General features: G+C 38.2%; 2 protein-coding genes and 1 pseudogene across 2 annotated transcripts; 2 read left to right on the forward strand and 1 right to left on the reverse strand.

Annotated features, from left to right (window-relative positions):
• The first annotated feature begins 28,747 nt into the window (after window positions 1-28,747).
• On the forward strand, window positions 28,748-29,782 carry LOC145121966 (uncharacterized). Its single transcript, XM_079057644.1, has one exon. The coding sequence runs from the start codon at window positions 28,748-28,750 to the stop codon at window positions 29,780-29,782; it is 1,035 nt and encodes a 344-aa protein (XP_078913770.1).
• Window positions 29,783-40,478: 10,696 nt separating this feature from the next.
• LOC145121967 (sulfite oxidase-like) lies at window positions 40,479-42,424 on the forward strand (annotated as a pseudogene).
• Window positions 42,425-48,396: 5,972 nt separating this feature from the next.
• On the reverse strand, window positions 48,397-48,822 carry LOC145121968 (secreted RxLR effector protein 161-like). Its single transcript, XM_079057646.1, has one exon. The coding sequence runs from the start codon at window positions 48,820-48,822 to the stop codon at window positions 48,397-48,399; it is 426 nt and encodes a 141-aa protein (XP_078913772.1).
• Window positions 48,823-72,089: the final 23,267 nt, after the last annotated feature.

The following is a 72,089-nucleotide window of genomic DNA, read 5'->3' on the forward strand; positions in this document are numbered from 1 at the left end:
GAGCTAATTCGCCATAACCCTAATCGGCCTCCCTACTCCAATCGACTTCCTGTAAGACTCAACTTTTATGTCTCTCTCATCTCTTCCGATTATCACACACACAATGACAACTCTTGTAGCTTTCACTCAAGTCGAGAAAACCATTCACAACACACACAAGTTTGGTTTTACTTTATCTTCTACTAATTATGGGTATTGGAAAACGATGATCCAACCCTTCCTAGTAACAAACAAACTGTTTGGCTATGTTGATGGCTCCATCCCCTGCCCTCCATCTACTATCTTATCGACACCAACATCTTCAGAAAAAGACAAGGAACAAGCTGTCACAGCACAAGTCAACCCCGATTATACAACTTGGGTACTCAATGATGCCCATGTGAGGATGCTTCTTTTGTCTACAATCTCAGAAACGACTTTTCAACATGTACAGGGAACCACCTCAAGGGAGCTATGGCTGACTTTAGAACATGCATTTGCCCCTCACACATCCTCCAGGGAGTACACCTTGAAGACTCAAGTGTTGAAGATTCAAATGAAACCTAATGAATCATCCATCGCCTATCTCACTAGGGCTCAAGAATACTCGGATGCTCTTGCTAACATAGGTGAACCTATGAAATAAAAAGATGTGGTTATGCTTGTGTTATCTGGCCTCCGTGATGAATACAATGGTCTTAAGTCCACTATCCTTGCTCGACAAACACCTATTGCCTTCATTGATCTTCACTCTCTTTTATTAGATCATGATTATATGGTCTCCAAAACCTCTACAGAGGTTCCTCCTGCACAAGCCTTTGCTACAGTAGCATCCATTTGCAAACCAACCACCACACCAGGCTCGTCACAAACCTCTACAGAGGCTGTTCAAGCCATCCAACAACTTGCTGCCCAATTAGGTTTCCAACTGCAACCCCTCAGTTCTTCGCAACCGCAAGCACACTATACGAACCGATTCCAAAACAATCGTGGCTGTTCTCAAAACAACAGATCAAGGGGGCGTGGAAACTACAACAACCAAAATCAAGGTACTCGTAATCAATTTAGTTGGGCATCTAATTAGAACACTGTGTATGGAACATGTAACAGGTGTGGTGTAGGACATGTACCATCACAATGTCTAAATCGTGATCCTAATACAATTAGGACTCGCCAGTCGCCATCAACGAACTTTGCTGATTCTCGCTCACATGCTTCAAACTCTTGGCTTCTGGACATGGGGTCGAGTCACCATGTTACCTCCAATCTCTCTAATTTTGACAAATATGAAGCTTACTATGGAGACGACAATCTTCATATAGGAAATGGTAAGGGCTTACCAATTTTACACATTGGCTCATCTCGTTTCTATTCACCTAACAACACATTTAATCTTAATCATGTCCTCCATGTTCCTTCCATTACACAAAATCTTATTTCTGTTCAACAATTTTGCCTACACAATAATGTTTATTTTGAGTTTCACTCTACCTGTTTTACTGTGAAGGACGCAACTACCCACAAGATCCTCCACATGGGTCCAAGTAATGGAGGTCTCTACTCCTTCATCCTTCCACAAGCTCCACCTAAAGTCTCTCTTTCTACTGTTCGTGCGTCCTCTTACACATGGCATCACCGACTGGGTCACCCTCATCAGCAAGTTTTGAAGTCTATGTTATCAAAGTTTAATTTAACTTAATCAAACAATAGTTATAGTATTTCTTGTGATTCACGTCTTGTTGGAAAATCTTCAAAACTTCATTTATTACCATCTCCAATTAAAAGTACTCATATTTTAGATCTTGTGTTTTTGTGATGTGTGGGGCCCTACACCAGTCCTATCGGTTGATGGTCATCGGTATTTCTTGTTATGTGTAGATCATTTTACCAGATTCATGTGGTTTTTTCCTTTGGAACGTAAATCTGATGTTTTTGCAACTTTCAAACAATTCCTTATTACTGAGCGACAATTTAATACTAAACTTAAATCTGTCCAAACCGATTGGGGGGGGGGGGTGAATTCCGCAACCTTAACTCATTCTTTTCTACTCTTGGCATCACACATCGTCTTTCCTGTCCACATACCAGTGAACAAAATGGTTAAGTTGAACGTCGTCACCAACATGTTGTTGAAACCGGCCTTACCTTGCTAGCTAACTCTAATGTACCACACAAATTCTGGCATTTTGCGTTTGATACCGCCACTTACTTGATAAATCGCATGCCCACCTGAACTAACTCCAACACCTCACCCTTTGAACTTGTCTTTCACCATCCTCCTGACTACCTTTTCCTTCGAGTTTTTGGGTGTCAATGTTTTCCTCATCTTCGCCCTTACAATAAACACAAAATGGAGTTTCGCTCCACAATCTGAACGTCTTTATATTTCTCGCCATGTGAGATTTAACGAGCAATGTTTTCCCTTTACCAAACCTGTACCTCCTCCCGACTCCTCCCACTTCACTGAACCCTATTACTCTTCATATCCCATCCCACCACCCACAAACAGTTTTACTCCACCAACTACAAATAACTCTTCTTCACCATTAGAACCTTCAGACACGTCTAGTTCACCTACACCGCCACCTGTAACATTTCCACCGAAAACATATGCACGCCGATCAACCTCCAATCCCATCTCCACTCCTGCATTTGATTGCTACACTCACACCCAACCCGTGCTCACCTCACCTACATCCATTTCTTCTCTATCATCCGATCCACCCACCACTGAAACAGTTCTAACCCCACCAATCACTAACTCAACACCTTCTGACTCTCACCGTACTCGACCTCCAAACCTACGGCCTCACCCTAAACCCAATACTAAATACAATCCTTCTTCCTTTCACACCATCACTTCCATTCATGACAGTGAACCTACCTCCTTTACCGAAGCAAATAAACATTCCCATTGGCATAAAGCCATGGCTGATGAGTATTCAGCCCTGTTACGAAATGGTACATGGTATCTTTGTTGGATTAGTGTCTAAGTCCATAACTATATTTGGTATGTACTTGACCCGACTCGGCATGGTCCATTTGGGTTGCATGGCATCATGCATTTGGATAGACTAAAATGAGAGAAATAACACTTAAGGTTTATTAATATATTATAAGTTCTAATATATTAATAAGATTATTTAATTAGTATTGATCAAGAATTAATTTGGAATTAATTAAGTGATCAAAAGGAGACTAATTAAATATATGGGTTGATTGTGTAAATCATCCATACTTGTATAATGGGCTAATGCTCCATGAATTATCAAGTTGGGCTAAAACCCATAGGATGCTCCATGGTGTTTTTGTACCCATTGATCATGGAAATGAAAGGCCATGATAATTAGGGTTTACATGGTGTAACCCTAATTGTGACACACTATATAAGCATCTTATTCTTCCCAAAAATCGGGCACTATGTGTGTATGGTGAGGGCTAGCCGATTTCATGAAGTGTATGATTTCTCTCAAGTTATTCCAAGTGCATTTGATGTTGTGTGAACCATTTGAGGTGTCACACTTGGGGAACTAGGCTCTTAAGCTCCATGGAATCAAGCTACACCAAAAGGTATGTTATCTAACTTGTATTATTTCATATGAATCAATGTTTTGTATGCTAGTTAGGATAATACCTTGGAATATTCATATTTGCATGTATAATAGAGAAAACATAGATCCAAGGTATTTAGGGTTGCATGTACACTTAGGAGTGTTAGAATGCTCAAAACCCAACAATGGTATCAGAGACATGTTTGTTTTCTTGTTATACTTGCAAAATCTGCTTAAAAATCGAAGTCTTTTGCTGTCTGGGCATCTGACTCGGCGAGTCCATCAGGTGACTCGACGAGTCCATGCCTTAAAAGTGTTCAAAACGATCCAACTCGTCGAGTTGGTTCATGCACTCGACGAGTTGGACCCCCAGATAGCATATCTTCGACTGTTTTGGCTGGAATTGGACTAGGAATATTACCCTAAGCTGTTTTTCAACTTATAAACCTGTTTTTGATGTGGTAATGTTCATGCTAATCCAATTTCAAAGATAATTGTCAATAGATTCATGTTTTGTATTAGTTTAAGGATTAGGCTAATTACATGAAAAAATTTGATTGAATTATCTTGTTCTTATGAGTTGCTTAGATTAATAGAAAAGTTATGTGAAATTGTTGTTTTCAATCCAAATTAATCTAAGAGTTGGTTCTAAAATGTGTTTTTTGTAACTTGTCATCAAGTTATATGAAAAGTCACATTTAAGATTCATAAAACTCAAAAATATTTCCATAGGTTATGAATAAAGAAAAGTCATATTCGTTTAATAGTTTAAAGTCTTCCATAACTTGTCCTCAAGTTATGGAACTTGAAGAGTTTATTGAATTAAAACTACTTTAAACACATAAGTTATGGAATTGAATAGTTTTGAATAGTTTCAAAACTTGCCCTCAAGTTTTGGAATTTGTAAAGTTTTCCCTTATGAATACTTTAATTCCAAGTGAAGCCCTTAGAATTTTAAAAGTTAAAATTCAACTCTTATACTTTATAGTATTATAAGTTAATAATATATATATGTATAAGAGCAAGTCAGTCTTACCGTTAGTAGGCCTCATTCACGAAGCCGGTCTATAAGGGGGGTATAAGGTTACTGCCTATAAAATGGCAGTTTAATGGGTGTCCACTCTCACCCACCGCTTCCTTGACTGGTGGAGGGTCATTAGCCGAACAGGTAGGACAAGGACTATAATTCTCCCTTCATTAAAAGTATTAATGATAAATACTAAGTAACTAAACATTTATAAATTCCCAATCTTAGTTACTTAGGAAAATGTGAATAAGGTGCTAATCCATGAAATTACACTTTGCACTTTGTTTGAGCTGTTAGTGGAGCGTGTGTGGTTAACCGGCACACTAACTGGTTTTAAGAAAGTAAGCAAAGGGTTTCTTAAAGTTTATCATAGGCCGGTGGAGCGTGTGTGGTTAACCGGCACATCGGTTGAGTGATAAACATTTAAGAGTACCAAGTAATTTGCATGGTTACTTCACACCTTGTTTTGTGATCCTCGGCATCCCAGTCACAAAACCTGAAGGGCACAATCGAGATTGAAACATGCCATTGAAAATTTCAATGAATCTCAAAAGAATATAGGAGTTTCAAAACCAATTAAAACCTAATAAATTATTTCGTTTTCATGGTGGAAATTGGTGAATCGTCATTCGCCTACCTTCAAATATTATATAGCTTGGATTACGACATCCCTCTTCCAAGTTATAAAATATTGTGTTGGGTCCTAGCCTTAATATTTCATATTGGGTGTTATATTAAGGACTTTAGATCAACTATCTTGAATATCTCCCAAAAGATGTTTAGTTCAGACATCTATGATCTTCCCAAATCTCTTGGAACTTCACTTCCTCCACCTCCTCCAATTATTCTCCCTAACCCACAAGTTCAAGGCCACTCAAGCCCTATTGGCAAGCAAGGTCTATGTGTGATCACATATTGGAGATGATGTCACATATTGACAAGCCGGGAGAGTTGGGTGTCAAAGTCTTGAGGAAGTTGGATGTTCAATCACTTTCTAAGTCACATAGTGAGTTCCTTTGGGACTACTATGAAACAGACTATGACATGACCCTTAATGATCTTATCTATTTGCTTGGTGCTGCTGAATCAGCAATGATTTGGAGGACCAGTAAAGCAAATTTGATTAGAAGATCAACTTCCCAAACCTTAAATGGACATTGACAATGGTAACATTGGATACCCAGTAAAAGCTTTCTCTTCCCAATGGAAAGGGATCGGCCACAGTCAACTCGGTTGACCAAATGGTAAAGAGAAAGGCTAAGTCTGCGATAGTCCCATGTACCATTCCCAAAGAGTCCATATGTTTCTCTTGCCAAAGGAAGGGACATTGGTTGCGAAGCTGCCTATTTACCTGAAAGATCATAAGGTTGATCAAGTCAAGAAGTTTGACTCTACTTCAGGTAAAGTCCACTATCTAACTCTGTTAAGTTTCTATTATGAGATTCTTATTACATGATGTGACTGGGTCACATGTTGATGTTTTAAGAATCAAAGAAAAGTGAAGAAACTTAAAGGAAGTATATGATGATTCTGATAGCGAAGATGGATTTCTATCGCATGGTTCGGTGATCATAATTTTGAGCTATTGCTTAGGAGTTATGATATATTGCTTAGGAATAGATAACAACAAGGTTTTCATATGCATTTGCACTGTGAGGATAATTTTATATTTATTTTAAATATCCTTATAGTGACATTTGTGAAAAATGGTTGTTTATATGTTTCCACTGATAGCAATATTGGAAAATGGATTTGATTCTTTCCTTTGTGGTAGTGTCTAAATTTACCAAATAAGGAAAGATTCTCATCACCCAAGTTCTCAATTGGACCGAAACTTGGAATCATGCAAGTTGTATAGTATGATGAATGAGAACTTTCAGCTTTGGAAAATTAAGACTAATTCCTTGTTCACATGTATATGTGAGTCAAGTAAAGGACTAAAGGGATCGAGTACACATTCTTGTGCACTGGTCAAGTCCACCACAAAGATCGATAAGACTATTCGTCATGATTTACTAAAGTTTAGTAAATATGGTTATACTTATAAGTTTAAGTATAATTCTGAAGCATTGGAAAAGTCTCGATGTATGGCATAATGAATGAGAAGAATCAAATTAGGCAGAAATATAAAAGTTTCTCAAATCTGAAAAGATGGGAGAGTACTTTAGTATCATGTTTTGTGATCATCTTAATGATTAAAGAACCATATCACAATTGGTCTTCTAAGGACATCTTAGTGCATTTTTATGGCTAAGAAGAGGAGTCATGAATTGTTGAAATGGTTAAATCAAGAAGATGAGCCATACTTCGTTCCAAAACAATTCTTAGAGTCATACCCCAAGATTGTAATTTGAGTGACATATCTTTAAAGAAAGGTTTATAACACTTGTTAAATGTAAGAGTAAAAGTGTCCTACTCTTGTACATTTGAAATTAGTAAGTTGTGATGTTTTGGATAAAACAAAGACCAAATAAGGCCAATTGTGTGAAGTGTTTATCTTGATAAAGAATCTGCACTATCTCTTGAATACTTGGCAAGATAGTCTTATATGTCAAGTGGACAGTGGGAGTATTAAAGATCTTGAAAATTTTCAAAATCTAATCAAGAATAAAAACCTGTAGTTTGACACTAGCACACGACGTGAGGTTTATAACCTATCGTGTTGACATATTTCTATTTCTGTGCCCATTCCAGTTAAAGTTGGCTTTGCATATGAGTTCTGAGAGTTCTCAATTAGTTGCATAACAACTTGGAAGCAATGGCAGGCCCTTGTGCTGCCAGGTAGCAAGAAATTAAGATTGAGTTCAGTCCATATGAGTTTGGATTTGTCATTATCCTAGTCTTGTGATTATGGTTTTGACAAATTCACATGGATAAGATCACATACACCATAAAATCTAAGTGTCATAAGGTTTCTCTCCGATTCATGAAAATGATGGTGACGAAACACTTTCACTAAGTAGATTTTAAGTAGATAACAGTTGTGATATTTGCGTTCACAAAGTCGTTAGTGGAGCGTGTGTGGTTAACCGGCACACTAACATGGACTTGTGAGAAATGGCAAAGGTCTAAACAACTGAGACTATGATTACGGCATCCCTTTCATAGTCTAAAATTGTTTAGACACACATGTGTGCTATCTAAGGAAAGGTGTATGATTTTGATAAAGTTTTTTATCAAAGCATCTCGTATCAGAAGTCTGAACTTTGGTAAGAAAGTCAATAAAGTATTGATTTCTAGAAGTCCAGCTGTTTTATTGAGTACATGTCAAAGCTAGTGGGAGCATAAGTGTTATGCTAATAATTTTCATGTTAGTGGGAGCATGATAATTATGGTAAGTATTGCAAGTTAGCAATGTTAATTATAGAAAACAAAAGTTTCAATTGGGAAAAAGTTGTTTTGCTATAATTAAGGGAGAGGAAATTATACTTCATTTCAATTCTAAAAAGCTTAGATTGACTTCATTTCAATTCTAAAAAGCTTAGATTGAGGTTTTAATCGTCTTTAGTCAAGGATATATATATGAATTTTATGTTGGAGTGGCTCAACATAAGGAAATTCTATATATGGGTCCATTATTTGCGTTCTAAAATTCGATTATGATTACGACATCCCTTTTCATAATCTGAATTATGAGAACTTGGCAAATAGACATAGAAATATTATAGCAAAAAGACTGGTCTAGTATCATGTCTTTATGTGAGACATCATGAATCATGTCCCATATGCTTCGGATATAGGATCGATTGCATGTGCTATAATATTCATCCTTTCTAAATTTTCCAAATGCTCTGGGCATTAAGGGGGAAAAATCTAGAATTGGATATGACTAAAATGATTAAGCAATTGTCGAGAACAATCTAAGGTTTACCAAAGATTGGTTGCTCAGGGACAGTTGGAAGTATAGGGAAAAATCTAGAATTGGATATGACTAAAATGATTAAACGATTGTCGAGAACAATCTAAGGTTTACCAAAGATTGGTTGCTCAGGGACAGTTGGAAGTATAGTGTTAAATTTTGGAAGGACCATATTGACATACTCTGAAAAGAGGCAACTCTTGTTCAGAAGTGACAGTCAAAATGGGAATATGGAAATGTTTCATAGTTGGAAGTTATTCAATCTGTGTAACATTAGAAAAACTTAATGCAAGAAGGATGTTTCCATGGAGTTGATCTCCATTGGAATACTCTGTAATGTCTGTTGACAAGTCTTTGTGATTTTGTGCATAATCATTACAAGAGGATCAATGCATATAAGTTTAAAATCTAATAGATTTCGGTAAATGATAAGAATTTGGAATTCTTACATTTTCGATAAGGATTTGGGAGTGTGAAAAGAGAATCATTGAAATTATGTTCAATCGATCTAGTTCACAAAGTAAGGATCATAGACAAACATAGAGTGCATATTTGGTGTATGGAAAAGCTATTGTTTAGAAGAACATAATGTACATGTTTGGAGCATGGGACAACTAGTGTTTTTAATTCAAGTATAAAGTTGATAAAACCGAAACAATGAATAATGAGTAATCAGTATGGTGATAAATAAAAAGTTTTCTATTTATATTTATAGGTTTTGATACCATACTAGATTCAATTATTCTTGTGTTTCATTTTGCATGTTTTGACTTCCAGAATAAACTAGGTCATTCTTCCCGAATGACTAAGTTATTCAAACCATCCACAGTCGGTCATATGTTGGAAGTAGATATGAATCAAGACTGTCATGAGTTGGCTTGTAGATGTCTAAGATGTTGGACATAGCAAAGAGGTGCTACAACACTCATGAGTGCTCATAAGTTCTGAGTATTGGATTCAACCCACGCTCATTTGAATCACTTCATAGATTTTATCATGAGTGATCATGAGACGATAATATCTTATATTCTTCAAACCTAGAGATATGAGTTGTTACTATGAGTTGGTTGTACATTGATTGCACGAAAAAGCATTGGTAACTCGATGTTATAAAGCGTGCCTTTGTGTATGATTCAACAAGTAGTAGAATAAGCCATATGAGTCGAAGTTTATCCATTTCTTTTACCTTCGGGATAAAAGCGATATATGTGGGCCCCTCGATGATTTAATGATGACACATTTGAGTGCTTGGCCAAGCCAGGACTGATTTGATTTGTTCAATCAGTTAGTCGTCATAAATCGAAAATCGGGAAACAACAAATGGACTGAGAGAATGATTGATAGTCCATGTCTCAGTTCATATGATATCTATAATGGAGGAATATATGATCCCTTATCTAATGGACAAGTCATTGACGAGATCAGAGTTCAGTTACAACGTCAGAGTTCGACATTGGCTTAAAGAGCTACGATTGCCAGTCGGTTTTTGAAGTCATACTCAATAATAGTTTTAGACTTATCCAAGTGGGAGACTGTTGGATTAGTGTCTAAGTCCATAACTATATTTGGTATGTACTTGACCCGACTCGGCATGGTCCATTTGGGTTGCATGTCATCATGCATTTGGATAGACTAAAATGAGAGAAATAACACTTAAGGTTTATTAATATATTATAACTTCTAATATATTAATAAGATTATTTAATTAGTATTGATCAAGAATTAATTTGGAATTAATTAAGTGATCAAAAGGAGACTAATTAAATATATGGGTTGATTGTGTAAATCATCTATACTTGAATAGTGGGCTAATGCTCCATGGATTATCGAGTTGGGCTAAAACCCATAGGATGCTCCATGGTGTTTTTGTACCCATGGATCATGGAAATGAAAGGCCATGACAATTAGGGTTTACATGGTGTAACCCTAATTGTGACACACTATATAAGCATCTTATTCTTCCAAAAAATCAGGCACTATGTGTGTATGGTGAGGGCTAGCCGATTTCATGAAGTGTATGATTTCTCTCAAGTTATTCCAAGTGCATTTGATGTTGTGTGAACCATTTTAGGTGTCACACTTGGGGCACTAGGCTCTTAAGCTCCATGGAATCAAGCTACACCAAAAGGTATGTTATCTAACTTGTATTATTTCATATGAATCAATGTTTTGTATGCTAGTTAGGATAATACCTTGGAATATTCATATTTGCATGTATAATAGAGAAAACATAGATCCAAGGTATTTAGGGTTGCATGTACACTTAGGAGTGTATGAATGCTCAAAACCCAACACTCTTGTTCCTCGTGTTCCACAAACTAATGTGGTTGATTGCAAGTGGGTATATAAAGTGAAACGTGATCAAACTGGAGCCATTACACGCCATAAAGCACACCTGGTTGCTAAAGGCTTTCGCCAATAGCCCGGGATAGATTATCATGAGACTTTTAGTCCTGTTGTGAAAGCTACTACTATCAGACTGGTTCTCTCTTTGGCTGTTACACAGAATTGCCATTTGCGACAACTTGATGTACAAAATGCTTTTCTACATGGCGAGTTATAGGAAACAATATACTTACAACAGCCACAAGGATTTGTTGATCCTCAAAAACCTGATCATGTTTGCCTTTTACACAAATCCTTGTATGGTTTAAAACAGGCTCCAAGGGCATGGTTCCAACGCCTCTCAGGCTCCCTACAAGCACTGGGCTTTCATGGTTCAAAACCCGACCACTCTCTCTTCATTTACTCTAAGGCTGGTACTTTGCTTTATATGCTTGTCTACGTTAATGATATTATTTTAACAGGCAATAATCCAGCTGCCATTAATGAGGTGGTTCATCGTCTTAGTCACTCCTTTGCTATTCAAGATATGGGTCAACTTTCGTATTTTTTGGGAATTGAGATCACTCACCAAGGTAAAGATATTCTCTTGTCACAACAAAATACATCTTAGAGCTTCTTGATCGTGCCAACCTATCAAAAGCTCATCCTATGCCTACACCGATTAGTACTAACGCCAACCTTGCCCTTGGTGATAGTCCTCCACTTGATGACCCAGTTCAATATCGTCGTATTGTTGGTGCTCTCCAATACGTTACCTTGTCGAGACCTGATATTACATATGTTGTCAACAAGGTCTGTCAATTCATGCATTCGCCCACTATTAATCACTGGTCCACTATCAAGCGAATTTTGCGATATCTAAAGGGTACTTCGACATATGGTCTCCATATTCATTGCAACTCTGGAACCTCTCTTCATGCGTACACTGATTCAGTTTTTCACAACCTCACCGCTTTTTCTTATGCGGATTGGGCTGGTTGCCCAGATGACCGTCGATCCACCGGGGGATATGCTATATACATTGGATCGAATCTCATATCTTGGTCAGCACGAAAACAAAAGACTGTCTCTCGTAGCTTAACCGAATCTGAATATAAAGCACTAGCTAACACAGTTGCTGAACTCACGTGGCTACAAACTTTATTACTAGAACTCCGTGTACCTATGAAGAAAGTCCCAACATTATGGTGTGACAATCTTGGAGCGACTTATCTTTCAGCAAATCCAGTGTTTCATGCACGCACAAAGCATGTTGAAGTTGATTTCCATTTTGTCCGTGAAAAAGTTACTCAAGGAAGTTTATCTATTCAATTCATTAACACAGATGATCAGATTGCAGATGTGTTTACAAAGCCTTTGTCTTCTCAAAGATTCGAGTATCTAAGGCACAAGCTAAAGGTCGCTCCTCGACATTAGCTTGCGGGGGAATATTAGACTAGACATTTATAATAGTTTATGGTACTAAAGTGTAATATTATCTAATATATATATATATATATATATATATATATATATATATATCCCTATGTATTCTGTACTTCTAATAGATAATATAACGTGTTTATCAAGTTTATTGGTGCTTTTGTTGATGAGAAACGTGAGCCACTAAGTATTGGTGTTGTGTAGACAGGTACTTATCCAAAGATGACAACCATCAGGAACATTGACCATTTATGTACACAGGTAATTATTTACTCTTTTGAATAGGTTGTTTCAATGAGTTGAACATGTGACCTCATATATGTAGACAGACCTTCTTACAATTTCACCCGACTTTATTGCATTGGGGCTCTTTTGGCTCACTGAGTTTTAAAGAAACTTGAAATAGATAAACAGAACCATGGTAACCTTGAGGTATGCAATGAGTAAAAATAGAATTTCTAGATTTTTATTATTATTATTTGTAAATAAGTCCTTATAAAAGCCAGTATTTACAAGCTATCAGTAAAGATTTTTCATTTAAGCCTCTTGTGGATGTTGGTTTTCTCAGGGCAGCAATCAGAAATCATGTTTTTGGTGTTCTTAAGGTATTAGTTTCATTTCAACATCTTTATGTTTAGTAATAATTCAAATAACCAAGATTGAATGTTTAATTTATAAGCATTTCAGGGAGTCGTTCGTCGTGTAAAGACTTTGTAGCTATGTTGTTCATGTTTGATCTTTACCGGCCGATGTACATTGAATATGTATTGATAGCTAAGTTTTTTGTTTTCATTTATTGATTATTTTTCAAATGGAGATTGTTAAATTTAATTAGGATTTTTTAGTGTAGTTAATTTGTATTAACAAAAAAGAAAACATAATCAGGTCAGTTGATGTTAATTATTTTTTCAGTTCAAAATTCTTTGAAAATTGATTATCAGATTTTCTGTGTGATGATTCTGGTGATATTCATGTTTATATTCACACTAATTCTTTCATTTTTATGAGATTTGACAGCATTTGTATCCCTTTCATCCAAAAGGATTCTGATTAATTTAATCAAAACTTTTTCTTTTTTTATTTCATTTGACAAGGAAATTGTTCGTTTATGATAAAAATTTAGAAATTTCTGGATCCAAATTGAATTTTCTTTTTTTCCCTTTGAGATGAGTGATTGTATTGTTGGATTTGGGTAAGGTTTTTGTTGCATGAAATCTAACAGTGAATATAGGATCTGAATCTCTCAATAGAATTGATTAACATGCCCTATTTATATAGGGCTAAATACAAACGGATCCCCAAATATAGTAGGGGTATAATAGGAAATAATACCAGAAAATATTGACAGCAATACAATATTGAAATATATATTATCCTAAAATATAATCAGCTAATATTCCTCCGCAGTTTGAGTTAGGGAAGGACAAGCGCTCAAATTGGATCGAAACTGCTGATATAAGAAACGAGGTAGCCCTTTTGTGAAGATGTCTGCATACTGCAAGGAGGCAGGAATGTGAAGAACCCGAACATGGCCAAGACGAACCTTTTCTCGCACAAAGTGTATGTCTATCTCCACATGTTTGGTCCGCTGGTGTTGGACTGGATTCTGAGACAGGTAGACAGCAGATACATTATCGCAATAAACAACTGTAGCCTTGTGAAGGGGAACACAAAGCTCGAGAAGGAGATTTCATAACCAAGTGGTCTCAGATACTGCATTAGTAACACCACGATATTCGGCCTCGGCACTGGAACGAGAGATAGTGGGCTGGCGCTTTGAAGACCAGGAAACAAGATTATTACCAAGAAATACATAGTATCCAGAAGTAGATCGTCGCGAGTCAGGACATTCACCCCAGTCAGCATCGGAGTAGGCAGTTAGCGATTTGGATGAAGATGCAACTATCTGTAGACCATAGTCAATCGTACCCTATAAATAACGAAAAATCTTCTTCATGAACTGAAAATGTGGCTCACGTGGGGCATACATGAAGATGCAAACTTGTTGAACAACATATGCAATGTCTGGTCGAGTAAAGGTGAGGAGGGCACCTGCAAGAGTGCGGTAGAGAGTAGAGGTTCACCATCAGTAGCACTAAGTTTGGTGGACGTATCCACTGGTGTAGCGCATGGTTTACAAGAGGCCATAGCAGCTCGTTGAAGGATATCACGAGTATAAGAGGCTTGTGACAGAAAAATACCATGTTCATCGCGAGTAGCCGTGATACCCAGAAAATGGTGAAGTGAACCTAGATCGGTCATAGCAAATTCCTGAGATAAGGAGGTGATAATGTTGCGGAGAACAGCAGGGTCAGAAGCAGTCAATATTATATCATCGACATATATTAATAAGTAAGTACGATGGCGACCATTTTTATAAATAATATGCTTAAAGCCCATACAAATATTTATGTAAATAACAAACATGGGATGGAGACCGAGCATCAACAAATCCTGGGGGCTGGTGCATGAAGACAGTCTCATGGAGATCGACATGGAGAAATGTGTTTTTGACGTCTAACTGATGTATCGGTCATGCCTACGAGACTGTAAGAATGTGAACGGTTTGTATAGTAGATGGTTTCACAACCGGACTAAACGTCTCTAGGCAGTCAATACCCACTGTTTGTGATTTCCCATTAACCACAAAACATGCTTTATAGCGGTCAAAAGATCCATCCGCTTTAAACTTGTGGCAAAACAGCCACATACACCGAATAACTAGGTTGTCGGTCGGTCGGGGAACGAGTTCCCATGTTTTATTTACCTATAAAGCTCGAAATTCATCTTCCGTGCCTTGCAACCAATTAGGGTCAGACATGGCAGCATAAATTGACTTAGGAATTGGAGAGATAGGTGGAGTAGATGAGGTATGAAGGTTTAAAGAGATGATCGGTTTGGTAACACCTGCTCGTGCACGAGTAGTCATAGGATGAGTAGGAGGAGGGGGTGGAGTTGAGGTGAGGTGGATTGAGGTGGGGTGGATGTGGGGGAAGGTGTTTCGGAAGGGAGAGAGCTTGATTGAGCAGGTGAATGGGTGGTGGTTGGTTTTGAGAGACGTAAGTAAGTCAAGATGGGTGGTTGAGGGGTGGATGGGGTATGGGATGGTGTTGTTGATGGTTGAGTGGGGGTGGTAGATGGTATAGGAGTGGAGTATGGAAAAACATGAAAAGGTTGGTCATCGAAAAAATCGAAAGAGGTGGAGGGGGAAGGGCTATTAGCAAATAGAAAAGAGGTTTCGTCAAATGTAACATGACGGGACAGATAAACTTTGTCGGTGGAAGGATCAAAGCACCGATAACCCTGAAAGTTTTCCGGATATCCAAGGAAAACACATTTAACGGATCGTGGTTGGAGTTTATGAGATTTAGTGGCAGAGATGTTGGGATAGCGAGTGCACCCGAAGGTGCGAAGATGGTCATATGATGGTTGGCGACCGTAAAGAGAGAAGACACGAGTAGAAAAGTTGAGGCGTTTGGTTGGAAGGATGTTATGTAGGTATGTAGCGGTGTGAAGAGCTTCAACCTAAAAGGATTGGTGAAGAGAGGCGTGAGTGAGAAGGGTCCGGATAATGTCATTGAGGCGACGAATCGTTCGTTCGGTTCGTCCGTTTTGTTGGGATGTTTGAGGGCAAGAGAAACGAAAGACAAGACCATGAGTTTGGGCAAAAGACTTAAATTCATTATTGTCAAATTCATCACTGAGATCGCATTGGAAAGACTTAATGGTTCGGTTAAATTGAGTTTGGACGAGTTTATGAAATTTTGTAAAATTAAGAAAGGTGTCAAATTTGTATTTGAGAGGGTAGACCCATACATAATGAGTGAAATTATCGATGAGGACCATATAATATTTGTAGCCAGATTTGCTTAAGACTGGAGATATCCAAAGATCACAATGTATAATATCAAAGGGTGCATAAGTGTCACACCCCCAAACCAGAACGGCGGAAACGTTCGGGGGCGGAGGACGTCATGTACAGTATCATAACCATGCATAATAGTAAAACAAGCAACAACATCATCCATTGCATTAATAATATAATTTAATACAAGTGTGTTCTGTGTGTAGTTTGAAAGACACCAAAATATGAATCAAAATATAAGACGAGTCTTGAACATGCTTCGTCTTCTCAAAGCCTGGTCATCGGTACCTGTCTACTGGTGACCTGAGAATACGAGTTATTTTGAAAGAGTATATCAGCATTTAAGCTGGTGAGTTCATTAGTATTTTTGTGTCAAATGTTTGTATAAGTTTGATGAAAGTGTTTGTAAATGTTTGATGTAAAGTTTGTAAGTGTTTGGATGTAAATGTTTGTATACTTCCTAGAAAATCCTATATTTTCTACTAAAAAGGAGAGTAGTCTTCTACAAAGACTCGACTGTTCTGAATGTTTGTTCTTTTGTAAAAGTGAGTGTTTTTCCCAAGTATATGACTATTTTTATAAGAAAATAGTTTACATTACCGTTTATGTGAGAAGATCACTTTATGAGTGTAATGGGAAAAATGACGATGTACAGTAGTATTGTATATAGTAACTACAGATGTACTAACTACCTTAAACCAATTGTTTAATTAAGGTAAAATGTGATGAGATTATAACCATACTTGATTGACTAGTAAAACACGACGATCAAAGACGCCGAAATGGTATGACATTCGTCACCCGTAAACCTGCAGGTCCCACTGTAGCTAGCAACAAGGTGTAGGATGGTCAATCCCGTATAGATCTATACACAAACTCACGCTCTCCCTCCAGGAGACTCTGGTTACAAAACGTGACACAGCAGTATATTGCCATGCCATGAAGTAGTGGCTCACATTAATGTTATTTTGTCCTTGTATTAGTGTAGTATGTTCCTTCTGTTCTAGTGTATAGTATGTTTGAATTGTTCTTGTTATAGTATGTTCCTTCTGTTCTTGTTATAGTATGTTCCATATGTTCTAGTGTATAGTATGTTTGAACTGACTCATGTATGAATTGACTCTTGTAAGTTTCATTGTTCTAGAAATAGTGAGTAGTAATCCTCTAAACTATACCTATTATAGTTTTTTAATACTGTTGTTTGAATGACTGATCATGTTTGTACACCTTTACTACCCAAAGGTATTGAACTGATTGTAAGAACTTTTATATCTACATACATATACATAATATATAACTAAGATCTAAACGACACTCGGACAAACAACCGGTACCCTAAGTCCACAACCAAATAAGGAACAGGAAATAAAGCAAGTTATCAGTCCTAAGCACTTTCAACCTTATTTATATAACTATATCTATATAGACATGATTTTGACAATAGATGAGTTTAAAAGAGTTTTGTAAAACAATAAGGATTTTATCATATAAAAGAGTTTTAACCATTTGAATGGTTATTGATGACTTGATGTCAGTTTATAAAATGATTTGAAATAGTTTGTTTGATAAAACTGTTTTGAAGTATAAGAAATCCTCTTGTTTGATAGTTATAAATCACATGTGATTGATACTATAACTATATTGTTTTCAACTTGTATTCCCCCCCCCCCATAAAAGCATTTAAAATCATTTAAAAGATAAGTTTAGGGGTATGAACTCACCTGCAGTGAGTGATTCGAATGAAAGATTGATTAGGATGCTAAGTATGCCAAGTGAAGTCTCGAGCACAAACGGATCCTATTAAGCATATAATGACACATATATGTATATAATTAGTGTATATAACAACTAATCATGTAAGGGAACAACTTTAGGGGCTAGGAAACACTTGGAATGAAGTGTTACAATCACATATGATTGTATGAAAGGGTGTTCACGGCCACACAAAGATGTGTTCACGGCCAAGGAGTATACGACCCTAGGTTTGATCTCATGAAGGGTGTTCACGGCCACACAAAGATGTGTTCACGGCCACACAAAGATGTGCTCCCGCTCCCAAGTGAATTCAGGTCCCTGCATGGCATTCCAGCGAACCTTCACTATCGGGATACGAATTTGCTTCGTTTGCTTGACCTCACGGTCCATGATCTCTACTGGTTCTTCCACGAAGTTGAGGCTCTCGTTGATCTCGATTTCGTCGAGTGGGATTACAAGAGTCTCGTCGGATACACACTTTTTCAAGTTCGAAACGTGGAAAGTAGGGTGTACGTTACTAAGTTCTTGAGGTAGTTTGAGTTTGTAAGCTACAGGGCCGATTCTAGCGATAATCTCGAAAGGCCCTACGTATCTTGGATTTAGCTTCCCATGCTTTCCAAAGCGTATCAAGCCCTTCCAGAGTGAGACCTTCAATAAAACACGGTCACCAACCTGGAATTCCAAAGGTTTCCTTCTCTTATGTGCGTAGCTTTTCTGTCGGTCTCTAGAGGCTTTCAATCGTTCACTAATCTGAACGATCTTCTCTGTCGTTTCCCGAATTATTTCCGGACATGTGAGAGTGCTGTCAGGGATTCACCCGCCACATTTTCAGGTTTCAAGGCTTCTAGCTGAGCCTCCTTAATTTTTGTGGACAGATGTGAATGGATAGTCATAGTCGATGATTTGACTCTACGACCAGAGTATTCTTTCCGACTTAGGGTGTCAGCTACTACGTTGGCTTTACCGGGATGATAACGAATTTCACATTCATAGTCATTGAGTAGCTCGACCCACCGTCGTTGTCTCATATTGAGCTCCTTCTGGTCGAATATATGTTGAAGGCTTTTGTGGTCTGTAAAGATAGTGATTTTTGTACCATATAGGTAGTGTCTCTAGATCTTCAGAGCAAATACCACTGCTCCTAACTCAAGATCATGTATGGTGTAGTTGACTTTGTGTGTCTTTAGCCGTCTTGAGGCATAGGCGATGACCTTACCTCGTTGCATACGAACACAGCCAAGCCCTTGGTTGGATACATCGCAATAAACCACGAAGTCTTCTATACCTTCTGGGAGGGATAGTATCGGTGCGCTGCACAAGGCTCGCTTCAGCGTTTGGAATGCCTTTTCTTTTTTCTCTGCCCAGTCAAAGGCCACGCCTTTATGGGTCAATGTAGTAAGCGGTTTCGCGATCCTAGAGAAGTTCTGAATGAACCTGCGATAGTAGCCAGCAAGGCCTAGAAATTGACGAAATTTTGTAGGCGTCTTCGGTGCTGACCAGTTCTCAATGGCCTTTATTTTGGAAGGGTCCACGTGAATTCCCTCTCCGCTAACCACGTGGCCCAAGAATTCGACTCTTCAAATCCAAAATTCGCACTTAGAGAACTTCGCGTAGAGTTTCTTCGATCGTAGTGTTTCTAAAACCTGGCATAGATGTTGACCATGCTCATCCTTACTTCGAGAGTAGATAAGTATGTCATCGATGAATACAATGATGAACTGATCCAAGTAAGGATGGCACACCCTATTCATTAAGTCCATGAATACTGCGGGCGCATTGGTCAATCCGAATGGCATCACTACAAACTCGTAGTGTCCATAACGAGTTCGGAAGCCTGTCTTGGGAACATCCTCCTCTAACGCTCGTAACTGGTGATACCCGGATCTCAGATCAATCTTTGAAAAGTAATTCGCCCCTTGCAGTTGGTCGAACAAATCGTCTATGCGAGGCAGAGGGTAACGATTCTTGACGGTAAGCTTGTTTAGTTCTCTGTAGTCGATGCACATACGGAACGATCCGTCTTTCTTCTTCACGAACAAGACCGGTGCTCCCCAGGGTGAGAAGCTTGGTCTAATAAAGCCCTTGCTGAGCAGTTCGTTCAATTGACCGGATAGCTCCTGCATCTCAGCTGGTGCTAAACGATAGGGCGATTTGGCTACTGGGGTAGCCCCTGGAACTAAGTCGATTCTAATGGTAATCCTGGTAGTTCTTCTGGAAAGTTGTCGGGAAAGTTGCGTACTTCTTGGATGTTCTTTATGTCTTTCGTCTATTGGCTCATGTCCACTACATGAGCAAGGAATGCATGATACTCCTTTCGTAAGTACTTCTGGGCTTGTATACTCGAGATGATACGAAGGTTCGTGTCGGGTTTGTCGCCATAGACAACTAGAGTTTCGTTAGACGGTAGATTAAGGGGAACGGCCTTTTCATAACACATGATGTCAGCAAGATGAAGACTCAACCAATCCATGCCGATAATGACGTCGAAACTTTTAATTGAGACCGGCATGAGGTCGATTGGAAATGAATGGTTATTTAGAGTTAGGGTACAACCTATGTATATACAGCTAGTGCTCTCAGTCTTTCCGTTATCCATTTCTACAGTGAACGGTTCTTTCAGTGCACGTGGTTTTTGTTTAAGTATGTATGCAAATTTCTGGTTCACGAAACTCCTCTCCGCTCCACTATCAAACAGTATGCATGCATAAGAGTTATCGGGGAGAAACGTACCAGTGACCACTATAGGGTCTGCTACCTCTTCCTTGTGGCCTATAGCCAAAACTCTTCCCACTCCACCTGCGTTCCCTGCCTTCGGGAAGTTCCTTTTGAAGTGACCCACCTCGCCACCTCCGTAGCAAGCCTGGCCCACACCAACGTCGGAAACTTGGGTGATTGGCCTAGCCGGAGACTTGCAGAAACGGACAGTGTGCCTCTTTCTGTTGTAGTTAGCGCACTACATTTCCCGAAAGGGTCCATTGTGGTGGAAGCTACACTTGTTGCACTTGGGCAAGCTTCCAGCATACTGTTTCATCGGCGCAGTGGCAACAGGTGCTATCGCGGCATGAACAGCCACGACCTGCTGCTTCTTGGCAGAGTTCTGCGCCGCGTTGCCTTTCTTTTTGTTGTACCAAAACTTCCGCTTGTTCTCGGCGGCTTTTGATGGTTCTGGGATGGCAAGGGTTGTTGTCATTGTCGGGGTGCGGACTCCGTTATCAATGAGCCGTTGTGCCAGTCGCTTGGCACTGTCGAAGGTAGTGGGGTTTGAAGATAAGACATTCCCCTAGAATGAAGGCACCAGCCCCCAGATATACCTCTCGACTTTCTTTCCCTCAGTAGGGACCATTCCCGGACATAGCGCCACCAGATCGCTGAACCTGGCGGTGTAGGCAACTATGTCGGAGCCCTTAATGGTTAGGCTCCAAAGTTCTTGTTCAAGTTTCTGAACCTCGCCCCTCGGGCAGTACTCCTCAATCATGAGCTCCTTCAGAGCTTCCCAGCCCATAGCATTAGCCACTATTAGGGTTAGTGACTTGACATGGCTATTCCACCATGTCAGGGCTCTGTCTGCGAAGGTGCAGGCAGCAAATTTAACTTTGCTCCCTTCCGGACAGGAGCAGATCTCGAAGATCGACTCAGTCTTTTCGAACCATTACGAGAGGTCAATGATTCCTCCAGTCCCGTTAAAGATCCTGGGCTTGCAGTTGGTGAATTCCTTATACGAGCACTCTCTAGAGCGCACTAGAGCCTCATTTTGAGTGGAATGCACAGTTGTTCCACTCCCGCTAGTACCGGTGGTGTTGAATTGAGCTAGGGTTGTCGTAACAGCCGCAACCACTGCAGCTTGGATAGCTGCTAGCACTACTAGAAAAACAGCCTTTTAAGACGCGCAATGTGTGTCGTAAAACGCTCAGACGACGCGCAAATGCGTGTCAAGGAAGGCCCTGTCATAACGAGAGACGACACGTGTTTGCGCGTCGTTTATAGACGACGCGCATTTACGACGCTCATTTATGACACGCAATGCGTATCAAGGAAGGCCCTGTCATAAAGGAAGACGACACGCATTTGCGTGTCGTAACCTTACGACGCGCGTTTAGGACACTCATTGCGTATCATTATAGCTCCTGTCATAAATGAAGATGACACGCATTTGTGTGTCATAAACTTCAACAACCATTTACAATATGCATATACGACGTGCTTTTACGATACTCTTTTACGCATAATACAAAAATATAGAAAAAATATATATATCAAAACAATCAATTTCATCCAATAACATCATGTCAAAAAAATTGTAATACATTGATATTAAAGGGATCTGATTGTACATTGTTATTAAGAGGTTTTCCCTAACTATATAACCTAATACTACATTGCTATAAAGGGGCACCTTCTTGTTTTAGTAACTCATCATTAAGCTGTCTAAAGAAGCTCTGAAACCCTTCATGTATTAAGAGGTTTTCCCTAACTATCCCAACTCTTGATCAAAAACAACACGGAAATCCTACACAATAATCATGTCAGTTGTACAATATCAATATCAACTAATTAATAATACACATGGTATGTATGAGAGTGGAATCAAAATGATCTACCAATAAGAGTTTTATACTGTGGGTGTTTTAGTCTCGTGTTGTCACACCCCCAAACCGGAATGGCGGAAACGTTCGGGGGCGGAGGACGTCATGCTCAGTATCATAACCATAGTGAAGAAAGTAAACACAACCATCATAAGTATAATTTAAAAGGTTACATCGTTGCAAAAATACATGTTTCCAAATAAATTACATATGATGTCAAAATAGTTCAAAAGAAATATGCGCCTTAGCGTCTTGCCTTCAAAACCTTGTGGTTACCTGTATTACTGAATACCTGAGAATACAAGTTGTTTTTGAAAGATTATCAGCATTAAAGCTGTTGAGTGCATAAGCAATTTATAAATGAAAAATGGATGTTGTTCCTTAAAGTTTGTTACAAGTTTGTTTCCAGAAAATCCAATATTTTCTAAAAGGTTTGTTGTAGTCTTAACTGAACCAAGACTTAGTATATATGTAAGTAACTCGTCATACTTATGTGTGGTTTTATATTTAAATAAAACTCCTTTTTGTGAAATCTTAAATCCCCGTGAACTATGTGTTTTGTTAATTCCCCATGTGAGTTATTATAACCATGCTAAAACTCGAAGACCTCGTACTCGACGTTCATCAGGAGTCGGAATGTTATGACATTTGTCACCACAGACCTGCCGGTCTAGCTGTTGCAAGCAGCTTAGGTGCGGGTTTGTCAGACCCAATATAGATCTATACACAACTATCACGCTCTCCCTACAAGAGATTCTGGTTATAACTACAGGACTTTTCGGTTGTACTTAAGAGTACCCTGAAGGTGAATGTCTCACAATTTTATTCATTAACAAGTTCACGGTTGTACTTAAGAGTACCCTGAAGGTGTTCACACTATACCTATTATAGTTTATCAGGAGTGTGTAATGATTTAATGAAACCTTGATGTGTATGAGTTTGTATTTCAATAAGAATGACATTAAAAATACTAATTGTAAATCTTACACACCTTGCTTAACATGTTACAAGGTGTGAATAACTCTTAAATCCGTTTTGACAGTTTTACCCTTAACTGTCACTGTTTTAGAGTATTTATAGAAAAATCATCGTAAGTCGAAAACTGAATCCGTAAACTCTGAGAGTTTGGAAAAAGAGTCTACTGTATTCATAAAGTTTCCTATAATTTTTGGTGGTCTCAAACCAATGTGAAAATGTTCATCTTCACAACCTGATCCGATTTTGTTGCTGCAGTGATAGTCAGTCTTGTAAAAATCACCATAAATTGTATAAAAATCGTATAGAGATGTGCAAGTAGTCATTTTAAAGGTATAAACCTGAACTACTTGCATATCGTACAGTTTTAAAAAATATTAAGTTTAAGTCGGGTAAAAAGTTCGTAAACAGGTCACAACTTTTCTGTTGTAAGCTGTCAAGTTAAGTTTTAAACAGGTTTTGGTGTTTTAACTTGTATTCCCCCCCCCCCCCCCTAAAAACTAAAGAAAACTGGAAAATGTAGGGGTATGAACTCACCTTGAGTGATTTTGTTGAAGAGTGGAAGGTCGAAGACGAGGAGTATCAAGTCAAGAACTCTTGATGAACACGTGAAGTGTTGGATGATCCTAAGAACGATTTTTGGTGTTAAAATGTGTGTAGATGATTCAAGGATGTTATGAAAACATGGAATAACACTTGAGTTTAGATGAAATACTTACCAAGAATTGAAGTAATAGCTCAAGAACACTTCCAAAAAGTGGCTGGAAGTAGAGAGAAAAGAAGCTTTCTTGAGGGGTAAGAGAAGTGTGTAAGTGAAGGAAATGATCAAGGAATTCAAGAAGTTACTCCAGTGGTTTCTTTATATAGATGTTGCTGGAGCAAGTTGCAAAGTTGAAAGGATGTTTGCCTTGGTTTGTGTGATGTGGATAGGGTTGTACAAATGAGAGGATGACACATGGAAGGCAAGTGGGCACACTTGACCCACTTGTGGTGTAAACATCCTTAGATATTTCTCTTAATGTAAAATAATGATTTATAATTAATTAATAAATCCTTGAGAAATGAATAAAATATGAGTTTAGGGAGTTTAAAATGATAAAAATATGAATTTGGTGAAAAATCCCCGTCAAAAACGGGCTTAACAGGCGAAAGTTGTCGAAAACCGGACATAAGGAGCGAACCTGCGAGGGGTTCGGTCCTTTGGAGATGAGGACCGAAAGTTGGAGAAGGAACCAAAGGGGAGGATCAGGCCCAAAGCTGACAGGACTGAAATGGACCGAAGGCTCGATTCGTTTTTGGTTGTAGGAGGTTTCGGTTCTGACTTCGGTCCACAAGAGGTTCGGTCCGAGGGGCTAAGTTCGGTCCTGAAGGGACCTTCGGCTCTATGTAGTTCGGTCCAACTAAGGAAGCTTCGGTCTTAGCAGGGTTCAGCTCTAAGAAGTTCGCCTCTAAGAGGGTTTGGTTCCTAAGAAGGGTTTCGGCCCTATTTAGCTGTTTTTCGATATAACTCCCCGATTCAAGCGGTTTTTGGCCAAGTTAAGGGTCGGGATGACCCGGATTACTATAAAAAGTTGAGAGAGATTTGGGAGAGATTTAATTTTAGCCATTATTATTGTATAATCTCGTAATGCAAGGTTCGTGAACCCCGTTATGCTTCGTTTATGATTGTTTTAAGTCCCCAAAAGGGTCCATAGTCGTGTTTTGATGCGTTTAACTCCCTTCTCAGGGTTTCCCATTGATAAACACATAGATTCTCCGAGACACTTGAATTTTTGACATAAAAATGCACATTCTTATACATAGAATAAATTTTAACATACAAGTACTAGTTAAGTTTGACCGGTTTGACTTGTTGACTTTGACTTTGACTTGTTGACTTTGACTTTGACTTGTTGACTTTGACTTTGACTTTGACTTGAATTTGACTGTTGTCACACGGGTATCAAGTTCACTATTGGGGCATGTGTATATGTGTTGGTTAATACCCGGGCAGATAGATCGGGCAGTTGTGATTCATCAGTTCCACAAGTGGCAACTGGGCTGTGGCAAACTGGATACCACCTGATTATACACAATTAAAATCAAAATGAAATGCTAATTGGTGTCAATTTGAGAAAATGGTTATTAGAATATAAAGTAAGTGAATAAATTACTTGATGTGATGTTAGGTCATCGAGCAACAAGCATTCTTGTTAGGGTTTCAGGGAATACACTGCATATCATTCCAATACCACTATTACTTATGCTAGACTTGTAATTAACAGAAACCTATACAATCAGTGAATGAAAAAAAGATTGATACACTAATGGAGAGAGTGGTGGAGCATAGAATAAATACAGTCTTCATATAAATAAATGAGAAGAAAGTAAACACCTAATGATTATGTACAAAAGCACTCTTGCATTTCTATAAACAATCAAGAATATTATGACTTACAACATATAGATCGCCACCTGTCACAAGGTCTCCCTCACCTGGCACCAAACCATCAAATTATAAATAATAAATATCTTCATGAACATGAAAATGAAACCTTTGGGAAACTTTATAATTGTAAATCACCTAATCGTTTCGGTTGAAATTCCCAAAGGATGTCCTCGTCATGTGCTGGGACAGATACACCACGTGGGATGTACACATCATTTGATATTTTAGCAAAAGTCTTCATAGGCCTCTGAAGAAATGAGTTGATAAAAAGGTATATATGAGTGAAGTAAGAAGCTGTTAGAAAGATTAAAGATTTGTTGTGCAATAAGTGTAACAACTTTCAAATCATCAACAAGAGAAAACAAATATTACAAACCTGAATACCATGAAATATGTTCCTCAAGATTCCAAGGCCCAACTCTACTGACAGAGGCTGAAGGTAAGTGAAGAGGTTAATGTAATTGATTTCCAGATTATCAACATCTTAAAGCAAGTTACAATATGCAATAAATACCTTGTGTTTCCGTAAAACAGGATCATTCACAATCAATCCAGCTGTCTCTTCATAAACTGAAATACAATGGACACTTTATTCTCAATGTTTAGAAACATAAAGATCCTTCATGATGTGTATGCATGTGTGTTTGTGTGTACGTGTGTGAGAGAGAGAGAGAAGACCAAAATACCTTAGATTGTAGAAGAATCTCCTTCCAAATGAATAATCTCTCCAATAAGATTGGCACGTCCAACACGGACAAGTTCATATGTAGCAACACCAGCCATTCCATCTGCAGTGACAACTGGTCCTGATACCTGTCACATTGCAACCAACTTAAGATTAAGATTATCAGATACTCCTCAAAGCACATGACATGGACAATCTTTGCTCATGGTAATAGCATTGTTTTTTAAGTAAGAAGCACTGTGCATAAAGAACATAACCATGCCCATTCCTCATTTCATACTCTTCCAAAAATTAGATATGACAAGGAAAATACATGCAACTTGATACATCAAAGTTGATGAATGGGGTATCATTAATAAGGACATAAATAAGAGCAGAACAAATTAATTAGAATCATAAACACCAAATCTGTTACTCTAAGAATTCATTTTACCTGTATAATAATAATAATAATAGTTTCAGCATATAATATTTAGAATGAGTAATTGACAAATAATATACCTTGGATAGAGCTTGACTGATAACAGTTTTCCCACAGCCAAAGGCACCAGGAATGGCACATGTGCCACCAAGCACTGAAGGGAAAAGGGCATCAAGGACACGCTGACATAAAAATAAATAAAAAATATAAATTACAAAAACATGCAACCATATTAACAACAAGAAACAATTGATATTAACAATAGTCCTTGGAGTACGCACATGCCAAGTCTGCAAATAAAAGGTGCATCAAGTATAAAAAAGAACATGGCAACTTATATTAACAACAAGAACTTTGATCATTAGAAAAAAAAGAGAAAGAAAAATAAAGAAGGAAGAAATGGAATGGAATGACTCACTCCATTCCATTCCATTGCATATTCCAACTTTTACCTTGTTTTCTTATCATTATCAGTTGTATCTACAAAGAAGAACAAGTGAGGAGAAAGTTTAATTATATTTATAAAAAATAATCAGGAGTCTTGCGGGCTGTGTCTGGTTCAATCTGCTTTGGGGCGAGATCAAACTGAAGAAAATTGTGTTCCATGTTCTCTCCAACTTCCAGAATGGAAGCCATGTTTCCACATCTATAACAGTAGTTTGGTGCACTGAACACTGTCACCGCATTCTTATCCTAATAAATATCAGACAACAACTTATCAATAAGCCTAATCATTATCATTAAAGAGGGATAGAAGGAGGGAGGGGTAATTAAGTAAATAAACTCGGCACCAGTTGAAACTTATCAATAAGCCTAATCAGTGGCAGACCCTACAACACCATAACTGGCTTTTCCAACCACGTCTTGAACTTCATATCTTCCTGCCTCTCCATATTCGGTGAAGAACTCTCTTTCGAGCTGCATACAAGAAACAATTACTTGGTTTTGGTCAACATTAACAGTGTTTAGTAAACAGTAACTTTAATTTTAAAATTAAATTTCACATTCACAAATAAATAGATTTTACATCTTAAATGCGGTTGATTTAATATTCAAGATTCAAGGAATGGGGTTGATCTTACATTGTAAGGTGAAAAAGTTAATGTTTTCAAAACATAATGGTTGTTTTCACAAATGGGGTTGATTCAAGATTCAAGAAGTAGGGATTTTACATCTTACATCATCAATTATTGTTAGACATATGTTTAGATAGTATATTGATAGTGTTTATATTAGAGGGTATCTAAATGTAACTATCTAACATATATATAGGATTGTAATCTACGCTTCATAATATACAATTCATTACTCTTTACATGGTTTAACTTGGTATCAGAGCCAAGTAAACCCTACCTTACGGCTCTAAACCTTAACTGCAGAAAAGCCTCTTACGGCTTCATCATGTGCTCAACTCCAATCACTGGTGATCAACTGAAACTCGCATGGCTACTATTACTGCCTTCTCTATTGCAGAAAAGACATCACATAACTCCCATAAATTTGCTTTCACTCTCTCTCCCACCAACTATGGGTACTGGAAAGCAATGCTTGAACCCTTTCTCATCACCAACAATTTATTTGGTTATGTAGATGGCACGATACCCTGTCCAGCACAGAAAGTGGGAACTGGAGACGCAATCACGGATAACCCTAGTTATCCCCGGTGGATAGCCAATGATGAACATGTCCGGATGATTATCATATCCACCATCTCTGAAGCTTCGTTTCAACATGTCCAAGGAGCAACCTCTAGAGAACTGTGGCTAGCCCTTGAACGGGCATACTCACCAAATACCGCCTCTCGTGAATACACACTAAAAACCTAGCTTCTTAAAATTGCCATGAAAGGCGATGAATCTTCACAGGGCTCAAGAATATGCCACAACCCTTGCCAACATTGGTGAACCAATGAAGGATAAAGATCTTGTTATGCATGCAATATCGGGACTTCGGGAAGAATACAATGGTTTGAAGTCGACTCTCTTGGCTCGTCACCCACCAATCAGCTTCAACGAGTTACATGGTCTTCTAAGTGATCATGATTACATGATCAACAAACCCATTACAACTACCGTCACTGCATCACCACAGGTTTTTGCTACTTCTACTGGAAACACCATTCAAAGTCTTCAACAATTGGCATCTCAGTTAGGCTTTCAACTGAAACCTATCGCCTCCCAACAGCCTTCTCCACAAGCTTTCTATGCCTCACGTCCACCCAACAACAATCGAGGCAATCGTCGTGGCAACACCCGCAACAATAATTCTCGCAATCAATTTCAAAATCAAAATCAGGGGCGTGATAATAGTGGCAACAGTGGTTCTGGTTCTAGACAATTTTCATGGGCCTCTACTCAAAATACAGTTTATGGTCATTGTAATCATTGTGGTATCGGTCATCTACCCTCTCATTGTCCAAATCAGCAAAATTCTGCCCCAACACGACAACCTTCTCAGGCCAATTTTGCTGCCTTTTCTGATCACGACCCAAATTTAGGCGCAACCTGGTTTCCCGATATCGGTGCTAACACCCACACTACACCTGATCTGTCTAACCTTGATTTTTCAGAGACTTATCATGGCTCTGACTCTCTCCATGTTGGTAATGGTAAACCTCTTCCTATTTTTCACATTGGCTCTACCAAAATTTACTCTCCTCACAAAACTTTCACTCTTTCTAATATTCTTCATGTTCCGACAATTAAAAAGAATCTTATGTTTGTTCAACAATTTTGTCATGAAAATAATGTTTTGTTTGAATTCCATTCTTCTTTTTTTGTTGTGAAGGACGAAACAACTCGCAATACTCTTTTCACAGGTCCAAGTGATAATGGTCTCTATTCCATACGCCTTCCTCAACTCAAGTCTATTCCTAAGAAGCTCTGAAACCCTTCATGTATTAAGAGGTTTTCCCTAACTATCCCAACTCTTGATCAAAAACAACACGGAAATCCTACACAATAATCATGTCAGTTGTACAATATCAATATCAACTAATTAATAATACACATGGTATGTATGAGAGTGGAATCAAAATGATCTACCAATAAGAGTTTTATACTGTGGGTGTTTTAGTCTCGTGTTGTCACACCCCCAAACCGGAATGGCGGAAACGTTCGGGGTCGGAGGACGTCATGCTCAGTATCATAACCATAGTGAAGAAAGTAAACACAACCATCATAAGTATAATTTAAAAGGTTACATCGTTGCAAAAATACATGTTTCCAAATAAATTACATATGATGTCAAAATAGTTCAAAAGAAATATGCGCCTTAGCGTCTTGCCTTCAAAACCTTGTGGTTACCTGTATTACTGAATACCTGAGAATACAAGTTGTTTTTGAAAGATTATCAGCATTAAAGCTGTTGAGTGCATAAGCAATTTATAAATGAAAAATGGATGTTGTTCCTTAAAGTTTGTTACAAGTTTGTTTCCAGAAAATCCAATATTTTCTAAAAGGTTTGTTGTAGTCTTAACTGAACCAAGACTTAGTATATATGTAAGTAACTCGTCATACTTATGTGTGGTTTTATATTTAAATAAAACTCCTTTTTGTGAAATCTTAAATCCCCGTGAACTATGTGTTTTGTTAATTCCCCATGTGAGTTATTATAACCATGCTAAAACTCGAAGACCTCGTACTCGACGTTCATCAGGAGTCGGAATGTTATGACATTTGTCACCACAGACCTGCCGGTCTAGCTGTTGCAAGCAGCTTAGGTGCGGGTTTGTCAGACCCAATATAGATCTATACACAACTATCACGCTCTCCCTACAAGAGATTCTGGTTATAACTACAGGACTTTTCGGTTGTACTTAAGAGTACCCTGAAGGTGAATGTCTCACAATTTTATTCATTAACAAGTTCACGGTTGTACTTAAGAGTACCCTGAAGGTGTTCACACTATACCTATTATAGTTTATCAGGAGTGTGTAATGATTTAATGAAACCTTGATGTGTATGAGTTTGTATTTCAATAAGAATGACATTAAAAATACTAATTGTAAATCTTACACACCTTGCTTAACATGTTACAAGGTGTGAATAACTCTTAAATCCGTTTTGACAGTTTTACCCTTAACTGTCACTGTTTTAGAGTATTTATAGAAAAATCATCGTAAGTCGAAAACTGAATCCGTAAACTCTGAGAGTTTGGAAAAAGAGTCTACTGTATTCATAAAGTTTCCTATAATTTTTGGTGGTCTCAAACCAATGTGAAAATGTTCATCTTCACAACCTGATCCGATTTTGTTGCTGCAGTGATAGTCAGTCTTGTAAAAATCACCATAAATTGTATAAAAATCGTATAGAGATGTGCAAGTAGTCATTTTAAAGGTATAAACCTGAACTACTTGCATATCGTACAGTTTTAAAAAATATTAAGTTTAAGTCGGGTAAAAAGTTCGTAAACAGGTCACAACTTTTCTGTTGTAAGCTGTCAAGTTAAGTTTTAAACAGGTTTTGGTGTTTTAACTTGTATTCCCCCCCCCCCCCCTAAAAACTAAAGAAAACTGGAAAATGTAGGGGTATGAACTCACCTTGAGTGATTTTGTTGAAGAGTGGAAGGTCGAAGACGAGGAGTATCAAGTCAAGAACTCTTGATGAACACGTGAAGTGTTGGATGATCCTAAGAACGATTTTTGGTGTTAAAATGTGTGTAGATGATTCAAGGATGTTATGAAAACATGGAATAACACTTGAGTTTAGATGAAATACTTACCAAGAATTGAAGTAATAGCTCAAGAACACTTCCAAAAAGTGGCTGGAAGTAGAGAGAAAAGAAGCTTTCTTGAGGGGTAAGAGAAGTGTGTAAGTGAAGGAAATGATCAAGGAATTCAAGAAGTTACTCCAGTGGTTTCTTTATATAGATGTTGCTGGAGCAAGTTGCAAAGTTGAAAGGATGTTTGCCTTGGTTTGTGTGATGTGGATAGGGTTGTACAAATGAGAGGATGACACATGGAAGGCAAGTGGGCACACTTGACCCACTTGTGGTGTAAACATCCTTAGATATTTCTCTTAATGTAAAATAATGATTTATAATTAATTAATAAATCCTTGAGAAATGAATAAAATATGAGTTTAGGGAGTTTAAAATGATAAAAATATGAATTTGGTGAAAAATCCCCGTCAAAAACGGGCTTAACAGGCGAAAGTTGTCGAAAACCGGACATAAGGAGCGAACCTGCAAGGGGTTCGGTCCTTTGGAGATGAGGACCGAAAGTGGGAGAAGGAACCAAAGGGGAGGATCAGGCCCAAAGCTGACAGGACTGAAATGGACCGAAGGCTCGATTCGTTTTTGGTTGTAGGAGGTTTCGGTTCTGACTTCGGTCCACAAGAGGTTCGGTCCGAGGGGCTAAGTTCGGTCCTGAAGGGACCTTCGGCTCTATGTAGTTCGGTCCAACTAAGGAAGCTTCGGTCTTAGCAGGGTTCAGCTCTAAGAAGTTCGCCTCTAAGAGGGTTTGGTTCCTAAGAAGGGTTTCGGCCCTATTTAGCTGTTTTTCGATATAACTCCCCGATTCAAGCGGTTTTTGGCCAAGTTAAGGGTCGGGATGACCCGGATTACTATAAAAAGTTGAGAGAGATTTGGGAGAGATTTAATTTTAGCCATTATTATTGTATAATCTCGTAATGCAAGGTTCGTGAACCCCGTTATGCTTCGTTTATGATTGTTTTAAGTCCCCAAAAGGGTCCATAGTCGTGTTTTGATGCGTTTAACTCCCTTCTCAGGGTTTCCCATTGATAAACACATAGATTCTCCGAGACACTTGAATTTTTGACATAAAAATGCACATTCTTATACATAGAATAAATTTTAACATACAAGTACTAGTTAAGTTTGACCGGTTTGACTTGTTGACTTTGACTTTGACTTGTTGACTTTGACTTTGACTTGTTGACTTTGACTTTGACTTTGACTTGAATTTGACTGTTGTCACACGGGTATCAAGTTCACTATTGGGGCATGTGTATATCTGTTGGTTAATACCCGGGCAGATAGATCGGGCAGTTGTGATTCATCAGTTCCACAAGTGGCAACTGGGCTGTGGCAAACTGGATACCACCTGATTATACACAATTAAAATCAAAATGAAATGCTAATTGGTGTCAATTTGAGAAAATGGTTATTAGAATATAAAGTAAGTGAATAAATTACTTGATGTGATGTTAGGTCATCGAGCAACAAGCATTCTTGTTAGGGTTTCAGGGAATACACTGCATATCATTCCAATACCACTATTACTTATGCTAGACTTGTAATTAACAGAAACCTATACAATCAGTGAATGAAAAAAAGATTGATACACTAATGGAGAGAGTGGTGGAGCATAGAATAAATACAGTCTTCATATAAATAAATGAGAAGAAAGTAAACACCTAATGATTATGTACAAAAGCACTCTTGCATTTCTATAAACAATCAAGAATATTATGACTTACAACATATAGATCGCCACCTGTCACAAGGTCTCCCTCACCTGGCACCAAACCATCAAATTATAACTAATAAATATCTTCATGAACATGAAAATGAAACCTTTGGGAAACTTTATAATTGTAAATCACCTAATCGTTTCGGTTGAAATTCCCAAAGGATGTCCTCGTCATGTGCTGGGACAGATACACCACGTGGGATGTACACATCATTTGATATTTTAGCAAAAGTCTTCATAGGCCTCTGAAGAAATGAGTTGATAAAAAGGTATATATGAGTGAAGTAAGAAGCTGTTAGAAAGATTAAAGATTTGTTGTGCAATAAGTGTAACAACTTTCAAATCATCAACAAGAGAAAACAAATATTACAAACCTGAATACCATGAAATATGTTCCTCAAGATTCCAAGGCCCAACTCTACTGACAGAGGCTGAAGGTAAGTGAAGAGGTTAATGTAATTGATTTCCAGATTATCAACATCTTAAAGCAAGTTACAATATGCAATAAATACCTTGTGTTTCCGTAAAACAGGATCATTCACAATCAATCCAGCTGTCTCTTCATAAACTGAAATACAATGGACACTTTATTCTCAATGTTTAGAAACATAAAGATCCTTCATGATGTGTATGCATGTGTGTTTGTGTGTACGTGTGTGAGAGAGAGAGAGAAGACCAAAATACCTTAGATTGTAGAAGAATCTCCTTCCAAATGAATAATCTCTCCAATAAGATTGGCACGTCCAACACGGACAAGTTCATATGTAGCAACACCAGCCATTCCATCTGCAGTGACAACTGGTCCTGATACCTGTCACATTGCAACCAACTTAAGATTAAGATTATCAGATACTCCTCAAAGCACATGACATGGACAATCTTTGCTCATGGTAATAGCATTGTTTTTTAAGTAAGAAGCACTGTGCATAAAGAACATAACCATGCCCATTCCTCATTTCATACTCTTCCAAAAATTAGATATGACAAGGAAAATACATGCAACTTGATACATCAAAGTTGATGAATGGGGTATCATTAATAAGGACATAAATAAGAGCAGAACAAATTAAATAGAATCATAAACACCAAATCTGTTACTCTAAGAATTCATTTTACCTGTATAATAATAATAATAATAGTTTCAGCATATAATATTTAGAATGAGTAATTGACAAATAATATACCTTGGATAGAGCTTGACTGATAACAGTTTTCCCACAGCCAAAGGCACCAGGAATGGCACATGTGCCACCAAGCACTGAAGGGAAAAGGGCATCAAGGACACGCTGACATAAAAATAAATAAAAAATATAAATTACAAAAACATGCAACCATATTAACAACAAGAAACAATTGATATTAACAATAGTCCTTGGAGTACGCACATGCCAAGTCTGCAAATAAAAGGTGCATCAAGTATAAAAAAGAACATGGCAACTTATATTAACAACAAGAACTTTGATCATTAGAAAAAAAAGAGAAAGAAAAATAAAGAAGGAAGAAATGGAATGGAATGACTCACTCCATTCCATTCCATTGCATATTCCAACTTTTACCTTGTTTTCTTATCATTATCAGTTGTATCTACAAAGAAGAACAAGTGAGGAGAAAGTTTAATTATATTTATAAAAAATAATCAGGAGTCTTGCGGGCTGTGTCTGGTTCAATCTGCTTTGGGGCGAGATCAAACTGAAGAAAATTGTGTTCCATGTTCTCTCCAACTTCCAGAATGGAAGCCATGTTTCCACATCTATAACAGTAGTTTGGTGCACTGAACACTGTCACCGCATTCTTATCCTAATAAATATCAGACAACAACTTATCAATAAGCCTAATCATTATCATTAAAGAGGGATAGAAGGAGGGAGGGGTAATTAAGTAAATAAACTCGGCACCAGTTGAAACTTATCAATAAGCCTAATCAGTGGCAGACCCTACAACACCATAACTGGCTTTTCCAACCACGTCTTGAACTTCATATCTTCCTGCCTCTCCATATTCGGTGAAGAACTCTCTTTCGAGCTGCATACAAGAAACAATTACTTGGTTTTGGTCAACATTAACAGTGTTTAGTAAACAGTAACTTTAATTTTAAAATTAAATTTCACATTCACAAATAAATAGATTTTACATCTTAAATGCGGTTGATTTAATATTCAAGATTCAAGGAATGGGGTTGATCTTACATTCTAAGGTGAAAAAGTTAATGTTTTCAAAACATAATGGTTGTTTTCACAAATGGGGTTGATTCAAGATTCAAGAAGTAGGGATTTTACATCTTACATCATCAATTATTGTTAGACATATGTTTAGATAGTATATTGATAGTGTTTATATTAGAGGGTATCTAAATGTAACTATCTAACATATATATAGGATTGTAATCTACGCTTCATAATATACAATTCATTACTCTTTACATGGTTTAACTTGGTATCAGAGCCAAGTAAACCCTACCTTACGGCTCTAAACCCTAACTGCAGAAAAGCCTCTTACGGCTTCATCATGTGCTCAACTCCAATCACTGGTGATCAACTGAAACTCGCATGGCTACTATTACTGCCTTCTCTATTGCAGAAAAGACATCACATAACTCCCATAAATTTGCTTTCACTCTCTCTCCCACCAACTATGGGTACTGGAAAGCAATGCTTGAACCCTTTCTCATCACCAACAATTTATTTGGTTATGTAGATGGCACGATACCCTGTCCAGCACAGAAAGTGGGAACTGGAGACGCAATCACGGATAACCCTAGTTATCCCCGGTGGATAGCCAATGATGAACATGTCCGGATGATTATCATATCCACCATCTCTGAAGCTTCGTTTCAACATGTCCAAGGAGCAACCTCTAGAGAACTGTGGCTAGCCCTTGAACGGGCATACTCACCAAATACCGCCTCTCGTGAATACACACTAAAAACCTAGCTTCTTAAAATTGCCATGAAAGGCGATGAATCTTCACAGGGCTCAAGAATATGCCACAACCCTTGCCAACATTGGTGAACCAATGAAGGATAAAGATCTTGTTATGCATGCAATATCGGGACTTCGGGAAGAATACAATGGTTTGAAGTCGACTCTCTTGGCTCGTCACCCACCAATCAGCTTCAACGAGTTACATGGTCTTCTAAGTGATCATGATTACATGATCAACAAACCCATTACAACTACCGTCACTGCATCACCACAGGTTTTTGCTACTTCTACTGGAAACACCATTCAAAGTCTTCAACAATTGGCATCTCAGTTAGGCTTTCAACTGAAACCTATCGCCTCCCAACAGCCTTCTCCACAAGCTTTCTATGCCTCACGTCCACCCAACAACAATCGAGGCAATCGTCGTGGCAACACCCGCAACAATAATTCTCGCAATCAATTTCAAAATCAAAATCAGGGGCGTGATAATAGTGGCAACAGTGGTTCTGGTTCTAGACAATTTTCATGGGCCTCTACTCAAAATACAGTTTATGGTCATTGTAATCATTGTGGTATCGGTCATCTACCCTCTCATTGTCCAAATCAGCAAAATTCTGCCCCAACACGACAACCTTCTCAGGCCAATTTTGCTGCCTTTTCTGATCACGACCCAAATTTAGGCGCAACCTGGTTTCCCGATATCGGTGCTAACACCCACACTACACCTGATCTGTCTAACCTTGATTTTTCAGAGACTTATCATGGCTCTGACTCTCTCCATGTTGGTAATGGTAAACCTCTTCCTATTTTTCACATTGGCTCTACCAAAATTTACTCTCCTCACAAAACTTTCACTCTTTCTAATATTCTTCATGTTCCGACAATTAAAAAGAATCTTATGTTTGTTCAACAATTTTGTCATGAAAATAATGTTTTGTTTGAATTCCATTCTTCTTTTTTTGTTGTGAAGGACGAAACAACTCGCAATACTCTTCTCACAGGTCCAAGTGATAATGGTCTCTATTCCATACGCCTTCCTCAACTCAAGTCTATTCCTAAGATTGCTTTCACTACCACCAAAGCTTCCTCAACCATTTGGCATCAACGTCTTGGTCATCCACATCAACGTGTTTTTAGTTCTATTGTTTCTAGTTGTTCTTTACCAGTTTCTACAAAACAATATTCATCATTATGTTCATCTTTTCAATTGGGAAATCTTCCAAATTATCATTATCTAGTTCCAACTTTCAAAGCAATAATATTTTAGATTTGATATATTGTGATGTTTGGGGACCTGCACCCGTTTTATCTTCTGATGGTTATCGCTTCTTTATGTTATGTGTTGATCATCATACTCGTTATATGTGGTTTTACCCGTTAGCTCACAAATCCGATGTTTATTCCACCTTCAAAAACTTTGTCACGTTAGTTGAAAGACAGTTTAATTCCAAGCTCAAAACTGTTCAAACTGATTGGGGGGGTGAGTTTCGCAATCTATCTCCTTTTTTCACCTCTCTTGGAATTACCCATCGACGTTCATGTCCATACACTAGTGAGCAAAATGGCATTGTTGAGCGTCGCCATCGTCACGTTGTTGAAACTGGTCTAGCCCTTCTTGCACAAGCAAATCTTCCACAACGTTTTTGGCATTTTGCCTTTGAAACTTCTGTCTATCTCATTAATCATCTACCATCCCGTATCTCTTCAAACAAGTCACCTTTTCAGCATGTTTTCAATAGAAAACCCGATTACTCATTTCTTCGGGTTTTCGGTTGTCAATGCTTCCCACACCTCCGACCATATAACCGACACAAAATGGATTTTCGCTCCACTCCATGTGTCTTCATGGGATATAGTCCTCTTCATCACGGGTATCGATGCTTTGACCCTGTCACAGACCGCATTTACATTGTCCGTCATGTCCGCTTCAATGAAGAGGTCTTTCCTTTTCACTCTTCTTCACCATCACCATCCAACCCCAATACATCACCCATTTATGTCTCCACTTTTCCCACTCATGTTGCAAGCACACTAGAGCTATATCTCGAAGCACCCACTACCAATGAAAACGACACTCCTACACCTACATATCCTACCTCACCACCTCCGTCTCCACCACCCCCATCCTCACCCCCACCCCCACCCCCACGCTCTCGACCTTCTAACCTTCGCCAAAATCCTAAGCGTAAAACCCCTTATAGCCCCTCTGCATACACTGCCACTGTACCTTCCTCCCCTCTTACCGAAACCACTTCGTTTTCTGTTGCCAACAAGTTTCCAGAATGGCGTAAAGCGATGCTTGATGAATTCCAGGCACTTCAAAAAAATGGAACCTGGTTGCTTGTTCCTCCTTTGCACAGTTCCAATATAATTGAATGCAAATGGGTGTACAAATTAAAGAAAGATTCACAGGGAAAAGTTTCTCGCTACAAAGCACGACTTGTCGCTAAGGGGTTCAAACAACAACCGGGCGTTGACTACCACGAGAATTTTAGTCCGGTAATCAAAGCCACTACTATTCGAGTGATTCTTTCCCTAGCCGTGACAAACAAATGGCCCTTACGATAGTTGGATGTCCAAAACGCATTCTTGCACGGTGATCTCAATGAAACAGTTTATGTCCGACAGCCACCAGGTTTTGTTGATCCTCGCAAGCCCGATCATGTATGCCTTCTTCACAAATCTCTTTATGGAATCAAGCAAGTCCCACGAGCTTGGTTCACTCGACTGTCGACGGCTCTTCACCGTCTTGGATTTTTAGGATCCAAAACAGATCTCTCTCTCTTCATTCTCAAAACAGGCCGTGTTATTATTTATGTTCTTGTTTACGTGGATGATATTATTGTCACGGGTAATGACACTAAGGCTATCGATCAGATCATTCATCAACTGGGATCTACCTTTGCCATTAAAGATCTTGGCAAACTTCATTACTTCTTGGGTATTGAAGTTGTTCCCCATGGCCATGACATTCTTTTGTCCCAACGCAAGTATATTTTGGACATACTTCAACGCTCTGGTCTAACTGATTGTAAGCCGGTATCATCTCCCATGAGTACTACTCAGATCTTGACTCCCGATGATAGTCCATACCTCTCCAACCCTGTTGCCTATCGACAAACTGTTGGAGCACTTCAGTATGTTACACTTTCTAGACCTGACATTGCCTTTGCTGTCAATAAGGTATGTCAGTTCATGCATGCTCCCACTGAGACCCACTGGTCTGCTGTCAAAAGGATATTGCGCTATCTCAAAGGCACTGCTAATTTTGGCTTATTTCTTTGTCACAACTCGGACTCCTCTCTTCAAGCCTTCACTGATAGTTGCTGGCAACCTACTGATGGCTCAAAAATTACCGCCTTTTCTGATTCTGATTGGGCTGGCTGCCCGGTCGATCGGCGTTCCACAGGAGGGTTTGCTATCTATTTGGGGTCCAACTTGATCTCCTGGAATGCTCGCAAACAACGAACTGTTTCAAGGTCCTCTACGGAGTCCGAGTACAAGGCTCTTGCAGACACTGTTGCTGAGTTGCTTTTGCTAAGGGCTCTCCTACATGAACTGGGAGTTTCTACAAAATTCTCCCCCACGCTATGGTGTGACAACCTTGGAGCCATATATCTCTCTGCAAATCCGGTTTTTCATGCCCGAACAAAACATGTTGAAGTAGATTTTCATTTTGTTCGTGAACAAGTCGCCCGAGGTCAATTAAAAGTCCAATTTATATCTACCAATGATCAGATTGCTGATGTGTTCACTAAGCCTTTATCCTCTCAAAGATTTCTCTTTTTACGGTCCAAGCTGCAGGTCGTTCCCCGCCCTCAGCTTGCGGGGGAATGTTAGACATATGTTTAGATAGTCTATTGATAGTGTTTATATTAGAGGGTATCTAAATGTAACTATCTAACATATATATATAGGATTGTAATCTATGCTTCATAATATACAATTCATTACTCTTTACATGGTTTAACTATTATAAAGGCAAAAGGCACACAAGTAAACAAAGGGACATGAATCAAATTTATCTATGTGTTTGTAGGATTAGTCATAGCAAATGAACTACATTATCAAATTACGCAGCAAACTAAGGGATCAAGTGTAGGATTTGATGCTATAATTTAAGAAGGATTCTCCTAAAAGGTTTTTTATCAAGATTCAAAGAAAATGACACTATCAAATACACGTCAAAAAAATGGTCAAAATGCAATTGTCTAAGGTTTCATGAATTATGACACATATTAATCCCAAGTTAACAAGTACCACATCTGCCGGTGGCAAACATGTAGAATTTGTGAGCATTGACAGGTGCAAGGTTTGTATCATATATTTACTTCTTCTGTTTACTTTCTTTTTTGAAGTGTTATTGTCTGTAATGGGATTCAGTTTTTGCTTCCATAGGAGGAAAAAGGGGGTCCTTACAAGGCGTTAATTCCACTAAGTCAGGCAACAAATCCAGAAGCTGATGTTCTGCTTGCTTATGAGAGGAATGGAGAGGTACAGCTACAAACAAGTATTTAATGCTATCATAATGTTTAACTACTTATTGACTTATTGGTTTGTGAAACTGTATTATATGAATGAAGACTCTGAATAGGGATCATGGGTATCCACTGGGAGTAGTAGTCCCATGGGTTATTGGTGCTCGTTCTGTCAAGTGGTTGGATACCATCAACATAGATTCCCAAGTCTACCAGGTCTCTCTCTGCTCAGATTCCTATTTACTTTTATTACTATAAAAACTTGTAAATTGTTTCTAAGAAGACAGTGTATGTGTGTATCAATCACTATTTTCCATGGATTCTTTCAGTAGAAAGACTATAAAATGTTTCCACCAACAGTAAATTGGGACAACATTGATTGGTCTACCAGGAGACCACAAATGGATTCTTTCAGCAGAAAGACTATATGTATATATATATATATATATATATATATATATATATATATATATATATTATTACCACAGCAAACAGGGAGTTGAAACTTGAAAGTGAAGTTAACATTAAGATTTTTGATTCTATTGGCAGAGTGCAATATGCTCCTTGGAGGATGTGAATGTGGGGAAGAATGGAAAGGTTGGTGTAGCATTTTGTAGTATTTACAGTATATATATGTGTAGAAGAAGATTGATTATATGATTCAAAATGATGTGCAGATAGCTATAAAAGGATATGCAGTTTCAGGAGGTGGACGTGGGATTGAGAGAGTTGATATATCGATTGATGGGGGTAAAAGATGGATGGAGGCATCCAGATACCAAAATCCTAGAGTCAAATACATTGCTGATGAAGAAAGAAGCGATAAATGGGCATCGATACTTTTTGAAGCTGAAGCTCATATAAACTCAAAGAAAACACGGTATAGGGCTAGAGTTTAAGAGTTCCAACTCTTGAATTAAGCCCTAAATTGAAGGTTCTCCATTTAAAGAAAACACGGTATAGGGCTAGAGTTGATAATCTGGAAGAAAAAAGACGAAGAATAGAAGAATATGAGGTCGAACTAACGGAATGCAATAAATAAAGGAAAATGCTTACCTTTTTCTTCGAACGGAGGATCAATTGACTTTCAATATTCGGTGTTAGCGCTTAGCGATTGTAAGAGGAAGAAGACATAAATACTCTCATAGACGATGGTTGTATGTTCTTGATTTTGCGAAGATGAGTTAAAGGAAAGAATTAGGGGTTTCTTGTTGTAAGTGAGATTAGGTTTTTTTCGATGCTGTAGTTTGTATAAGTCAGGAGAAAAGCTGAGAAAGTAGTTAGAGGAGAAGGGAATCGTTGAAGAAGAAAAAAAGGATGATAAACAGAAACAATTGGGAAATCCAACACAAAAACAAAGAATCAAATATGAAGAAACACTTTTGTACCTTATTTTGGAACCAGGGGAAGGCGAAACCTAATCAGAACCGAAGAAGAAGTGAATAACAAAAAACCAGATTGGATACAGATCATTGTGGTGTGGTTGGAGATTGAGTTACGGTTGACAGAAATACAAACAATAAAATATCATGATGGGGGATTTTGTTATCGGTGTAGTGCGACAAGAAAGAATGGTTGGAGAAGATGGTCGGAGACACTTGGCAGTGCGAGATCGGAGGTTGGGTGGTGGTGCGATGCTGCTATGAAGACGAAGGCCCTAGGGCTTTTTCTTGCTAATTGGAAGAGGGGGGGTTAATTTTTGGGATCCAATAGGCGGGTGAAATCCCGCCTTAAAACACAAGTTTCAATAAAAAAAATATAAAGCGACACACTTAGATGACACACATTTTATGAAAGGCGCTCTCCGTATTTCCTTTTTTTTCTGACACTAATTTTAGGGCACGCAAAAATGTGTGTCCTCTATCCTTCAAATTTTGCAAACTGACATTATTTTTTAGGGCATGCACAAATGTGTGTACTCTATCATCGCGTGTCATTGTTTGCGCGTCATTAAAGGGTTGTTTTCTAGTAGTGTGGATTGTATTGCGGAGGAGGTAGTGGTGGTTGAATTGGAGTTATCGGAGGATTACGTCTCGTTGATCGACGTGGAGGCATCTTTCAACTAAAAGTTTACAAAGATGAGGATAATAGTAAGAACTCAATTGTGAGTATAATGAGAGTGGACCATGGACTAAATCACCATAGCCCAACAAACAGATGAGAGTATGATTGAAATAGAGATCTAGCAATAGAAGGATGAAAGCATTTGGATAAAGATTTCCCATGAGAGTAGATGTTTGTCAATAACATTGGCATTAAAGATGTAACGAGTTCAGGAAAAATGACCTTGAAGTAGGTCTTACATCAAACCATAAAGAGAAAATTTGACAACATAAAGATCTAGCAGACTGAAAGTCCAAGGTTTTTAAAATAAGCTCGAAATTAACACTAGGGTCTATATATAGACCTAATTATATCCAAAAGACAAAGTAGAGTAGACTCTACTTGCGATGAGAACCTCTTGGATGAGCCCTTGATTCTGCTTGATGACGCTCCATTTCCAGCATACGCCTTTCGAACGTTGCCTGTCGTGCTCGAAGTTCCCTGACTTCAGCTTGGGTTGCTGTAAGTTCTCTCTACAGGACCACATTGTGGTCCAGAGTTCTTCCATGAGTAGCTTGTAGATGGCGAATGAGGATTGTATTGAATCCCACATCGGCATCAACTTCCATAACTCGGTTGATGGCTGCCCTGCCCTGCTCGTCATTTCGAGCAACCCTGCGAACCAGAATAGGCAAGATTCTGTCTGTTGAGCCTCCCTCGCTCAGATTGTAGAAGCTTCGGTCTCCGTTGTATGGTAAGGGTTGACCCTGATCTTGACTCCATCTGCCCAAGTTCTCCGCCCATAAAGGCGTCGGGCCTTGAAAAGTCGGACGAGGGTTAGGATTTGGGATTGGAGCCACTAGGGGTAGATCATTGACTTCTGGCTCGGAGTCAGAATCATCTGGGAAGTTTTCTGCGAAGTCTTCATCTAAAGGAATTGCATGATTCTCTTCTGGCTCTGCATCGAGCCATCCACCATTTCCTTGGTTGGGAAAGTACGGGTCATCGGGGAGATGGAATCCAGCCATGTTATCTATGCGAGAATAGGGATAAAAGAAATAGTTAATAAACGTACTACTTAAGATAATTATAGGTTGATCCTTACCAGTTACTTCAGTACTTGCGTAGTGTATACCAGTCATATGTAACCGAAACAGAATAGACCTTCGAATAAGTGACCCTAACTCTAAGTCCACAACCAAACAAGGAACAGGAAATAAAGCAAAGATCTCAGATTCTAAGTCTATGACACCCTAGTCACATATAACCTTAGCGTATCCATTCAGCAACTATTGACCTGCTAATAAAGACCTTTTAGTTCTCAAATAAGTAATTATAGTAACACAAAATACTCCTATAGTATTTTAAGTTTATGTTTTGTTCTAAAGTTTTCATTGTAGTAGTGTTGGTAAGTTTTTAGACTTGCTGCAACACCACAACCATTCCTAGGCACATGCTAATCACTTCTCGGAAAGATATAGTTGATCAGGCTATATCACTCCCAGATCTGATTATATGTCCCCAAGCCTACTTGTGCTGTCCAACAATCGCAATACTTTTCTTCGGTTCTAGTATGACACTGATCCTAGTATGAATGTTTGTATGTATACTTTAGTTAAATATTTTATTATTTAAAAGTATAAACTCTTGGTCAGAGTATTTTAATCCCGATGTGTTTATAGTTGTATATCTTTTATGGGTTCATATACTCAATTCACTATAAACAGAGCTCTGATACCAATCTGTCACACCCCCAAACCAGAACGGCGGAAACGTTCGGGGGCGGAGGACGTTATGTACAATATCATAACAATGCATAATAGTAAAACAAGCAACATCATCCATTGCATTAATAATAAAATTTAATACAAGTGTGTTCTGTGTGTAGTTTGAAAGACACCAAAATATGAATCAAAATATAAGACAAGTCTTGAACATGCTCCGTCTTCTCAAAACCTGGTCATCGGTACCTATCTACTGCTGACCTGAGAATACAAGTTATTATGAAAGAGTAGATCAGTATTTAAGCTGGTGAGTTCATAAGTATTTTAGTGTCAAATGTTTGTATAAGTTTGATGAAAGTGTTTGTAAATGTTTGATGTAAAGTTTGTAAGTGTTTGATGTAAATGTTTGTATACTTGCTAGAAAATCCTATATTTTCTACTAAAAAGGAGAGTAGTCTTCTACCAAGACTCGACTGTTCTGAATGTTTGTTCTTTTGTAAAAGTGAGTGTTTTTCCCAAGTATATGACTATTTTTATCAGAAAATAGTTTACATTACCGTTTATGTGAGAAGATCACTATATGAATGTAATGGCAAAAATGACGATGTACAGTAGTATTGTATATAGTTACTACAAATGTACTAACTACCTTAAACCAATTGTTTAATTAAGGTAAAATGTGATGAGATTATAACCATACTTGATTGGCTAGCAAAACACGACAATCAAAGACGTCGAAATGGTATGACATTCATCACCCGTAGACCTGCAGGTCCCACTTTAGCTAGCAGCAAGGTTTAGGATGGTCAATCCCGTATAGATCTATACACAAACTCACGCTCTCCCTCCAGGAGACTCTGGTTACAAAGCGTGACACAACAGTATATTGCCATGCCATGAAGTAGTGGCTCACATTAATGTTATATTGTTCTTGTATTAGTGTAGTATGTTCCTTCTATTCTAGTGTATAGTATGTTTGAACTGTTCTTGTTATAGTATGTTCCTTCTATTCTAGTGTATAGTATGTTTGAACTGACTCATGTATGAACTGACTCTTGTAAGTTTCATTGTTCTAGAAATAGTCAGTAGTAATCCTCTAAACTATACCTATTATAGTTTAATATTACTGTTGTTTGAATGACTGATCATGTTTGTACACCTTTGCTACCCAAAGGTATTGAACTGATTGTAAGAACTTTTATATATACATACATATGTTTCAAATCATTTTATAAACTGACATCAAGTCATCAATAACCATTCAAATGGTTAAAACTCTTTTATATGATAAACTCTTTATCGTTTTACAAAACTCTTTTAAACTTATATATTGTCAAAATCATGTTTATATAGATATAGTTATATAAATAAGGTTGAAAGGGCTTAGGACTGATAACTCGCTTTATTTCCTGTTCCTTGTTTGGTTGTGGACTTAGGGTACCAGTTGTTTGTCCGAGTGTCGTTTTGAAGTATAAGAAATCCTCTTGTTTGATAGTTATAAATCACATGTGATTGATACTATAACTATATTGTTTTCAACTTGTATTCCCCCCCCGCCCATGAAAGCATTTAAAATCATTTAAAATATAAGTTTAGGGGTATGAACTCACCTGCAGTGAGTGATTCGAATGAAAGATTGATTAGGATGCTAAGTATGCCAAGTGAAGTCTCGAGCACAAACGGATCCTATTAAGCATATAATGACACATATATCCTATTAAGCATATAATGACACATAAATTAGTGTATATAACAACTAATCATGTAATGGAATAACCTTAGGTGCTAGGAAACACTTGGAATGAAGTGTTACAATCACATATGATTGTATGAAAGGGTGGTCACGGCCACACAAAGATGTGTTCACGGCCAAGGAGTATACGGCCCTAGGCTTGATCTCATGAAGGGTTTACGACCATGGCTTGAAGGGTTCACGGCCACCATATGATCTTATGAAGGGTTTACGACCCAATGAAGGGTTTACGGCCGTAAACTCTTGAAGATCAAGAATAGAGTGGTTGTTTCTTGGTTGGAATTCAAGAGCTTCTAATGGATAACAAGTATATGGAAAGGATACTTATGTTTTGGAAGCTTATAGGGTGATTACGGCCCAAAGAACAAGTGTGTGTTCTTGGTGTTTTGAAGATCTAAACCCAAAAGAGATGAATTCATGGATGAAATCATAAGGTTTCACTTGAATAAGAAGGATATCAATAAAGAATGGAAGAATCACTTACACTTTTGAAGATCAAGGATGATTTCATTGATGATACTTGAGAGAGTTTGAGTGTTCTTGACTTGATGATGTGAGAAATGAAGAATAATTAAGGAATTCTATACTAGTAGGAAGGGGTTTATGGCCAAGCTTGGGTTTACGGCCGTAAACCCACCTTGAGCCGTAAACATCCCTTGATGGATGATCTTGGCTCAATTTGAAACTCATAAATTCCTCACTCACAATTCATAGCATTAAGTGCTATGTGTACATGGCTTAAAACTTCTATAATAACCCTTAGCAAGGCTAAAAGGTAACAGAAACTAGTCTGACCTTTGATTGAATTGAATGGCTTTACAAGATAGAAATTTCGGGTTGTCACAATAAGTAATATATTGTGAATCATAAAAAGGTAATTGAGTATGTTTAGATAGTTGGCAAGCATTGCATAAAGTTGAAGTTGTAGGTTTATTACAAGAAATTGAAAATTTAGAACGAAGTAAATCTGAAACAGCCCGGATGACCCAAGCGAGCATGCCAGCGATCGTGAGAGGATGCAAGGAGAGCAGACGGATTGAATGGTGTCGTGAAAGGGTAAAGATCGCCCGTGCTATCATGTCAAGAAAGAAGAGCTCCAGTCTTGAGGTCCTTTATAGAAAAACCATATGGGTCAAATTCAACAGAAGCTTGATTATCGATAGTGAATTTACGAATAGATAAAAGGTTTTTCATAATGGAGGGAGTAAACAAAATGTTTTTCAAGGCATATAAATGAGATTGGTGGTGTAAGAAGAATGTCCAGACCCATGAATTGGAATACTAGAACCATTTCCAACAAAAATCGAGGTTACAGGAGAAGTAGCCATGGGACTTGAGATCTTACCTTGGTCAGATGTGAGATGGGTCGAGGCGCCTGAGTCCATGTACCAAGACTGATCATTGGAGTTGAGATGGACTTGTTGCATTGTTTGTTCCAAATCTGATGGACTATAGTAAGAATAACCAGCAAACTGGGGACTAGGAGCAGCAATCGGACCAGTTGGTTGCATCGGAGGTTGTCCGTTGGGCCCCTGTTGTGATGTTGACTCCAAGGCTGGGTACGAATGTGTGATTAGCCCAATGACTTGTAGGCTGGGTCAGACCATGTGAGGGGTATGGAGATGGCGATGGATTCCATGGCTGTGAGTTGTTCCAATGTTGTTGACGCCATTGATTTCCTTGATTCTAATTTGGTTGGCCTCGAACTCCACGACCCCGGAAACTTCTACCACGACCTCGACCAGGTGGACCTCGACCGCGGCTGCCTACACCTCTACCTGAGTAGTTGTTGAAGGCGGGAGTCTGACCACGTTGACCGGGTGTGGAGTTTTGAGATGATCGACCATCAGAAGAAGCAGCGAGGACTGTGTGAGTTTGATTTTTCTGAACTGTTTGTCGGTGTTGTTCCAGTTGCAGCATGCTACGAGCCGTCTCCCATGATGGAGAGCTTTGATTGATATACGCCCCGAAGAAATCAAATTTTGGTGGTAACCCGCGAACCATCTACAAAACAAGTCTTGCTTCAGTGACGAGATTGTCGACATCTTCCAGTTGGTGTGCTAGATCTTTTAATTTTTTATAGTAAGCTTCCATCGATTCTGAGCCAATCATTTGGAGTAAATTAAGTAACTGATTTTTATTAATTAACTAATTAAAGGAAATAACACCTCCCACAAGCAAGAAGACCCAACCAGTTGTTGAGGAACGGTCATCCATGTTGGTTATCCAACTTGCATCGGAATGACCTTCTAAGATCGAAGGACATCCCAAGTAACTCAATCCATAATCCATGGTTCCTTTGAGATATTTAAACACCCTATTAACTGCTTGCCAATGTTGAGCACTAGGATTACTAGTGTACCTGCTCAATTTTCCGACTGCATAAGAAATATCAGGCTTGGTATTTGTCATTGCGTACATCAAGCTACTAATAGCCTTAGAGTACTCTAATGGTGAAATAGGAATGTCAGTGTTACGTAATTTCACACTTGAATCCATAGGAGTGATCATACGAGAACAATCACTAAAATTGAACCGTTTGAGAATTTCCTCAACATAATGACTTTGAGTCATTACTAAGCCCTTGTTCACCCTTTTAATTCTTATTAATTACATCAGCCTCTCCTAAATCTTTCATGGAGAATTAGATGACAACAATTGTTTTGTTTCATCTATTTGATCTTGGTCAGTACCAAAAATCAACATGTCATCTACATATAAACAAATGATCACGCCTGCACCAATAGCACCATTTAATCTACTATAAAAACATTTGTCATATTGGTTTAAATTGAAACAAGAGGATAAAATAACCTCATCAAACTTTTGATTCCATTGGTTGGGTGCTTGTTTCAACCCACACAATAATTTTACCAGTTTACACACCAGATGCTCTTTACGGGGCATAACAAAACCTTCTGGTTGTTTCATGTAAACTTCTTCATCACGTAACCATTTAAAAAAGTTTTTTTAATATCCTTTGATGGATAGTCAAATTGTGGATACTTGCCAAGGCAATCAACATTCTAATAGTAGAAATACGCGCAACTGGAGCATACATATCAAAATAGCCAACACCGAGTTTTTGCCTAAAACCTTGAATGACCAACTGGGCTTTAAACTTATCAATAGTACTATTTTACATTTATTTTCTTTTTTAATATTCATTTTCAGCCAAGTGGTTTAGAACCTGTAGGGAAATCAGAAAACACCCACGTGTTGTTCTCAAGAATTGATGACATTTCATCATCAATCCCTTCCTTCCAAAAGACAACGTCTCGAGACTCCATCGCCTATTGATATATCTTATGATCATCCTCAATACTATATCAATAAGAGTATTCAAGATTACTTTCATCCCTTGAACCTTCCACCAAATACATTTGGAAGTCGGAACCGAAATCTTTCGCAATTCGACCTCTTTTGCTTCTACAAAGCTCTTGCATTTATGGTACAACAAAAACTTCTTGAATTTTTTGTTTTTGCACTTCATTAAGGCCAAAAGTCAGATCCTTAGGCCTTTGAATCGATGAAAAATGCATCTCATCCAAATTTGCATCTTGTGACTCGATAACGGTGTTAATTTATAATGAATAATTAGATTCTGTTACATAGAACCTATATGCCTTGAAATGTTTAGCATATCCAAGTAATATGCAATCTATTCTACATTCTCCCAAAGTTTTTCTTTTGGGCTCGGTGATTTTTACAACTGTTTGACATCCCCAAACCAGAAAAAAGCTCAAATTTGGTTATTTCTTGAACCAAAGTTCATACGGGATTGTTTTGATCTTTTTATTTGGAACCCTATTCATAAAATAGTAGGCCATTAACATAGCCTCTCCCCAGAATCCCTCACTCAATCCCGAGTAAGAAAGCATCGAATTTACCATTTCTTTGAACACTCGATTTTTGTGTCTGGCGATTCCATTTTGTTCGGGCGAGTATGGTGTTGTGGTTTCATGAATAATACCCACTGATTGGAAGTATATGGTATCCATCTATTCACATCTCTGATCAGTTCTAAGACATTTAGTTGGATTGCCCAATTGTAATTCCACCTCGATTTTGTATATTTTGAACTTTACCAATGCTTCCTTTTTAGCATTAAGCAAATACACATAGCAAAGCCAAGTACAATCATCAATGAATGTGACCATATACTTTTTATTTCCCAATGAGGAGTAGAGTGGAAATCACACAAATCACTGTGTACATGTTCCAAAATAGCCAATTTTCTATTAACATTTGAAAATGGTTGATTTGTAACTTTTGTATGCATGTATGTTTTACATTTTTATAGATACATGTCAAAGGGTGGAATTAGACCATCTTTTGACATTTCATGCATCCTTCTAAAGTTCACATGACCCAATCTAGCATGCCAAAGCATAGAGTCATCAATTTTAGAAGAAGAAGATGACTCAAAAGAAATTTTTTGAATAGGTGACAATTTATCAATAACATTTAAACGAAACATTCTATTATTCAAATATCCAAAACTAATAAAATTTCCAAATTGAGATGGGGTATGCCTATCCGATTCATAAACTTGTTTATAACCATCATAATTCAAACAACTACCACCAACAAGATTCTTGTCGACACAATGCGGTTGGGTTGTGGCAATATTGCTCTATGCGGAGGCCAACAAACCCGGGAGCAATCCAGACATTAGTTGTGGGCCAGAAAAGCAAGCCAAACTCATGTTGTGGGCTTAGGGGTAATCCAACCTGATGGCTGTGGATTCAAGGGTATTCCAGTCCGATGACTGATTGGACCCGTTGTATATTGGCATTCTAGTCCGATGACTGATTGGGTCGGGTGTAATCTAGACCGATGGTTGTGGACCAGTGGGTATTCCAGTCTGATGACTGATTGGACCCAGCATGCATGATTATATATGTTATATGTTTGTGTGGTGATACTTTGGGGAAAATTAATTAAGCTTTGGCTTACGATTTATGTGTTATGTTTTAGGTACTTCTGATGATCGTGGGAAAGCAAAGGCGTTGTCATACACATCCTTCAGTGACATGTTTTGGAGGTTTTATGATACTCTAATTTTGTGATATTTTTAATGACAATTGTTTTTTGACTTGGGTTTTGATTGGAAACAATGATTTTACCTTAAATGAAAAATGAAAAATTTTATCTTGATTTTTGGGATGTTACAAGAGGACATGTTCTAGAACCCTCCTATGATTGGCGGTTTTGAGGTTAATCTTAGAGTCTTCTGGAAGCCTTCATGAAGATAATTAAGGAACTAGATAATTACCTTATATGAAATAATATTATTTTTGTTCAAGTTAGGGTTTCTAGGTGTTTCCTAATCAGGTATAAATAGGACCTAATAGTTAGGGATTTTTGGCTAAGCTATCTTAGAGTCAAAATCCAAAAAATTTGCCTCTCTCTCCCCTCTCTCCTAAATATTCTATGGTTCTTGTGTTGTGGGTATGAACAATTAGAGGCTTGCACACAATTGAAGCTAGTTTTCAAGATACTATTGGATTGATCAAAAGACTTGTTTACAACAACAAAACTAGAGGTATCTTATTAACCTTGTGAAATTCGATTTCTATTAGTGTTAAAAGTTTTGTTGTTCAATAGTATGTTGCTTCAAAGGATTTATGACATAGATCCAGTTAGGTTTCATGTACCCTTAAGAGTTTAAGGTATTTTCCGCATTGTTACATGTAAAACACAACACTTTCTTGTACATCTCCCATTTTTCTCTTTAGCTCTCTCTCTCTCTCTCTCTCTCTCTCTAAAAATCCGACCAAAGGCCACTGGCCACCACCTCCACCGTTGTGTACCACCACTCGAAGCCACCTTCTACCACCACCTAACCTCCAACAACACCCCTATGTTCCAACAACTTCGGCAAGGCAGAAAGGATCTCCAGAAGGCCCAGAACTGCCGAAAAGAAATGACAGCCGCCATCGGCCACTAGCTGCCATCGTCACCCACCTCTAAAAGTTACGAAACTTAACCGAAGAAACCCCTCATCACCCTTAACCAACGATCTCAACTCACACCTCCATCCTTCGCGGGAAAACCACTTTTCCGACCATCTTTTATTCGGTGGTAAAAATTTTGTGAGTTTTATGGCAAGCCTCCGGACAGTTTTCTGGCGACCAAAAATACTTTTTTCCGACATTTCGCGACCAGATCTATGACCCTGTAAAGTCATTTTTCTCCAAAAGTGTGCCGAGTTAAAAGTTAGAAATCATAAGACGAATCCTGATTCCCGATCCGAATAATTTTCCAGTGAATCAGAATAGTTTTTCCTACTCATTTTTTCTAGATCTACGACCTTCAAATGTTGTTTTATAGAAATGAGATGTCGTTAGTGAAATCTCGAGTCGTGGTTCAGATCTTGGTTTTCGATCCGAACAAAACAACGATAAAACACGCAACAAAAGTGAGTTCTACGACCCCTTTTAAGTTTTTTATATTTTGGAGGGATAATATATGCACAACTCGTCTTTACGTTTATATAAACTCTAAAAAGTTAGTTAAAAGATTATATAATGAAATGTTTTTGTTATATATACGTGAAAATGTGTTAAAAACGAACAATATTTAACCATACATATATATTTGTTGAACAAAATATGATTTGTTATATATTTAATGATTTAAATAAAAAATAGATCTAAATGTTTAAAGTTCAAATAGCAAGAAATATAGTTTCTATAAACTATAACACTTATTTTTACCGTTGTAGACATAATCGTCAAAATATACATTATGTATATTTTCTATCACTTGTAAATGATAACTCTGCTCTTTATGAACTTGTACGTTATTTGGTAAAACCTGGTTTTAGTCAAAATTCAGTGGTTATGCTGCCCGGTTTTTGTTAGAAAACTTTAATATAGTTTTTAAACAACAAATGAACATTACGTCGTTTAAAACACGAAATCACATTCTGACGACTTAAACTTAACAAATGAACAATAGTCAAGTAAAATTTTTAACTAAAGTTTAGGACACAAATGCACACGCTTTTATAGATCTGTTGAACTCGGGATTTCTATATGAGTTTGTATTATTCATCAACTAAGAACAAAAACTTAGTAAAACCCTCTATGCTATAACCGTTAATCCGTAAAAAACGCGGAATGTTTGTATAAACTATAATGGTTATTTTTACCGTTGTAGACATAAACGTCAAAATAGACGTCAGGTATCATTTTCTTTCACTTGTAAATGATAGATCTACTGCTTTATGAACTTGTATATTATTTGACATTAACATCTGGTAAAACTTGGTTTTGGTCAAAATATAGGCGTTATGCTCCCCGATTTTTGTTAGAAAACTTTAATATACTTTTTAAACAACAAATGAACATTAAGTCTAATAAACTTTATGACTTAAGGTTTAAAACACGAAATCACATTTTGACGACTTGAACTTAACGGACGAACAATAGTCTAATAAGCTTTTTAACTAAAGCTTAGGACACAAATGCATACACTTTTAGATCTATTGAACTCGAGATTTCTATATGAGTTTGCATTAGTCATCAACTAAGAACAAAAACTTGGTAAAGCCCTATGTGTTATAACTGTTAATCCGTAGGGATCATGTAACATTTTGTATAGATCTATACGGGGGTGACCTCCCCGCCTGCGGTTGCTAGCTGCAACCCACGTCTGACAAGTCGAAACGGGTGAAAATGTTCATTCTCTAACTCTCTTTCACGACATTGATGAAGCGTTGATGATATTCTAGGCATGCCACTTGCTGTAGGATACACAGGTTGATTCGCCATTTAGCTCGATTATAGGCTCATTATAGCCCCAGAGTATACTCTAAAAGAACTTGTATAGAATTGATATAGGATTTATATGTAGCTAAAATCACTCATATAGAATTGAAATATGATTTATAAGTAGCTAAAAGCACTTGTATATAATTGAAATAAGATTTATACATAGCACGAACACTCATATGAGTTGAAATAAGACTATATGTAGCACGCACACACGCACTTAGAATGATAAGTTAGTGTCGGTATATTATTTAAGTAAAATAAATTCTTAATAATATACGACACAAACTTTTATTTTTTACAAACTTACATTTCATAAGTTAATTGATATAAACAATACACTCACTTGTACGACCTTACAATCGTTAAAACACTTAATTCAGATAGACTTACACACTACACACATGCTTGTATGGGGTTACAAGTATGTATACACATAAGTCTATTTTTTATACTTTTTGGTTAGAAAAATTACACTTTTTATAAAAGCTGGTCCACAAGTCAAAATTTTATAAAAACACTTTTGGTTTTAAAAAGTACAACGTGTCAAAACCTATAGAATTCACAAAATTTATGTTGACATATCTTTAAAAACACATGTATTCTCAAGATCATAAGCAGCTGAAAGAACGCGTTCACTTAAGACCTTTGGGACTTTTTATTTTTTGTTTGTATTGTATTTTGTAATAGACAACGACAATGTAATCTCTATTTCAATAATAATAGAATTTTGTATTTTGTATTGTTCAATGTATGTTCAATAACTGTGATCCATGACTACATTGCACAGCCCAACATTTCTGCCACCGGTCGGGGGTGTGACAAGTTTTGATTTAAGTTTTTCATAAGTTTTATTGCACAAGTTTCATAAAAGTTTGTTTGACATTTTTCTGAAGTGCTTAACTTATTTTGTTGTTATGACAACACTCTCCTCTCTCCCTCTCGACTTTCTCTTGAATTACCAGATTTGAAGAAATAGTTGCATTGTTTGGTCAATTCCCAAAGAGCCAACAATTAGAATGTCTTGATTTTTGGACATCGGTTTCCTAACATCCATACAAAATTATGTATGGTTGGATTACCGAGATCATCTATCTGAAATCTCTTCTTCTGTTTGCTGGACAACCACATTTTTCTAGGTTCAATTTTTGGCATAAAAAATATAGGACATCTCTTTTGCTAAATCATAGTATTGGGTGGGATCACATTAGAGAGTTGCTGGTTTTGGACCTTCAAATCATCCAAGGCAGTGAAGAAATCAGTTTCTAGTTAATCAAGAAGGTATGATTCGATATATATATATATATATATATATATATATATATATATATATATATATATATATATATATATATATATATGTATATATATATATCTTCTTAGTTAATTTTGTTGATAAATAGTCACCAAAACATGATAAAACAAGATATGTGGTGGACCATGATGATCATGTTTTGTTTGTTATGATTTCGTTGATTTGTTCTGTATAGATTATCATACCTAACAATCATTAGCCAATTCCATTCAATAGTCAGATTCTAATATTACTCCTTAGGCTCCCCAAACCGAACATATTATTTTGAAATATACTCGTAGATGAAGATGAAACATAAATCTAACTTACTTGGATATTTAATAAGGTCATAACTTGCATGATTTATTTAAACTTTTGTTATGATATTTAAATTTGATACCCTCGTACTTCAAAACCTCGTATTTGAGATTACTTAACTCTTGGATTTTGAATTGTCAAATGGATGTTTGGGGCTAAATTTCATAATTGATTTTTGAAAATATTTAAAACGGATTTAAAAAATTATTATTTCTACTAACCCGTACGAAGGTGTTTCAGTTTATCTTCTATTTTATTCTCTCTTGTTGTTTTAGTATTAAGGTCTTTTTTAACTATAATCATCTTATACATATATAAAATTAATCGATTTTAAGTTGATTGTTTGCAACACTTAGATCTTATCAACGAGTATTTTACTAATAAATACCCTAATCGTTAATTTTGTTAAATAATTTTTTTTTTGTGACATGATGCTTAACAATTGTTTGGAATTATATTTTTTTTACTGTTGAAGCATCGTACTTCGAATTATATGCTTCCTTTTTGTTTCCTATTGAAGCATTGCAATTCAGTTTTCTTATTAAAACATTTGTACTTTTGTACTTCGAATTATATGCTTACTTTTTGTTTCCTATTGAAGCATTGTAATTCAGTTTTCTTATTAAAACATTTGTACTTCATATTTTTTTTTATTGAAGCATGTTTACTATTGAGCATGTAAAGTGGTATTTGACTAATTTTCATTATGTATGCTTTTTACTATTAAAGCAATGTACTTTGGAATTTTATTTGTTACTATCATATGCTTCCTTTTGTCTGCTTTTTAATTTATCACATTCTTTTTTATTAGACATCTTGGTAATGGGAGAAACACTCGTTTTTGGAATGACATCTGGATTGGTAATGAGAGACTTTATGCTCATTTTTGGAGACTTTATGTGTTGGAAGAGATGAAGGATTGTTGGGTGGCGGATATATGTAATGCTAGGGGATGGTTCAAGAGATGGAACTGTCAATTCCGTGATGGTGGGGGCACAACTTCTCAGTTCTTGGTGTTAATTGAGATGCTTTCTAGGTAACCTATGTTGACAGGACAAACAAATGAGAGTGGGGTGTTGATCCAGTTAATGATTTGGTTGTTAAAACACTAGAAATTATATTGATTCCAAGATCTTGTAGGAAGGTGTGATTGGGACGCGATGGTGCAGACTTGTTCCTATTAAACTTGATATTCATCTTTGGAGAACCATTCTTGATAGACTTACTCGTAATAATCTGACAAGTAGGGGTATCGATTTGAGTTATGTGTGTATGTCCTTTATCTTCTGTTCAGAATGAAGACTGTAGACATGTGTTTGTTGGTTATGATGTGGTAAAAGAAATTTGGGCCAAAGTTCTTAAGTCGCTTGACCTCCCTTTCCCTTTGTTTGTAAATGTCTTAGAGATTATGAATTGGGTGGACGACACTTCCTTGACATCGTTAAAAATAAGAAAGCTTGACATAATTATCATCACCCCGATTTGGGTTATATGGTCTTACAGAAATAATGAAGTATTGAATTTGTACATCATGAGAAATTAAAAGTATTGTAATTCATTTTTTAATTGATGTACTAGTAGAAGTAGCGAAAGTAGTATAACGTGGACCTAGTGGTTGGAAAATCCTCTTCTTTATGACTTTGTAATTGTTTTTTTTCTTTAGCTACTTGCTATTTCTTTAATATAATGTGGTTGTTTAAAAAAAGACACTTAATTTTCTAAACTAAAGGAAAAAAAATAGAATCAGAAAAGCCATATCCTTATATTTATCATTTAGAAAAACATACAAAATAGTTATCCTCGTTAAGTGATTATTTGATAAAGTAAAACAATTTAACATCTTTTTTTCTTAAATGTTTAGTGGTAAACATTTATACTTTGAATTTATTTTGTACTTCTTAATTTATTTTCTCTTTAATGATTTTTATGCCGAGGTATTATTAAGATCAAAATGTGTTGATGATTGATGGATGCAAAGTAAAATAAAAGAGAAAAATAATGTAAGAGGTTTTCTAAGAGATGTATGAATGACCCAAGTTAACCTTAAAGCACTGTAACATCCGGACTCCCATGTATATTATTTATATATATTTATTTTTGGGGTTTATTGAGTAACTCGGTGACTTGGTGCCTCAACTCATCGAGTAGATTCGTGATTGGCCACGGGGGTTAAGTGACCAACTCGACAAGTCAGAGAGTCGACTCGCCAAGTTGGCGTTGTGAGATGAAACCCTAAATCCCCGGGTTTGGGGCCTATTTAAGAGAACTTATGTTCTCATTTGCGCCTCACCAGTTGCCCAGCCTCCCTGTGTGAAACCCTAAATGATTGTAGTGAGCTAAGAGAGTCTCAAATCTAATCTTGAGGAATTTTCGTGCATCTTATGAGGAGAAGTGGAGTTTGTCCAGCAAGGAATAAGGAGGAACTGTGGGATCCAGGGCCAATTTGTCAAAAGCTTCAAGTGGAAGGTAAAAAGCATGCACCTTTCTCATCTATTTGGTTAGATCTCATGGTTGGAAGATTAGGGTTTCTACCACCTTTTAATTGGGACTTCGAGCATACTGAGTTATCATGAGGTTTAGACCTCAGATCTGGACCTTGTGAGGTCCCTAAAGTCCAAAGGTCCCAACTTTATTCATCTATATGAGGGTTATTGTGCTTAACACTTTGTGAGAACATGTATTGGTATTTTACAGCAAAAGTACCATGCATGAACGTAAAGATTGAAGCTTTACGTAACAGTCGAGTCTTGGGATGCTAGATCTAGTGTTTGGAGTGATAGATCTGTTTTAAAACGTCTGAATGAGAAATCAAATTGAAGGGACTCGCCGAGTCTATGAACTGACTCGACGATTCGGTTAGGGTTTGTCCCCATGAGCTTGATCATGCGATAACTCACTGAGTTGGAGGTCAACTCGACGAGCTGAGCTGGACTTTCATGAGACTTCTGAGGAAAACAAGTGGACTCAACGAGTTACATAGATGTACTCGGCGAGTCGGGTCAAACATGGACTGTTGACTCGGGCATTAACTTCTGTTGACTTTAGGGTTTTGGTCAAGACATGGTTAAGAGATCCATGGAGGGGTAAAATGGTATTTTACCCATTCCAAGAGTTTGAGAGAAAGAGAATAGCCTTGATTTATTTAGAGTTGTGAATAGAGTATTAATTAGAGATAATTATCCTATGTGTTAGGCGGAGGCTAGTTCGAGATTCGTGTATGAGGTTATTGTTGGATAAGGTGTCTAAGTCCGTAACTATATTTGGTATGACTTGACCCAAACCGGCATGGTCCATTTGGGTTGCACTTCACCTAACAATTTGTATGGATATATTTTTGAGAATAAGATGTTTATGATCCATTAATATATTATTTGTAATAATATATTAATATTATTTAATTAGTATTGATCAAGAATTGATTTATGGAATTAATTCAATGATCAAATGGAACAAATTAAATATGGACTCTTGCATATATATGGAATGGGCTAAGATTTATTTAGGATGAGCTAAGAGTATATGGAAGTCCATGGATAGTCCATGGAGCTTTTAACCCATGGATCCTAGGTAAATGAAGAGTCATGGGTATTAGGGTGTAACCCTAATCATCCATAGTATATAAAGAGGTCCTTGGTTCTAGAATTGGCGCGAGAGTGTGTGAGAAACAAGGGTGGGCCGATTCTAGCAAGCATTAGATTCTCTCAAGTATTTCCAAGTTGTTTTGGGTGATTTGTGACACCACTTGAGGCATCCACACTATTGGTGCTACGCTCTAAAACTCCAAGCAATCAACCACAAAAGAAAGGTATGTTATTCTACTTAAAGTTTTGTATTACAAGTACCCCATAACATGCTAGTTAGGTTGTAAACCTTGGATATCAAATTTGCATGTATTTTAGAGAAAACATAGATCCAAGGTTTCTAGGGTTGCATGTACACCATATGAGTGTTAGTATCCTCAAAACCCAACAGTGGTATCAGAGCCTAGGCTTGTTTTCTTGATACTTGATGCAAACTTGTTGAAAAAGCTCAGAAATTTGCACTCTGCAGCATGAACTCGCCGAGTCCATGGGGGGACTCGACGGGTGCATGTGATAATTCATCCTACTCGTTGAGTAGGTTCTTGCACTTGACGAGTAGGAGCCCCTGAATGCAGATTTTCGAGTTTTGCTGCTGGAAATGGACTAGAAACATTACCCTAAACTGTTTTGGTGTTTTAAAACTTGTTTTAGATGGTGTAATGCTTATGTTAATCCATTTACAATGGCTAATATCAAAATTCCATGTTTTATATGTGTTAATATGATTCTTGAAATTTTGATATGAATGTTCGTGTTCTTATGAGTTTTAGAAGATCATAGGAATTATGTGTAATTTGCTTGTAAGTATGATTCTTGATCTTAATGGCTAATAATGGAGTCCATAACTTATCCTCAAGTTATGGATAACCAAAAGTCACTTCTTTAAAAGTGTCATTAAAGAATAAGAGGTTACATAAAGTGAAGAGTCTTCACTTTAATGGACCATTAAACTCATAAGTTATGAAATGAAAAGTCTTGAATAGTTTCAATACTTGCCCTCAAGTTTGGAATTTGTAAAGTCTCACACATTAATACTTTAATTTCCAAATTGAACCTTACAATTTTAAAAGTTTAAAATTCAACCCTTATATTTCTATGATATTAAAAGTTTAATTATTATATATATGTATAAGAATAAGTCAGTCTTACCGTTAGTAGGCCTCATTCACGAAGTCGGTCTATAAGGGGGGTATAAGGTTGTTGCCTATAAAATGGCAGCTTAATGGCTGTCCACTCTCACCCACCGCTTCCTTGACTGGTGGAGGGTCGTTAGCCGAACGGGTAGGATAGGACCTTAATACTCGTTAAAAGTATAATGAAATTATAAAGTAACTAAACCTTTATTAAATCCCAATCTTAGTTACTTTAGGAAAAATGTGAAGTAGGTGCTAACCCATGAAATTACACTTTGTACCTTACCGAGTCGTTAATGGAGCACGTGTGGTTAACTGGCACACTAACTAGGACTAGTAAGAGTGGCAAAGGGTGACTTAAGTTTTATCATAGATCGGTGCAGCGCGTGTGGTTAACCGGCACATCGATTAGGTGATAAAATTAAGGGTACCAAGTCAATTTGCATGGTTATTCACACCTTGTTTGTGATCCTCGGCATCCTAGTCACAAACTTGAGAGCGCAAAATCGAGATTCAAACATGCCATTGAAAGTTCAATGTATCTCAAAAGATCTAGGAATTTCAAATCCAATAAAACTTAATAATCTGTTTCGTTTTCGTGGTGGAAATTGGTAAATCGTCATTTACCTACCTTCAAATATTTTATAGCTTGGATTACGGCATCCCTCTTCCAAGTTATGAAATAGTTTGTAGGATCCTAGCCTTAATACTTCATTTGGGTGACTTATTAAGGACTCTTTATCTAATAAAACTTGTCTTTCTTTCTTTTCAGATGTCTTCCAACACTGCTACTGGATCAAACCCTACAGGCTCCTTTTCCCTAATGAACTTGTATGGGAAAGTCACTTTTTATGGTACCAATTTCAATGAATGGATTAGGAACATCAGAATGATTACTCGCTATGAGAGCAAAGAGTATGCCCTCGATAAGGAGCTAAAGGTTATCGATGAGTCAACTGCTACTCCTGAGGAGATTGCTGAGTACACTACCCATGAAAAAGATGCCACTAAGGTGTCTTGCATCATGTTGGCCACAATTACAGCAGAACTCCAGATATCCTATGAAGATTTCTACCCTTTTGAGATACACCAGGATCTGATGGATAGGTACCATCAGAGTGCTCGTCAGGAGAGGTATGAAATCATTTCTTCCATGATAACAGCTAGGATGAAAGAGGGAGAACCCATCACCGGTCACTTGCAGAAAATGCAAAGGTTCGTGGACCGGTTATTAAAGCTTAATGTGGACCTTCCTGAGGACATGGCGATTGACATCATTCTCCACTCCTTACCTCCAAGTTATGATCAGTTTCGTATGACTTATCTTATGAACAAGGAGGAAGTCACACTAAGTAAGCTCCAAGGACTTTTAAGGACTGCTAAAAGTGGTCTTAAAGGTAAATCAGCTGTTACACCTACTCCTACTACAGCCCCTATACTGGCAATTGGGCAGGGAAAGGGGAAGAAGAGGAAGACCCTTTCGAAGGGTACCAAGGGAAAGTCTCTTGATGGCTCCTCTTCAAGTGGAACCAAGAAAGGTTCAATTCCTCCTTCTTCAAACCCAAAGGAAGCACAATGCTTCTACTACCATGAAAAGGGGCACTGGAAGCGAAGCTGCCCTAAGTACTTGCAGGATGTAAAGGATGGGAAAGTTAAACCCACTCATGCGGGTATTTACACTATATTGTCTAAAAACTCATTGCATACTAACTCTTGGGTGCTTGATACAGGTTGTGGTATTCACATTTGTACTGATTTGCAGGGCCTAAGAAGTAGTGAAGAAGTAGAGCACGGGAAGATAAACTTAATCATGGGCAATAGGAAAGCATCACCTGTTACCAAGATAGGAGTTTATCCTTTATTGCTTAATAATGGGTTAATGTTAGATTTGAATAATTGTTGTTACTCGTCAGAAATGGAGAGAAATATTATTTCCTTTCATAGTTTGTACAAGCAAGGTTTCACCTTTTCATTTGATAATAAAATTGGTGATATTGATGCTTTTTATAGTGATGTGTTTTATTTTAAAGCATTACCTTGTGATGGTGTATATGAAACTGTGTCGATTGTAGACAACTTAGGAAATAATGTATTTCATATTGATTCTTCTATTACTTTGGATAAAGCATCCTTGTGGCATTGTCGTCTTGGACATGTCAACAAGAAGTGCATAGGCCAACTTCAAAAGGCTGGAGTTTTGTAATCATTTGACCTAAAATCAGATGATAGTTGCGAGTCTTTTTTACTTGGAAAAATGACAAAGTCACCCTTCACCGGTACGTGTGATAGCGGAGAGGGTTTGTTGGACCTCATACACACTGATGTGTGTGGACCATTCAAAACTGCCACAAGGGATGCTAATCGTTATTATGTGACTTTTACTGATGATTATAGTAGATATGGATATATCTACTTAATCAAGCATAAGTCAGAGACCTTTGAGAAATTCAAAGAGTTTAAGCAGGAAGTGGAGAATCAACTGGGCAGGAAAATCAAGATGCTCTGATCCGATCGGGGAGGAGAGTATCTTAGTATTGAGTTCCTTGACTATCTTAAGGAATGTGGGATTGTTTCACAATTAACACCTTCTAGGACACCACAGCTGAATGGTGTGGCTGAGAGGCGCAATCGAACCTTGTTGGACATGGTCCGTTCGATGATGAGTCGAGCTTCGTTACCAATCTCATTCTGGGAGTACGCCTTAGAGACTGTCGCTCATATCCTTAATCTAGTCCCTACAAAGAAGGTTGCCAAAACACCTCATGAGATGTGGACCGGAAAAGTTCCCAATCTGGACCACATCAAGATTTGGGGTTGCGAGGCTTTCGTGAGGCACGAGTCTCACGACAAACTCGAACCTCGAAGCAAGAGGTGTATTTTCATCGGCTACCCACATAAATCCTTTGGTTACCTTTTCTACAGACCCAATGAGAATGTGGTCTTTGTGGCAAGGAGAGGAGTCTTTCGTGAGAGAGAATTTATAAGCCAAGGAGACAGTGGGAGGCAAATTGACCTTGAAGAAATTCAAGAGTCAAGTGATGAAGGAACCTCAAACCCTAGTGACCAATCTAAGGAGGAAACTCCTGTTGATCCGATAGATGAGCCCATACCTCTGAGGCATTCCACGAGAGTTAGGAATGCACCTGAGCATTACTATGGTTTCCTTATTACTGCGGAAGGTGATACGCTTATCAGTGATAGTACACTGGTAAGTCTGGATGAACCTAACAGCTACACGGGATCCATGGCAGACCCTGAGGCTGCTAAATGGAAAGAGGCTATGGACAGCGAGATACAATCCATGTGTGACAATCATGTTTGGAACTTGGTTGGTAATGTACCAGGTCGTAAGATAGTTGGGTGCAAATGGATCTTCAAGAAGAAGACCGACATGAATGGTAATGTACACACTTATAAGGCCCGACTGGTTGCAAAGGGCTTTTCTCAAACTCTGGGAGTTGATTATGATGAGGCCTTTTCACCAGTGGCAAAGATTAAGTCTATTAGGGTTATGCTAGCCATTGCTGCATTTCATGATTATGAAATATGGCAAATGGATGTCAAAACCGCTTTCCTTAATGGAAAGTTGGCTGAGGATGTTTACATGGCTCAGCCAGAGGGTTTTGTCGATGAAAAGTACCCTAATAGAGTGTGTAAGCTTGAGAAATCCATTTATGGATTGAAACAAGCACCTCGCATATGGAATCTTTGCTTCGATGAGAAAGTAAAAGAGTTTGGTTTTTCGAGGAGTGAGGATGAGTCTTGTGTATATGTTAGGGCTAGTGGGAGTATAGTTAGCTTTTGGTGTTGTATGTGGATGACATACTACTCATAGGAAATGACATCCCAACTTTGCAGGAGGTAAAGTCCTGGCTTGGGAAGTGTTTCGCTATGAAGGACCTTGGAGAAGCTGCCTATATCCTAGGGATAAGGATAATGAGAGACAGGAGTAAAAGACTACTTGGACTTAGTTAGAGTACCTACTTGGATAAAGTGTTGAAGAGGTTCAACATGGAGAATTCCAAGAAAGGAGAGTTACCGATCCAGCACAATGCCAGACTGAGTAAAACTCAGAGTCCGAAAGCTGAGATAGCTGAGATGAGTCGATTACCATATGCTTCCGCTGTTGGCTCGATCATGTATGCTATGACTTGTACTCGTCCTGATGTGGCCTTTGCTTTGAGCATGGTTAGCAGATATCAGGGAAACCCTGTCAAGGCTCACTGGACTACGGTAAAGAACATTCTCAAGTACCTACGGAGGACTAAGGACTGGGTTCTTACCCTCGGTGGGAGTGATGACTTGAGAGTAGTAGGGTATAGCGATGCTAGTTTTCAGAATGATAGGGATAATTTCCACTTTCTGTCAGGCTAGGTCTTTACCCTAAATGGAGGAGCAATTACTTGGAAAAGTTCCAAGTAGGAGACAGTAGCTGATTCTATTTGTGAATCAGAGTACATAGCAGCAAGTGAAGCGGCAAAGGAGGCGATATGGCTGAAGAACTTCATTGGAGACCTTGGAGTTGTGCCAGCTATACAGGAGCCTATGGAGATTTTCTGTGACAGCAATAGTACGGTTACCTTAGCCAAGGAACCAAGAGATCATGGTAGATCCAGACACATTGACAAAAAAATCACTTCATAAGACACAAAACAGAAGAAGGACTCCTCGTGGCAAAGAGGGTATCGTCGGAAGAGAATCCTGCAGATCCCCTCACGAAGGGACTGACTAGGGTTAGGCATTTGCAGCATGCGAGAAGCATCGGGCTGAGAGACGATATTAGTTTTAATAATTAGATAGTTTTCTGAAACTTGTAAAATGTAATTAACATTTGATGATTAAATAAACGTTGTTATTTATTTATGAGTAAAGTGTTACTATCCTATGTTGATCGTAAACTATTGTTTCAACTTTGCATGTTTTGACTTCCAGAATAAATATTTTATTCAAACTCTCCACAGTCGGTCATACGTTGGAAGTAGGTATTGAATTAAGACTGTCATGAAATCTGGCTTGTAAGATTTGTCTAAGGTGCATTAGACATAGAAATGGTTGCTACAACATTCATGAGTGCTCATAAGTTCTGAGTATTGGATTAAACCCACGCTCACTTGTATCACTTCATGGAATTTATCTCGAGTGATCGTGAGATGGTAACATCATATAAATTTTCAAACCCAGAGATATGAGTTGTTGACTATGAGTTGGTTATACATTGATTGTACGAAAACACATTGGTAACTCAATGTCATAAAACGTGATTTTGTGCATAATTCAACTCAGTTGCATTTCAGGCAGCTGTATCTGCTGTAGTCACAGCAGCACTGGCGCAGATCCACAATAGGAACAATGGTGGAGGCAACGGACAGGGGGTCGGAAGTTCAAACAACGGGATGAACCAAGGACCTACCAAGGCATGCTCTTACAAAGATTTCACCAACGCCAAACCATGAACCTTTAATGGCACAGGGGGAGTGATAACCCTTAAGAGGTGGATTGAAAAGGTGGAATCGGTGTTCGAGATATGCGGATGCCCTGAAGAAGTCAAGGTGAAGTTTGCAGCGTGTATATTTGTTGATCAAGCTCTCACCTGGTGGAATGGACATGTGGAGGCTATGACTCTTCCAGTGGCTAATGCCATGCTATGGGCGGAATTGAAAGAAATGTTGATGGCTGAATACTACCCGCGTGGCGAGGTTCAGAAAATGGAGCAAGAGTTATGGAATCTCACTGTCCGAAACTCCGACGTCGATGCTTACATATCAAGGTTTAGTGAGCTATCTTTGTTGTGCCCTGACATGATTACTTCGGAGGTAAAGAAGATCAAACGATTCATCTGGGGATTAACCTCCCCAATTCAAGGAAACGTGATAGCCGCAAATCCCGAAACCTTTGACAGCGCCAAAAGGTTAGCCAAAAAGTTGTACGACCACAACAACAAGAAGGGCGAGAAAGCAGGAGAAACTGAAAGCAAGAAGGAGAGTGACAACAAGAAGGGAAAGAATAACAAGAGGAAGGGATGACAAGGCTCAGAGTCGTCAAAGAAACAACAGACAATAACGGTTCATGTTGCAACCACCCAAGTTCCCTTCACCCCGCGTGCTCCAGCCTCATCCACCCCAAGTGCCCCTAAACAGTATTCCGGAAATCTCCCAAAGTGCAACAAGTGCAATTTCCATCACAATGGTGAATCTAGGGAGATGCATTGTACCAGTTGCAATCGAAAGGGTCATATGGCAAAATATTGTAGGACCTATCCTCCCCAGAACTAGCAACAGTGAAACCACAATAACAACCACAGCAACAACAACAACAACAACACCAATAACAACAACAACAACAATGCTGGGGCTAGCCACACCTGTTATGGATGTGGAAGGACTGGGCATTTCCATCGAAACTGCCCTAATGTCAACAACCAAGGGAATGGAGGAGCAGGGAGAGTGTTGACTATGGGTCAAGGGGAAGCGGTTCAGGATCCCGCTGTTGTCACTAGTACGTTTCTCCTTAACAACACATATGCATGCATCCTATTTGATACAGGGGCAGAGCGTAGCTTTGTTAGTAATAAATTCAAACATTTGCTAAAACAACAACCCCACATGCTTAATGAAACCTTTACGGTGGAAATGGCTAATGGGAAAACATAATCAACTGGGGAAATCTACGTAGGATGTACCCTAACTTTAAATCACCACGCATTTCAAATAAACTTGATGCTTGTAACTATTAGGAGTTTCGATGTGATTATTGGTATGGATTGGTTAAGCCCCCATCATGCTGAAATTATGTGTTACGAGAAGGCCGTTCGCCTTCATCTCCCTAACCGCGAAACCCTAATCATATACGGAGATAAACCCAGTGGGAACCTCCGTCTTATCTCATGTACTAAGGCACAAAAGTGTCTACAAAGGAGAGCCTTTGCGTTTCTGGCTCACGTTGTGGATAAATCTAAGGAAGAGATTAATATTCGAAACATCCCAGTGGCTTGCGACTTCCCGGACATCTTTCCTGAAGATCTTCCGGGGATACCCCCAGAAAGACAAGTCGAATTCCGAATCGACCTTGTGCCAGGAGCTACACCCATCGCCAAATCGCCCTATAGGTTGGCTCCTACGGAGATGCAAGAATTGTCAAGCCAACTCAGCGAACTCTTGAGCAAAGGATTCATCCGACCTAGCTTCTCACCCTGGGGAGCTCCGATCCTTTTTGTTAAAAAGAAGGACGGATCCTTTAGGATGTGTATCGATTATAGAGAGCTGAATAAGCTCACTATCAAGAATCGCTACCCACTTCCACGAATCGACGATCTATTCGACCAGCTTCAAGGGGCGAACTACTTCTCTAAGATAGATCTGTGATCCGGCTATCATCAACTCAAGGTCCGGGAGGAGGATATCCCCAAGACCGCTTTCCGAACTCGCTATGGACATTATGAATTTGTTGTAATGCCCTTTGGTCTAACAAATGCCCCTGCTGCATTTTTGGACCTGATGAATCGAGTTTGCCGACCATTCCTTGACAACTTTGTAATCGTTTTCATCGACGATATCCTGGTCTATTCTCGAAGCGAAGAGGAACATAGTCGACATCTCCGACAAATCTTGGAAACCCTGCGAGCCAAGAAGTTGTACGTAAAACTCTCTAAGTGTGAGTTCTGGCTCCGTAGCATAAACTTTTTAGGGCATGTTGTCAGCCAAGAAGGGATACATGTGGACCCTTCCAAGGTTAAAGCCATTAAAGGATGGGCCGTCCCGACGACACCCACATAAATTCACCAATTTCTGGGACTCGCACGCTATTACAGAAGATTCATCCAGAACAGCCAAGCCTCTTACCATGCTTACACAAAAGGGCGTACCATTCGAATGGACTAAAAAGCAGGAGGTTGCCTTCCGAACTTTGAAACGAGCTCTCTGTAGTGCTCCAGTACTATCATTACCAGAGGGAACCGAGGACTTCGTAGTTTACTGTGATGCTTCGAATCAGGGTTTAGGCTGTGTACTCATGCAGCGTGGGAAGGTGATAGCTTATGCATCCCGACAACTAAAGACACATGAGGTGAATTATACCACCCATGATCTCGAATTAGGAGTTGTGGTCTTTGCTTTGAAAATTTGGAGGCACTACCTCTACGGTACAAGGTGCACCATTTTCACTGACCACAAAAGCCTCCAACACATATTGAATCAGAAGGAGTTAAACATGAGGCAGCGAAGATGGGTTGAGCTGCTAAACGATTATGAGTGTGAAATCAAGTACCACCCAGGTAAGGCTAATGTGGTAGCCGATGCCTTGAGTCGGAAAGAATACTCAAATCGTCGTGTGAAAACTTTTTCGATAACCATTCAATCCCATCTATTCTCGCAAATCAAAGGAGCTCAGTCTGATGCCATGAAAACAGAAAACATGACAAGCGAAGCGTTACGTGGAATGGAAAAGAATTTCGAAGTCAAGGAGAATGGAACGTATTATTTCATGAACCGAATTTGGGTCCCTAAACTTGGGGGATTCAGAGAGGTAGTCATGAATGAGGCTCACAAGACACGATACTCCATCCATCCGGGTTCAGATAAAATGTACCTGGGTATCAAGCAATATTATTGGTGGCCTAACATGAAGGCAGAAATTGCCACTTACGTTAGCAAGTGCCTCACTTGCGCTAAAGTGAAGGTAGAATACCAAAAGCCCTCGGGAATATTACAACAGCCTGAAATACCTGAGTGGAAATAGGAAAGGATTAACATGGATTTCGTGACTAAATTACCCAAGATAGCAGACGGGCTAGATGCTATATGGGTAATCGTCGATAGATTGACTAAATCCGCCCATTTCCTGCCAATAAAGGAATCTTACAAGATGGAGAAATTGACCCGAACCTACATCAAGGAGATTGTGAGACTCCATTGGGTGCCAGTATCTATTATCTCGGACCGAGATAGTATATTCACTTCACGTTTTTGGCAATCACTTCAAAAAGCTATGGGAACACAACTCGACATGAGCACTGCTTACCACCTACAGACGGATGGTCAAAGTGAGCGAACCATTCAAACGCTTGAAGATATGCTTCGATCATGTGTGATAGAATTCGGCAAATCTTGGGACACCCACTTGCCTTTGATTGAATTCTTCTACAACAACAGTTATCACACGGGCATCAAGGTTGCTCCCTTCGAAGCGTTATACGGTCGTAAATGTAGATCACCGTTGTGCTGGGCTGAGGTAGGTGATACTCAGCTAGCAAAATGGCAAGCTCCGAACAGTGCTTTAACAGGGCCAGAAATCATACGCGAAACGACAGAGAAGATAGTTCAAATCAGAGCTCGACTTCAAGCATCACGAGACCGACAGAAGAGCTATGCTGATAAACGACGAAAGCCCTTGGAATTTCGAGTCGGAGATCGGGTGTTATTAAAAGTCTCTCCCTGGAAGGGGTGATTCGTTTCGGGAAACGGGGAAAACTAAACCCACGATACATTGGGCCATTCGAGATTCTTGCTCGAATCGGTCTAGTGGCCTATAGGTTGCAGCTACCTGTTGAGCTCAGCAGTGTACACCCCGTATTCCATGTCTCCAATCTGAAAAAGTGCTTATCTGATGAAACTCTTGTTATCCCATTGGAAGTAATCAAAATCAACGAGAATCTCCTGTTCATGGAAGAACCAGTTGAAATCATGGACAGGGAAGTGAAGCGTACTAAGCAAAGTCGCATTCCAATTGTGAAAGTTCAATGGAACGCAAAGCGTGGACCGGAATTTAAGTGGGAACGCGAAGACCAAATGAAACAAAAGTACCCTCACTTATTCTCGCATTCTAAAATCTAGCTTCAAAAAGAATTTTAGGACGAAATTCCCTCTAACGGGGGGGATGATGTCACAACCAGGAAATTCTAATGTTTTTGTAAACATTAACAAGGATAACATTTGTAACTAAAACTTGAAAACATGCATGATGTTCATTCCATAACACCAAATTTCCATCAAGCACCCTATACAAACACTTCAAATAGTCAACAAAAGGTTGGAAACCCTAAAAATCTCGGTTTAAGTCCAATATGGACTAGGATTTTCTTATTGGGCCTAATGGACCAATAAGTCTCCAATTTGACTAGTTTGGGTTTAGAACTCTTAATTGGGCTCTAATTCAACCCACCTTCATGAGACTTAACATTTTGAGCCATATTGGGCCTAAAATGGAATAAACTACTCCAATAAGCCTTATTGGGCCATGACTAATCTAATTAGCCCTAATGGGCCACAAACCTATTCTATTATGCTAAATGGGCCGTGAACCATCCAAAGGAGCCCAATAGGCCGAAAACTTTTTCCAGGAACCTCATGATTTCGAACATAGGCTAGAAGTGGGCCAAATTAACCCATGTTTCTTTTATCAAGCCCAACTCGGCCCATTATAAAAAAAAGAATGGTGATAAGGGTGGACTTAGGAGGTGTCACCTCCCTATTGTCCATCATGTATCTATGCAGGGCTTACACTTCCCCATGCACCTATCAACTCACACCTCTCTCTTCTCCTTCTCTTTTCTTCCTTCAGCACAGGACAAGAAGCAAACACACACACACACATCTTCAAACTTACATTTCAAACACTCTCAAGAACATCTTCTTCCTTCCTCCAAATTTTCGAGAATCATAAGAGCTTCAAGAAGGTTTTCATCCAAACTCACTTCAAGTTACATACTAGTGGTAAGATCTTGCAAACATACTTTTTTCTACACTTAATCACTCTTCTTACCACCTTAAATTCTTGATCATACTCCCTAGAACTCTTCAAATTCGAAGGCCTCTTCAAGGAGCTTGCTAGGGCCGAAAAACCATACAAACCTCCTTCATCTTTGCTTCAAAACCGAAACAACAAACCCAAGGTGAGTTCATACCCCCTTATTTTCGGTTTTTACTTGTTTTTGGGGGAGAATACAAGTGCTATGTGTTGATCTATGTGTGTATGCTTGTTATATGTGATTTCTTTGGTTTTGTGTTGTGAAAATATGATATTATTCGCTATATCTTGAAATCTATGGCTAAAGTGTGAAGGATACATAAACAAACAACATAATAAACAACATACTTCAAAGATCTAAGAGTCTTAGGCTTAAGAAGTAAAAACAAAGACAAAAATCCTTAAAAGTGTCATTTTTGCAAAAATAACAAAGATTTGGGTAAAATATGATATTTTTGGTTTTTCAAGGATAAAATAGTATATTTACATAAGAATCTGACTTTTATGAAAATAACACTTTTCTAGGGGTCAAAAACATAAATTATAGTTTATTGGGCTTACATTTGGGCCTCACGGGTTTTTGGGCCCAAAGTTGCGAAAAATGAAGACTTTTGGGGGCTGAAGTGGTAAACTTACCAAACTATGAGTCTAAAACGTGAATAAACTATTTTAGGGGCTGAAAATGACTTTGATGCAAAAATTGGACTAAAAATGCAAAGTTTTTGATTTTGGGGTCAAAATTGTAAAACTTACGGAATTTGGGCCAAAAGTGTAAACTTTATTTACAAATAAGGGCTGAAAGTATCAAACATTGTATTTTGGGGCTGAAATTGTAAAATAAACTATGTTTGGGCCGAAAATCTCAAGAAAAATGATTTAAGGACCAAAAATGTAAATTTTCACCAAAAAGGACTAAAAATGTCATTTTTACTAAGAAAGAGCTGAAACTGTAACTTTATGTGCAAAAGGGACTGAAATGGTCAAATCAATATTT

The sequence above is a fragment of the Lactuca virosa genome, chromosome 6 (assembly GCF_052849685.1).
Source record: "Lactuca virosa cultivar CGN04683 chromosome 6, Lactuca_virosa_CGN04683_v6, whole genome shotgun sequence".
Classification (NCBI taxonomy): Eukaryota; Viridiplantae; Streptophyta; class Magnoliopsida; order Asterales; family Asteraceae; genus Lactuca; species Lactuca virosa.

Excerpts from the sequence above, each read along its gene's own strand:
- LOC145121966 (XM_079057644.1), top strand. The coding sequence starts at position 28,748 with ATGAATCTTCACAGGGCTCAAGAATATGCCACAACCCTTGCCAACATT.
- LOC145121968 (XM_079057646.1), bottom strand. The coding sequence starts at position 48,822 with ATGACTCAAAGTCATTATGTTGAGGAAATTCTCAAACGGTTCAATTTT.